Source organism: Parus major, chromosome Z (assembly GCF_001522545.3).
Source record: "Parus major isolate Abel chromosome Z, Parus_major1.1, whole genome shotgun sequence".
Lineage (NCBI taxonomy): Eukaryota > Metazoa > Chordata > Aves > Passeriformes > Paridae > Parus > Parus major.
Genome location: NC_031799.1, coordinates 32,130,650 through 32,202,738, shown reverse-complemented (window position 1 = coordinate 32,202,738; position 72,089 = coordinate 32,130,650). Strand labels below are relative to the sequence as shown.

At 38.5% G+C, this 72,089-nt stretch overlaps 1 protein-coding gene and 1 long non-coding RNA gene across 2 annotated transcripts in view; both read right to left on the bottom strand.

Annotated features, from left to right (window-relative positions):
- The window catches only part of LOC107198183, a 25,670-nt gene extending 23,455 nt beyond the window's left edge, over nucleotides 1-2,215 (bottom strand). The window contains exon 1 of the long non-coding RNA XR_001518874.1: nucleotides 2,027-2,215. This is a non-coding gene — a long non-coding RNA (uncharacterized LOC107198183). The remainder of the gene's footprint in view (nucleotides 1-2,026) is intronic.
- An 18,768-nt stretch (nucleotides 2,216-20,983) lies between these two features.
- Nucleotides 20,984-38,844, bottom strand: SH3GL2 (SH3 domain containing GRB2 like 2, endophilin A1). The gene is made up of 8 exons (XM_015615414.1): nucleotides 38,739-38,844; nucleotides 36,449-36,521; nucleotides 32,486-32,629; nucleotides 30,438-30,571; nucleotides 29,233-29,391; nucleotides 28,155-28,258; nucleotides 24,818-24,948; nucleotides 20,984-22,477 (listed from the first exon to the last, which is right to left on the bottom strand). The coding sequence occupies exons 1-8, from the start codon at nucleotides 38,745-38,747 to the stop codon at nucleotides 22,278-22,280; spliced, it is 954 nt and encodes a 317-aa protein (XP_015470900.1). The 5' UTR covers nucleotides 38,748-38,844; the 3' UTR covers nucleotides 20,984-22,277.
- Nucleotides 38,845-72,089: the final 33,245 nt, after the last annotated feature.

The window sequence follows — 72,089 nt, the reverse complement described above, 5'->3', positions numbered from 1 at the left end:
AACAATAATAAATCCATTTCAGTCCAGTTGTTGAAATGAAAAAAAAAACACTGTAAAAAAGGCTCAGCTATAGGATTTCTACTCTGTGTGTCACCACAGAACTCACAACACTTCTAAATAACCTACAGAAAAGTCAAAGTCAAATGAAGAAAATACACAAGTATAAAGAAACATAGGAAGTGAGCAGAAAGGACAGAAGGTCTCACAAATCTCCTAGATTCCTAGATGGAACCCCACTTCGGTGAACTTCCCAGACAATCCTCAGCAGGAAACCATGTTTTACACTACTGAGGAGAAAGAAAAGAATTGTGTTTTTTTGTTCCAATTTGATCTAAAGAAAAATGATTTCTATACTCCAAACCACATAGTTGGTTAAATCATGAGGCTATTACTTGTCTCATCAGTCAGACACCAGATAAAAATTGCTGTCAGTAGTCACATTTAGTCTACATTTAATTGATTTTCAGTGCAGTGCTTCAGAGAAATATAACAGAGCCCAACAGTTGATGTTTTAAGTGTTCACTGAGTGGTGCAAGGGAGGGAGGAAGTGAAAGAGGGAGGAGAAGAGAGTCTTTTTTTCTTGGTAAAGAAATTACCCTCCATAGCAACTAGCAGAAAACTCAAAGCACATATTAATAGAGCAAAGCCAGACTGCAAACAATCAGTAATCCAGGCTCTTTTCAGACTCTGTCAGGTCAGAACAGAAACACAGGAAGTATTTTCCTCGTTTATGTTGGCTGAAGCATGTAGCATTTTTCTTCACTTATTTGTTCTTGTGCCTAACCAGAAGATGAAATATAATAAGCAGATTAAAGAGGATTTTGGTTGAGAGATTATGGGAGATTATTTCACCAGTGTTTTTAAGTGTGTTTCAAGTACTTCACTGACACTACTTAATTTTTCCTGTTAAAGCTGATAGAGATAGAAGAGGTCACCAATTTTGTCACTACAGGATTTCAGTTCTGCTACAATGCCTATTGAACCAATTGCAACACTACATTAGGATTCAATTTAAGTTATATCAGTATAAATATAATAATGCTAATGAATTGTCTGTTATCCAAATTAATAAACTGGCATGTACTTTAACAATTTTTGTGTTTTTCAGCCACTAAAATAGTTTTATATATCAGACTGGTACTCAGATCAAGGTAAATAAATGCTGTGGTAACTACCCATAAACTTCAAGTTTTTACCAGGTTGGGTAATACTACTGTAGTGATTTAGATTCACTGATTTGAGTTTCCTGGCCAACGCACCAAATAATGTGGTGGGTTTAGAGTTGGCTAAAATTGGCAGTGCACCTACTAGAATTTACTCATTTCGTGCTGTGAGATATGAATTAGAAGGATGGCAAAACAGGCTCAAAACTTAAAAGGTATGTAAAAAACTTTATTAACAGAACTAAAAGAATAAGAAGAATCAGAATAAAAACCTTCAGAACACTTTTCCTCCCCCTGCCTGACTTTTCTTCTTCTCCAAATGACAATATAGAAGCAAGACCTGGGATTCTAAATCAGTTACCACTTCTACAATAGTCTTTCACCAGTTCTTGTAGGGAGAGGAGTTTTCTCTTGCCATGCCATGGAGATTTCTTCACAAGAAACAATTTTCTTGTGGCCTTTCATTTTCACGAATAGCAGCTGCCCAGGAAAAGTTCTGCAATTGTGAAATCCCTCCCATTTTCACAGCCTTCCCACTGCTGAAGTAACAGGCCATGTCAGCTTATGGGGTACTATTTTAAGGATGAGCTGTTCAAAAGCAAAAGTTCTCTTCATCTATCTCTCTGTTCAAGCCTCTCCTGGGATCACAACCCCTCAGCCCCTACTGTGCTTCATCATGAATGCCTCTGATCATATCCACAGTTTGAACACTCTATCCCCCATACTTTCTGAATTAAAGGGGATATTTCAGTGTATCATAGTCCATCTCCTACAAAAGGCCCTACAAAAGGAACTTTCAGCCTCAATACTAGGGCATCTCGTCATTCTCCTTCCATCTGGGACTTGACCCCTTCTTTACTGACCTTGGTGTCTTCGTGTTGTTTTCTACATGTCATCACTCTGTCCTCTTCTCTTCCTCGAGAGGATCAAGGTCTGCAGGTCTCATCTGTGCAGTGAAGGGGTTAAAATCTCGCCCAGGCCTGCACATGGTCGTGGACACTGACCCACTCACGGTGATAGATTTCAGGCTGCGCCGGTCCCCGGCGTCTGCCCGGCAGCCGCTGGGAGGGGGCGCGGTTGACTGGGCCTGCCCCGGCCCGTAGCCACTCCTGGGCCCCGGCAGGCCCCGGCAGGCCGCGGCAGGCCCCGGCAGGCCCCGGCTCGGTGCAGTCCGATGGTGGGCACAGGGCTTGGTGTCGGCAAGATGTTGCAGCCATGGCCTGGCCCAGCTTCTGCCAGGGACCTGCGGCCTTCTGTCCCCTGCCAGCACAATTACTGATATTTGATTCGCAAGTGCTATTGAGGATTGAAGGAAGTACACATTTTGCACAGGTGCACAGGGCAAATAAAATCAAATTTGATAGGAAGATGAGAAGCTCTGTCGGATGCTCTTCTCTTGGGTATGCCCTGGAGAAGATCAGGCCAGACCTGGTCTCCTCCAGTTCTTCTACAGCTGGGGGAGAGCATGTAAACTTGCCTGAAAGACTCACTTCTCACAGTGCTGATGAGGAAAAAGGTTTCTCCAAGATCACAAGAGAATACCTGTGCAGGGAGTGGTGCCAACAGCAGCCTGGCAGGATCTCAAGAGTCCCATGGCAGCAGCCAGCAAGGGCATGCATGCTGCAGAAAATGAGAGCAAAGACAGGCTGCTCTCCAGCTGCCTTGTTTGCAGCCTACCTGCCTGCCTGACTGGGCCCAGCAGTCCTGCAAAACCAGCACCATCCTGCTGCAAGGGAGCTCGCTGCCTTTTCCATGTCTTTGCAGGATACCACAATATCTGTGGGATACTCCAGGACTTATGCCACCCTCCGTCCCCAGACAATGCTGTCAGTGGTCTGCCTGCAAGGGGATCTGCCTGGCCTTCTTCCTCCCACTCCCAGCTGCCACCCCTCTGTGTCAGCTGAGGCATGAAAACACGGGCTGCTTACTGCAGCAAGGAGGTGGAATGGTGGGATGACAAGCATGACTAGAAACCAGGGCTGTGCAGAGCCCCATGGCCCTTTGAGAAAGTCTCCATCTGGAGCTAAAACCTCTCTGTGCCCAAATTCCCTATTCTCTCAGCCAACCTCTTGCCATCTTGATATGACTGTGAGAAGACTGTGTAGGGATCATTAGAATGCCTAATTTTATTAGAGTTTATAATTCTGACAGTGATGTGAATTACAGCTGGTACCTGCTACACCACCTCAATGCAGATACGGATGTGGCAGATAAAGGATGTATCCCAAAGGTCAGTGACTACTCTCATGGGACAGGAAATTCCCACAAAGAATAACTGCTGGAGATGGGTGGTAAATTTCCCTGTCCTTCCAGTCCTAGGCAGTTACCTAAAGAAGCAGCAAGAGCAGGTGTCTTGCCTTTCTAGAGTAACTAGCTCTGGAAAGCCCTGGCACCTCTGGGACCCAAGTAAAGAGTCTTTCCTCTTAGATGCTGCTGGGGCAGCCGACAGTTGACTTGAGCTCTCCATGGTAAAAGCCTTTCTTCTCTCTCCTGACCTGCAGCACCTATAGTAGGGTAGCAGCACAGGAGACCATGCTATTTTCACTCACTTTCCTTCCCTAAGTCCCTTGTCAAAATCCTTTAGCTTGGGAGGTACTCCCCTCCATCACACCCCATGAAAGAGCCATCAGAGCCTAGCAGCATTTGATGGCTGTAATCCCCAAAGCACTGGCCTATTCCATTTAGATGGCACCTTGAGTCTGGAAACAGGCACAACCCTCCACTTCTGCCTTCTGCTTGTCTTTAAGGGAGCCACCATTCCTCCACCTTTAAACCCAACACACAGCCAGCTTCCAGCTGAATGCTGTACGCACAGAAACCTGTCTTTGTGACAGGGAGATTTGCTTACTTCTGCTTTTTATCTTATAGCAAATACAGAGCTCTATATAGCAGCATATTCTCAAGGGAATAGACCTATAGCCATTTATCTCTGACTGATGTAAACTCCAAAGTCTAAAGCCTGAAGTTCCATTGGGAACACTATACTCTCTTGAGTACAGGAGGCCTGAAAACCAGTGTGATTTCTCAGTCCAGTAGGAAAACTGGTAGTGAAAGCTTGGTCTCTTTCACTCATCTTCAGTTTCTCTTCTCATTTGCCTTTGAATTTAATAGTCATATGGGGAAATAGGCATGTTCAGGAGGCCAGTTACATTGTAGTCCCAACTAATTCACCGCACAGGGAGGGAGAAGCGTTGGTAGGGTGCTGCCCAAGAGTTCCATTCATGATGGCCATTACTGAACTCTCCCCGGTACATCCATGTCTCTCTTATACTGAGGAACCCAGAACTGGACATAGGACTTCAGATGTGGCCTCACTAGTGCTGACTAGTGCTGACTAGAGAAGGATTGCCTCCTACCTGTTGGCAATCTTTAGCCTAATGCAGCCCAGGATCCCATTTATATTCTTTACTGCGTTGACACACCGCTGGACTGCTACTGCCCAGGTGTAGGACTGCGCACTTCTCATTGTTGAAATTTATGAAGCTCCCATCAGTCCATTTCCCCAGCCAGACAAAATCCGTGTGCCAGGACAACATGACCATCTGGTGTATCTGCCATTCTTCCCAGCTTTGTGTACCTTTGCAGAAGGCATACTCTGCTCCATGATCCAGCTTATTTTTGAAGGTGTAAACAGATCAAGTACTGACCCTTCAGGTACTCTGCTAGCTACTGGCCCGCAAGTACAATTTATACATGAGGACAGTGAAGGATTTCAAGACAGCCAGCACCACTTCATCTAGGGCACATCTCTCCAGCATGGAGAGATATTGCTTTCTGCGGTGGAGTAATGCCGTACATGAACAAGGGAAGGGCTACAAATATCACCTATCTGGACTTTTGTAAACAGGCCACTGACATGGTCCCCTACAATATCCTTCTTTCTAAATGGAAAAGTTTCTGATGGATGGACTGTTAGGTATGTAAGAAATTTCCTGGATGATTGCATCCAGAGAGCAGTGGTCAAGAGCTCAAACGTCCAAATGGAGATCAGTGACAAGTGTTGTCCGTTAGACTTCTGTTTTGGGTCCAGTACTGTTTAATTTTATTTTTTTTTTCAATGGTTTAAACAACAGGATTGAATGCACCATCAGAAAGTTTGCATACAAGACCAAGCTCAGTGGCACAGTTGACATATCTGAGGGACAGGATATCATCCAGAGGGACCTGGACAAGCTGAAGAAGTGGGAATCTCAAGGGGTTTAATAAGGGCAAGGGCAAGATGCTGCAGCTTGTTACAGTAATCCTCAGTATCAATACAGGGAAAGAACGGCCCTACCAAGAAGGACTTGTGAGTACTGGTAGATGAAAATTTGGACATCAGCTGGTAATGGGCCAAAATGTGGATTTTTACTTTTTATTATCCATGCAGTTAAATATGAATTCTGATTTTAAGATGCATGGGAAAACTTAAAAATCTTTCAAAGAAATAGACAATAAAGTTTGAATAATTAGACCAACAGATACTGTGATATAGGCTCCAGCAGAAAATTTAATGCAGCCATTGAAACAGGCAAAAACTCTTGGCATTATTTTCCTCCTCTCTGTTGGTGTCTCTCTACCTTCAAACTTTATGAGCCAAATTTACTTTTCCACAAATCACTTTAGGATGCATTGAGTTCAAGCTATTAAGGATGAGGTAAACAAAAATTCATTAAAAGGTCCTTTCTAAGAAAAAATGAAAAAATGAAGCAACATATTGAACACATCCAAATGCAAACAGCATTTCCCTCTTTATCATCAAGATTCTTCTCAGTTTTCCTGAATGCTATGCTACCCTTTCTCAGTGCATTAAATGTATTTGTAGGTATCTATCTTGGCCTGGTGCAAATTGCTCAAAACTGTGGAAGAGCCAAAAGTAAGACAAAGCCTTCCTAGTTGTACATGAAAAAAAAACTACAGATATTTGTCACAGACAATTTGTCATTGTCATCTATCAGCTTGTCTTCTGTACCTCTAGCTAAATGCCTGTAAGAGACTTACATGATATACTTCACTCATGCTATCTGAAGGAGCTGTTTGACATTCTTCAAAGGTTACTCAACTATTTTTATGATACTTTCTGAAAAAGGAATTAATCTTGTTCTGTAGTTATATAAAAAAAGAAAGGACAATGCAGCTTCTCTTGTAAAATGAAAACATGCAGGGAATCCAGAGGTGTGCTAGTAATGCACGACATTAGGAATGTTTTCTGTAACAGAAAATGGAAAGCAAAAGTACTTTTGTGCCAGCTAGACAGAGATTTTCAATGCAGTAACACTTCTTTTTCACTGTGCTGTTTTAGCATGCAGTTGCAAGTACCCAAACACAGTTGAAGAACATTCTACAGGTGAACACAGGGCTAAAGCAGCCATTAAAAACTTATAAAATACTTATCATTAATATGAACTGCCTTGTTCTTCATAGGTTTCTATGTACATACATATGAACATACGTATGTACATACATATGTCATCAAAGAAAATGGATGAACTAAGGTAAATTTTCAATACAGGGATTGTGGAGGTGAAATGCTGGTTGTCTCTGTAATAGCAAATAAAATTCTTTACGTGACTGAATATGTTGGAAAGGTCTTTATACTATATTCTCTTTTCAAACTACACAAGTGGGAACCTTCCACTTCGAAGAACACTAAAAAAGGCCAAGTGTAAGCGAGGAGGAACTAGTTTAAAATTAAAAAAAAAAAAAAATCAGAGCTGAAATTCAAATATTTAAATTTGTTTTTGTGAAAGTTAGCCTTTATTTTTAGGTTTTTTATTTATTTCAAACACAAAAAAGTTCCCTCAGATAATGAATGCTGCATAACTAATGTGAACCACAGATAAGAGAAAATGCGGTTTAAACATTAAGAATATCTCAGTCATTACCCTAAGCTCTTTGCTTGTTTGAAGAAATTCAGTGAAAACTGACAGTCTTAGGCAATTGTGTCATACTAAATCATACCAAGAAACCATGTAGTTAAAAACAACAGTATTTTTTCTGATTTTTTTTTCACCCAGAATTGTAGTTCACAATAATGCATTAAATATTACCACATTTTTTGTGAGTTTCTGTTTAACATATCTTATTGGGTTTGTATGGCCAGGTTGTGGTAGTGGGGGGTTTACAGGGGTGCATTCTGTGAGAAGCCGCCAGAAGCTTCCTATATGTCGCGCAGAGCCAATCCCTGTTGGCTCCAAGAGGGATGCACTGCTAGCCAAGGCTGGGCCACTTAGAGATGGTTGTAATGCCTCTGTAATAATGTATTTAGGAAGAAAAAAAAAGTAATTTCACAGATGTACTTGTGGCCAGAGAAGTCTGGGAGAGAACATGTGGCAGGAACAACCCTGCAGACACCAAGGTCAGTGCAGAAGGAGGGACAGGAGGTGCTCCAGCAGGTGCTGGAGCTCAGATTCCCCTGCAGCCCGTGGTGCAGACCATGGTGAAGCAGCTGCAGCCCATGGAGGATCACAGGGATGCAGAGATCCACCCGAAGAGGAGACCCAATCCAGAGCAAGGGAATTCCTGAGAGGAGGTTGTGAGCCCGTGGGAGGCCTGTGCTGGAACAGGCTCCAGGCAGGGAGCTGCAGACCTGGGGAGAGAGGAGCCCACACCGGAGCAGATTTCCTGGTAGGACTTGTGATCCCACAGGGGACCCACGCTGGAGCAGCCTGTCCTTGAAGGACTGCACCCCGTGCAAGAGTGACCCACCCTGCAGCAGTTTGTGGAGGACTGCTGCCATGGCATGGACTCACACTGGAGAAGCTCATGGAAAACTGTCTCCTGTGGGAGGGACCCCACGCTGGAGCAGGGGAAGGACTCCTCTCCCTGAGCAGTGGGAGAAACAACATGTGATGAACTGACCCTAACCCCCATTCCCTGTCTCCATGCACTGCTAGGGGGAAGGAGGTAGAGCTGGGAAGGAGGTTAGGATGTGGGGGGAGGTGTTTCTTATGGCCTTATATTATTTCTTTTTATCCTGCTCTGATTTTATTGGTAATAAATTCAGTAATATCCCTCATTCATGAGTGTTTTGTCCTTGAAAGTCTCTGATTAATTATTTTTCTCTGTTCCTTACTCAGGAACTTTTTGGTATATTTTCTCTCCTCTGTCTGGCTGTGGAGGGGAGTGATAGAATAGCTTTGTGGGTGTCTGGCATCCATCAACCCACCACACACACTTTTTCTGGATATCATCACCACTAACACCTGGCTACCATAATGGAAGACTATAATATTTAGCTGGTTTTGACAGCATATAAGAGAGATGTTAGGTTTTTAGATTAAAACCTTGAACTGAAGCTACACTGTTGCTCTGTCTGACTTGTTTGTAGTAAGGGTTAGTGACCCATTCAGCATCCTTTCAAGAAAGGAGAGAGGACTACAGAGAGAAAGCCTAGCATAATGTATGACTTAAAACATTCTTCATGCATTTCAAACACAAATTCTTACTAGTAAATCAAGAATGCTGTTAATTAATCAAGGGGAAGTAATTACTGTCATGTTGCTCTATTTTCCTGTTATCTACATCCTTTTCCATAGTGTGTTCGTTTCTTTTTCTTCTCTCCAATTGTTCCCTATCAATTTCTCTGGTAAAAGCTATTAAACAGATAGACAAATTTATTCAAGCCTCAGGATATTAATTCATTTGTTACTTTGTAACTATGTCTATACACTGTGGTTTATTATATGCTCTGAAGTTTGGAAGGGACCAGTTACCTACACACCAGGAATGCATTGTCTTTCCTTATTATATTTATGAGTTTTAGTAGACCAAATATATTCTCTTTCTATTCCATTTATACAAAAAATGATATTTTCCTATAAAACTAATTTATTTTTATTTCTTAGTAAGCTAAACAAGAATTGAGTTTTACCAGGGTGTTTCCCTCACCTTCAAGTAATTAACAAGTATCTTCCCACATTTATATTTTTCATTTCTTTGTAGGTGTTGATATTGATATAAGAGGTATATGTAGTGTACTGGCATCAGTTTCACAAAAACTCTTCATTATAAAACAGGAGAGGGACATCTCATAGGGGCAGAGAGAGACGGGAAACAGGCAATATATTTAAACAGAGAGGGATGGTTTAGACTAAATTTCAGGAGGAAATTCTTTATTGAGAGGGTAATACAGCTTTGGGACAGGTTGCCCAGAGAAGTTTTGGGTGCCTCATTCGTGCTCGAGGCTAGGTTACATGGGGCTCTGAGCAACCTGATCTAGTAAAAGGTATCCCTGTCCATGGCAGGAGAGCTGGAACCAGATGATATTTAAGTCTCTTCCCAAGACATTTTATGATTCTGTGGTTCTGTAAGACCCTGTATATTTTAATCTGGGTCTAGGAATTCTTGCTGTAGATCACATCTTTATTTACAGACTCAAGGGCCTATTGAAAATTGTTTGCTAAAGCTTATTTTTCTCAGAAAAAGTTACGACTTACTCAGTTAAAAACTGTCTCCAGCGGCCTTTTTCTTAGAATATCAACTCAGAGTAATACATCTGAAGAGAGTGAAAGTTTTAAATACTTTTTCTAAAGCTAGAAATACTATTTTTTTCAGGGTTTTGTTTGATGTTTGTCTGCTTTACTGAAACATAGGAAAAATATGGCATATAAAACGCATAAGTAAGAAAAAAACAGCAGTTATTTTGCTTCAGTGGAACACTTAAAATCAATATTTCAGAACATTAAATCTTTTCACTCTCCATTTTGGTTGAAAAGTATGAGTTTAACAAAGAAAAGAAAAATTCTCTAGTGCTGAGACATTTACATGTAAGAAATTAAAATTTACATTTCAATGTTAGAAAATCTCTCACAAAAAGGGAGAACACAATTTGAAGCAAGGTAACTTCTATTCTTTGATAAAAACATAATCTCATGGGGGGAAAAGAAGACCAGATAACATGACACAGATGAGTTGAATTCGTTATTAAGTGGACCAAACCAGCAGGATAGACTGTGTTAGGTAAAGTATTGTGCACACATGTGCACATGCACAGAGTTTCATGCTAGAATGAAGGAGGATCTGTAATTTTTTTGCATCTGAGGATGCAAAAAAAAGTTACACTGGTCTAGTGGCTCCATGATGGGTTCTGCCTGAGGGCTTGGCAAACAATGCTTTAACAGTTGAATTCTGGATGTTCTGTTTCTTCCTGGTGCCAGATGTCTACGTACCAGCTTCCCCAAGCTCTTACTGCTGTGGATGTTTATAGCCACATGCTGTCTCAAATGGACACACAATGGTATCACACTAGGCCTTTCCAGCTGCTTCAGGGGTTGTTCTCCTGGCACTTTTTGATCCATGGTCCATGCTATGGCTCATTCCATTCAGTTCTTGCTTGCTTGCTTGCTTGCTTGCTTGCCTGTCACCTGTGGTTTATTATGCTTAGGTACCTTAGGGAAATGGTTGCAATAATCCTGCACCATATTAAAAAAATCCTTTGAGAAAAAAATATCAAATATTTGGAAAATTATGAAAATTTAAACATCCTATGAAAAGGATTTGCTCTCAGCCATCACAAAATATTTTGCCATCTGTACTGCCCAGAAGTTTTAAGAATCTATCACAGCACAGAATATCCAAATAATTTGGCATTGAGACGACACATTCCTTGGAAACCCTGTGTTTTGTAATCCAGATGGGTTTAACTATAAGGAATTCCCTTAGGTCTTTAGGAACAAAGACCTAGCTGATACAATTGCTGTCACTAATGATGCTTTGAAAGGACCAAGGAATAAAGACAGCAAAGATTGCTTGCTAGAAGGGATTTTCCAAGGCTCATCAACAAAACATTTCTACTTTGCACATTCAGGATACTTGCAAGGAATGTGCTGACACTGTCATGCCTGGAGCAGAGCTTGTAAGCCTTCCCTCCTACAGTGGTGTGCTGGGGGAAGCAGAAGCCTGTATCCATGGAGCTTATCCCCACTCTCATGTTCTTCACTAATTTTTCTGTTCCAATAAGGACAAAAAAAGACCTAGTTTCTTTTTGTTAGACTGCTTTGTTTTCTTTTTAATTAATTCTAAATGGTCAAAATGATAGCTAGGAATAGTGAAAGTCTAAGGAAAACGTGTCTCTGTGTGATGCTGGACAAAGATATATTGTACAAAGCATTGGCACTGATGATGATACTTGGCACATATGGTGACATCTCGGGTGGAGTCATGCAGGGACATATGGCTATGATTTGCCATCATTGCTCCTGTACCTTTGACATCCTGATTCTTCTCTGCCTTATTTATACCAAGTTTCCAGTGCCTTAGTTTATTATGCTCTTGCTGCATGCACTCTCTCCTTCTGCACATGGGCATACAGCTGATATGATTACAATCTAGTTCTGTGGATGGTTTTAAGATTTATCACAAAGAGTACTTATTTCAGCATTTTTAGAAGGTATTTTTAGCTTTGCTGTTTACTAATAGAAATAACTTGTGGAATGCCCCTGGAGAATGAAACTTTACTCCTAAAAACACTTATTGTTCCTTATTCTCTCACTTACATCTGGCAGTCAAGTTGCAAATAATTTAAATTCTTAGACAGTATTAATTACTACCCCTCCTCTTATTATTAATGCATTTTTAGAGAAACAAAACAAAACAATTTGAAATTACCTTACACTCACAGTGAACACTGAGACAATGATTTCAAAAGACACTTTGTAAAAAGAGGTCTTTAATCACTTATTCCTCAAGAGATCAAATATAAACTATTTAGAATAAAAAAAAAAATCTGCTACCAGGAGGAACCTCAATTAATATATGAAATAGTCAGTAAAACTTCAGATGAAAGATGCTATGAACTGGCAAAATATCGACATATTCTAATGTATTCCTTGAGACAGTTTGTGTGGAGGCAGGGGAGCCTGCCAAGGCTTCCCTTGGAGGAACGTTCCCTGAGGGAGCTGTGATAAACTTATCTCAACCCTCTCCTGGAGAGATAGCTCTTGAACAAGACCATCCTCCTGTCATAGTGAGCTATCCCACCATGCTTTGATGGCCATGTTGATTCTCTGTAACCCAGTGGTTTTCTCTGCTGGTGCAACACTGGCCTTCCCCCATGAAAACCCCAGCTTCTGCACAGTTCAGGAGGGAGCCACCATCCCTGGCTACCCTTCACAGAGCTGCTGGACAATAAAGGCTGTCTCTGTGGAATCGCCACACGATGCTCATGTCTCTGAGTTGGCCTGGGATTTACCTCACAAGCAGAGCTGAAATCACTGAGCTGAAATCACTTGCAGCCACAGGCTGCCCCTTGCTGAGGTTACCTGCTGGCCAGGGGTTGCCAGAGATTCCCCAAAGGCAGTCTCTTGTGGGACCTCTCTCTTTGGGAATGTTGTGGCTTCCCGGATCAGATCAACATTCCCGGCCTGGCCCACCACAAGTTTGGCCTAAATTAAGCAGCTCTTCTGGCTAAAGGCTGATAGATAGATTTTGGGATGAATAGTTTTTTCTTGAATGAACAATTTCAGAAGTTATTCAGATTTTTCCTTTTTGAAGGTGAGTGTTCACAATTCTATTATTATATGGGGAAGAGGGGAGAAAAAAAATCTTAGTTTAAGTGTGTGTGTGCCTGACTGAAATTAAAAAAAATGTGCTGTAATGATCTGTAGCAAGCTGACAGCTAAAAATAAATTTTTGCAGGATAGATAGTGTGGATGCTATTCAACTGTTTTACTGGAATTTTCAACTCTTAGGTGTGTTTTATTAACCAATTCTGAAGGTCAATATGGAAAAAAAAAATCTTCTACATTATGAAAATGTGACAGTTGAAAATAAGTAGGGTAAATGTCAGCAATTTCCACAGCTTGGGCTTTTGTGTTGTTTGGGGAATTTTAAATTCTAATATTCAGGTTTTGATGATCTTGAAAAGCAGGCTTTCAGAATTGTGTCTGAATTCTACAACACAAAATGTCTACAATAGCCATTATCTGTAGAAGTCTCTACGTCTGTTAACAGTATCCTTTAAAACTTCGAATTTTAGAAGGCATATTTATTTTAAGTTAGTTACAGTAAAATGAAATGTCAGGGTGCCCTCTACTGGCTCGCAGTAGTAGCACCAAACAGTAACAAAAATGAGGCATTTGTGTCGCACTGTGGTCCAAAATCGAAAAGATCGACTGCTGCGTTTATTTTCAAACATCTTGTACTCGTCAAAAATCAGATTTACATCCCTCCCACGTCTTGAAAAGGTAAAGTTATCATAGGCTGTATGCAGCTTGTAGAAACAGACTGGCTTCTCCAGGGGCTGCTGAGTGCATGTCAGAATGAGCAACAATCATAATGCATCAACAAGGCTGCAAGTTGTGCATTATCAATTGACAAAATACTTTCCAGGGTAAGAAAATAGAAACCAAGCGAGTAAATTATGTTAAATTTTCTACATCTCATGGGACCATACAAGTTCAGCAAGGACTGTGAAATTCCTGCATCTGCACGATCTTTCCCTGCTCTAATTCCCCACAGGAGCTGTTACAAAAATGGGCTACTGACCTGTTTAGGCTTAGAAATAGATTGACAGTTGCACACCATCAAGAGGGAGACAAACATCAAGCAAATCAGATGCCTCAGATATCAAGTGATATCTGTGGTTCAGTATAAGTATTAGTATCTCTCAAAGTGTGCATAAAAGCCAGATAAGCAGGCTTGTTTCTTGATACCACTCTTCATACTTCAGTATTGCAGGGAAGCAGGGAGAGATAGATCTTCTTACAGGGTTACAGGGAGTTTTGGAATTCCATGAAGTTCCTTTAGACATACATAAATGAGAAATGTGGAAGCTGGGCATTATTTATTACTTTTGCAAGCTGAGAATCAGAATAGAAATAGAAGAACTGATGCTTGTTGCAGTATTACTAGATGGGCCCTCTGGCATGAGAGTGTGGAGAGCACCTCACACATCACCATTTAACTCCGCAGTCCAGTGAAGTGTTAATGTTTTGACCTCCAGATAACTATGAAATTGCAATGCATTAATACTCCTTTGTTTCCAAACAGCATCCCAGTATTCAGTGGAACACTTTCAGCTTAATTCTGTTTTCAGACTCTCAGCTGAAGTTTTAGAGTATTAATGCTTTGTAAATATTCTTAAACTGTCAAAAGCAAAAAGTCTGTCCTTGAATAAAAGCAGAAATTTTGTTTTGGCTGGATTAACACCATAGTTTTACACAGAAAACAACAAATTTTTTTCTCAAGCACAGTGTAAACTGTGAGAGCTTTATGCACATTCATATCTGTCTACAACCACTCAATGAAATATGATATTATTATTATCCTTATTGTGCAGCTGGAGAATTAAAACTAAATGCATTAACCAGGTAACAATTCTCTGTAAGCATGGGAAATCAAATCTATGCTGAGTTCTACCCTAGAAGTAAAACTGATCAGGTAGCATGTGACCTTCTGATTTTGGGAACGCCATGAGATGCTGCTAGACTTACAGGCCAAAGCAAACAGTAACTTTGTGATGGTCCAAAGTGAAAGCGAGGAGCAGTTTCTGGGAGAAGGAATTCTGAGGATGTGGTGAAATGTTTAATGTCCTGCCTATGGGCGCTTACTAAATTTTAACAGCTACCTCAGATTTACTCATAGCTGAGATTCTAGTTCTGCTCTGTTGTATTGGAAAATACGTACATAAAAAAACAGGATTTTTATCCTCTTGATCAGAAGTGTTAAAATGATGGCATAAACCTTCTGCCTACACCAGCTGCCTACTATTTACTTTATATCTGTAGTTTGTTCTGCTCCTGGAAGATGACGCTTTAAAGCACCTTCTTAGAGGAGTTGCAGAAAATGATCTGCTGCCTTGTTACCACTCTTCCCTTCCTCCACAGAGGAGCTGGGTACAACATTCAATCAGAAGACCAGTGTAGGATTGATGAAGCTGATGCATCTGCAGCTTCCTCTAGACAACACCACTGATGTGGCATTGTCTGTCATCATACTGTATCTTTTCCTCATGGCTCAAGTTTGCATTAGAGTAACTGGAACAGCTTACAAGCCTTTGCAGCCTAATGCAAAAGGGCTGTGAGAGGCTACCTTTTTTCTCAAGCTGAAGAATTAAATTATGCTTGCAAGGTTTCCCATTTATGACTATTCTTATCTTTGTGCAGCATTTGTTTTAGGAGCACCTCTGATCATGTTTCACTTCCAGGCTAAAATCAGAGAAAGTCCAGTAATACACATCCCTTATCTAGAAGAACAGAAAAGAAAAAAAAATTTCTCCTTTTCTTACTCTGATGTTCCCTTATAATTTAGGAAGTATTCATTTCTAGTATTAGCAATAAGAGAGGATGGTTCTAGTGAAACTTCCTACTAGCAGTTTGAACTTCCTTTCTTCCTCTTCTAAACCTAAGAAGGCCTTGTTCATCGTGCAAACCCATACATGGGCTGAATCTTCAGGCATATGATACCTCTTACATTCCTACCTAGCATCCTCAGGGTTCTTCCTAATGTGATCCGTAGATCTAGGCAGGTGAGGATATGAAGTGGTTGACTGGGGCTGCCCAGTTAGATTAAGTGTTCTGAATTTTGCTCAACATTTTAGATGTATTGAAGATCAAATCACCCAAGAGATCTCAACTTAAGTCAAGAAAATGTAACTGCATAGTAAACTGTGTTCTACTTGCAGAACTGGCAGAGGATTATCTAGCTTATCAATTGCAAAGGGTCACAGATGGCCAAGTGCTCACTGCTTCTGAATAAAAAATACAAATACTTGAGGAACTTTACAAAGAAAAACTGGGCTAACTAAAAACTCAGTGGGCACTTCAAGAAACCAAACTTTAAATACAGGCAGTTCAAATGAATGTTAAATGTTTGAAACTTTGCCAAGGTATTTGTGGAATTCTTCTCTATGCAGTCAACTTGGTGCAATTATGCAAGTTGTATATATTTCATTAGATACCTCAGTACCCTTTAAATACTTCAGACAGTCATCCATTATAGCTGTAATAGCCACACAGAGTCCTAATGCATAGCATATACCCAGATAAATTTTACAGTGCTGTGATTTTACTATTTCCAGCAGAAACAAAGGATGTTCTACCTCTCTTAAAAAAAAAATCTAAAAAAAAAATTAGAAATTGGGAAAACTGTATCTCCAGCTTATATATGTTCAAAGCGTTACCCGAGATGGCACTGAACAGCATTACCTAATCATACCTCCTCTGAGAAGGAGGTTGAATTAGACTCTACAAATCTAAATTTTTCCTTGGTTCTATGAAAATTTATTTCATCAACTGACATGAAAATAGATGACATGCTTACTGTATTCAATATATAAGAATCTTGCCATCATTTAAGCATCAAACTGTTTTAGGATTCCATGGTCTGCTCTACATACAGACAAGTGCTACAGAAATAGATACCATTTATCAGAGTCCTGTGATATAACATTCTCTGAGGTTCTACATCATTATAGTCAAACCAATAAACTATGTCAGACCAGGGGACAGAGAGGCAGATGGAGCACTGACTGAATGGCTGGACCCAGACAGCTGTGTTCAGTGGCACAGTGATCAGACATGAATGGTGCACACCAGTGACCACTGGTACTGGGTCCAGCGTTGATCAACTTGGTCATCATTAAAGTATGTCTGGAAGAGGATCATGAACACGATCAGAGGACTGGAGCATGTCTTCTATGAGGAAGGGCTGAGAGGTTTTGGGTTGCTCAGCTTGGAGAAGAGAAGGCTCTAGGGAGATCTTACTTCAGCCTTTCAACATATAAAAGAGGCTTATAAGAAAGATGGAGACTATTTAAAAGGGCCTGTAGATACAAGACAAGGGGCAAGTGGTTTAAACTGAAACAGCAGAATTCGAATTGGACATAAGAAAGTAAGTGTTTTACAAGGAGGATGGTGAGACACTGGGGCAGATTGCCCAGAGTATTTTCCTCATCACTGAAAATGTTCAAACTCAGGTTGGACAGGGCTCTCAGCAACTTGATCTACTGGAAAACATTCATGCCCATGGCAGGGTGGGGGCTTGGAGCCAGACAATCTCCAAAGCTTCCCTGAAACCCAAACAATTCTACGACACTGTCATTTCATTATTATTAGTTTAGAAGATTAGGCACTCCGTAATTTTGCAGATGATACAAAACAGGGAAGAATGGCTGATACACAGGGTTGTTCTGGCATCTGGAGGGACCTGGACAGGTTGGAGAAAAGGGCTGCATGAAGTTCAAGAAAGTTAAATACCTAAGCAGATGTCTGTGGTATAGAAGCACAGCACAGCTAACAGGGAGCTATAGGAGGCCACTCTTGCAGCCCTTGGAGGGCAGTGTTAGAGCTAACTGCAGTGGGGAGGTGAAATGGGAAATAGCTGTGCCCAAGTCCAGGGCACTATACCCATAGTCCAGGGATGTGCAGCCCCACAACACCCTGGCACAGGGTCCCTATTTGAAGCCATGCTTTCTCTCTCTCTGCATCAGTCGTTATGTCCTTAGTAAACCTCTTGCATGACCTTGTAAACCTCTGGTCTGGGAGGAGAAAGAGTGACTATGGGGATCATTAGAAATGCTAGTAAAACAGCTGTCTTGGTGATGTACATTTCAGCTAGTGCCTACTGAAGGATATTACTGCCCATGTGAAGCCTCTGAGCACAGGATATGCCACAAGTCAGTCCCTGTTGAGGGACAGGAAAGTCCTCAGATAAGAACTGCTGATGGTGGTTGGATAAATTGCTGAATCCCCCAGTTTCAGACAGTGACCCAAAGAAGTACCAGTTGTATCTGCAGGTGCTGAGATCTTGTCAGAGACAGGCCTTGGCTCTCCTGGAGCCTCTCCATTCACAGATGAGGAGAGAAGACAGGAGAGCTTGAGCCTCTTTATCTTTCCCTGCATTGTTAGTGCTTCTTTTCAATTCCATGTTTTACAAAAGGTGTGGAGAAAGTGAAAGACACAAGGCCTAAGCACTGTGCCAGGGAGAACAAGAAGTATGGGGCTGGCTGCCACTACCCCACCAAATGAGTTGTGTGCCAGGACACGGCTCTAACTTCACACAAGCTTCAGCTTGTCCACTGTTTGCCCTAGTGGCACCTGAAAGGGAGATGTTTTCTGTGTGTGTCCCAGAGCTAAGAGAGCTTGCAAGAGCCAGCAGCTCTAGGAAGGCATAGCAGAAGCTGCTCTTTCTGTGACTGCTCCACTGTGCTGCATCTCCAAGGAAATACTAACAAAGATAAACAGCTTAGAAATTTTCTGTACATTACAGTGCACAGCAAGAATATGTATGACAAATCTGTTCTCATCTTCTGTAATATGTTAGACCAAATGCCAAGGAAAGACAGCACAGCCTTCTGAAAATTTCACCAAGTCTGTGGCTGAACCAGATAAAATAATAATTACAGAACATTCTAGACATTCTAAGCTTAAGTCTAAGCCAACCAACTGTGCTTTACAGAAAATTAAACATATCTATAGAATGTACTTGCTTTTAAAGTCTTACCCAAGTATATGCCCAGATTCATTGCATCATTTGCAAAGCCAGCCTACTCCTGTGCTGGTAAGAAGACCCATTTCCACTGATCTACATGCACCTGAATCCTTGCCTTCATGAGATATGAGAAGCTTAGGATACATTCTGAAGCAGAAGTATTACTCAGTGTACAAGTGGCCATAAAGATTTGCAAGACCCAGAAGTGTGAAACCAGAAAAGAAGTTTTCAAGCATAGCAGTTTTCAAGTCTTGTCAAAGCAGTTCATGTGGGAAAAGCAGCATGACTATCTTCAAAGGGAGAACTGTCTGTAAGCCAGATTTGAATACAAAATTCTGGATGTGACTACCAACTTCTTTCTTTCTGGAGAGAAGAGGCTATTTTAAAAGAAGAAAAAAAGCCACGTTTTCAATCACTTCTTTATTTAGATGGAGAACTGTTCAGGGAACTGCTGGGGTATTTTGCTGTGTTTTTCACATAGATTCACTCTGCAATAAATAAAGCAGGCTAAGAACCTTACAGTTCAACAGAAAAAAAGAAATCAACATCAAACGTAAAACATTTAGCTATATTTGGCAGTTGATAGCTCAGTGCTGGCAGACTTCCTAACTTCTTCTGTGAGGAGCAGTTCTGCAGCCAAGCTTGGTAACCAGGAACCCATGAGATATTTTTATAATAATTCTGAAAAAAATGCACCTTAGGAAGCAGGATGACAGAAGTTGTAATTCTCCCAGAGAAAAAAAGATTATATCCATCAACAACTTATCTTATGTGATTCTAGAATTAAAGAGTCACGGAGCTTCATAGGCAAAGCTTTGAACTACCTGATGTGCAAGAGCAAACACTCTCCTGCTTTTTTTGATCGCCCTCTTTATCTTAATGAAGGATTAGATGCAAACTTTTATCAGCCCTGGTACTTCCTCTCTTAGCCAAGTCAGATTTTCACTTCACCACCTCAGGAATAAAGCATTCTTTAGGTATTACCTGAAGGAGACATAGAACAGAGCAAGAAAGAAGTGCTAAGACTTCTGCAACATGTCCAGACCAGGCTTATGTCATCATGATGACTATTCTGTACAATCCTTCTGGTCCCATTTGTTGAAAAACACTACCATTAAAAACCAGGGCCCTTCAGCATGGTGGGGCAGCACTGCATGCCAATCACCCTTTTGCTCTAAATCGTGTAACTTTATCTCTGAGGTTGCTGCCCTGTGGTTGCATGCTCTCCACAAATGCTACAGAATAAAAATCTGACAAAACAGAGGTGTGCCAGTGCAGTACCTGTGACTGCTAGGCCTTGATAATGAACATAGTTAATAGTACTGTAACTGTTTATAGTAATACTAACTAACAGCAACTGTAGTATGGCACCATTAATGCAGCTCTAAAAGTTTCAGGTTCCATTGAGCTTGAAGCAGGTTTCTTCCAGTCACTGATAGAAACTTCCTTAGAGGCCAGCCATAGGATTTGTGACTGAACTGTAATAAAAAGTTACAGGAATTGTATCTGTATCTATATTTTTTAATAGTTTGGGTTGGAAGGGACTGTAAAATGTCACCTAGTCCAAGACCCCTGCAATGAGCATCTTCAACTACAGCAGTTTGCTCAGAAGCCCATCCAGCCTGACCTTGAACTGAGCCTTGAATGAGGTACCATCTCTGAAAGACTTCTACTCTGTCAGTCTCTGTCAATGTGCACTGGGACATGAACACGGAGCAGAGAGCAGAAGATGGGGAAAATAAGAGTGAGAAACATTCTTAGTAGAGAGAACACCAAGGTTGAAGAATGATGAGGTGGAGACAGTCCGTGATACACCAGCTGATACCCACAATGTGTAGTTCTGTGCTCAACTCACCACTGAAAAAGGCAGAAAAAATGAGGAGGGAGAAGCAGCAGAGGGGCTTTTGTGGACACGCTGTACACCAACATGTACTCTTGTCAATGAGCAGGTGGTGGGGAGAGTCAGGAGTGAATTTGAGCTTGGGAACTGGGACAGGAAAAGTGAGTCTTTTTGTTCTCACTGCACAAAAATACTTGAAATTATTTAAATTCGTTTTCTCCAAGTCAAGTCTGCTTTGCTTGTGACAATATCTCTGTTTTTTACTTAAAACCATAAATAAATTATAGATTATTTAAGCTTCATTAGCATTGTGGACACCAGGACTCTTTGGTAAGAAATAACCTGTATCTACAAGACTGCATTGAGACACTAATTTAATGTGGTCAGTGTTAAGTTCATCCTGCCATTATATGCATGGGATTTATTTGACTGAAGTAAAATGATAATGAAAAAAAAAAATCAAAAAAAAAAAATCACACAGGAAATAAAGAATATGCTTTCTAAAATAAAATTCTTGTTAGCTGAGGTTATCAAAAGAGATTTTAAAGCAACAAAGCAATAACCCACAAAATTATTCTAATTATTCTCTCAGCATTTATTTGAAATAACAATACTTTCCATGATATAGTTTATACATTAAGCAGTAGGGAATTGTCTCCATTTCACATCATCCAGTATTGAAGTGGCACATTCGAAGCAGCACATTAAACCTCTGATAGAGTCTGTACAATTTAGATAAATAGAACTCTGGATAACTAAACTAACAGAACTTCTGCAACTGTTACCAAAAGAATGCCAAGAAGCTAGGCACAGCACTGTACACACCAAGTGCAGGAAGGAGGAACACAGGAGAACCAACTAAACAGATGGGAAATGTTTTTGTATATACAGCCACATGTCTTCAGTTGCTCAACAAAAAAGTAACATGTTTTATTTTGTCCTCATTGAGGAGAGAGTATGCACAAATGATGTTCAAAGAACACATGGCAGACAGAAACAAATGAAATGAGGGTTCTGTTTGGTTGGTTACTGTATTCCTCAGTGAATGAGTTTACAAAGGATATCTGGTGCTTAAGCAGCAAGGTTTTGTGCCAAGACTTGACAAGAAACATTAAATAAATGCCAGTTTTATTCCCCATCTTGCCCATTTACTGGCATTTTGGTGAGCATGCTAAAAGTTCCTGAAGGGCAAATTCAGGTGGTTTGTGGTCCAACATTTCTACTACAGGAATCCCCATTTGATAGCTTACAGTTTACCTCTGGAGGGAAATAGGCCTTTTAACAATAATTAAAATATAAAACTTAGCAGAGAGCAGCAGGACACACAGTACAGTGGTTCACTTTCTGAGAAACCAGAGGATCTACACTTACACTCTCTCTGTGAAAACAGCCAGCCAGTTTGGTTGGAAGATACAATTCTGGTTAGTCAATGTTAGACCTGTGTGAACTGTATCATTAGAAAGGGAAAGATGGAATGGCAAGAACTTTTCCCTCTTTTTATAGAGAACTAAGACTGAAAAAGTTATACGGTGGTGATAGGCATTATCTTCCCAACACCACCTTCACTTCCTGCTACTTCACTATGAATTTCCTGCCTTGCTTGCCATCATCTTCCCCATTTCATCTCACTAATGGCTCTGGTTACTACCAGGCCAGCACAGTCAATAAACTAACCCACGCTGTGCTGGCTCAGAAGATACAACGCATCACCACCACATAGTATGACAACACGTAAACCAAAGATGCTCATTAGGAATCGGTAACTCTAACCACTGCAGTTTGCACTTGTAAGGTGTAAGAAGCAGCATTCTGAAAGCAGTGGTACTGACACGGCTATCTGTGTCAGAGGTGGTGGATCAGCATTCCTAATTGGGTAATGGAACCAGAATATCAACATAATTGATGGGGAAGAAACCTGACTGGCCATGAAGCATCCCCTCATACCAGTTTTCATCAATCTGGTTAGTGAGGGTGATGATATCACCCTCTTTAAATCCCAGCTCCCCTTCATTCTCTGGTTCGAAGTCATACAGAGCTCGGCAGCATGGCTGATCCATGTGAACTCCTAAGGAGAAGAAACACAGAAACAACATGCTTAAAAATCTCAACACTTAAGAGTACCCATTTTACTACTGTACCTGACAGATTTTTGCTGTTTCTGTTATCCCTCATTATTTGAATTGCCAAACTTTGTTAGAAGACAGCTATTAGTTTCTGACAGTTTTCAGTGACTCTAAATGCCTGCTGCTAAAACTCTGAGAATCCCAAAAGAACCAAGCTGTAGTCAAGCCCAGACCTGAAAGCACAACTATGAACAATTTGGAATCTAATTTTGATCTGTTTATAAAATACAAAAAATTAAGCAAAAGCCCTAATGTATTTCCAGCTTTACTGACAAAGAGATGCTTTGTCTGTTTACCGCAGGTAAATAGTATAACTGGTGGCTTAAAACAACAGTTTAAATATAACTGTGCGTTTGCCCATTATTTAGAAATTTAGTACCATGTTTTCAATGACTTTTATTCCCCATTCCACAAAACACTTTATGTCAGGGTATCAGGATAGACTCAGAAAAATTTGAAATTGAGAGCTTTCTAATATGCTACTTCACGAACATCAGACCATAATCTCTTTAGGAAGGCTAATGGGTATTATTGTAAGTCATTAGTTTGATTGGATTTTCATATGAAATTTCATTTTATATAAAATTAACAAATATGCTCCTTCTTCCCTCCTGAAGTCTCTATAGCTTCAAGCCTACCAAACCCAAAATTGTTACTGGTCAAAATATTTAGGATTTAGCAGCACTAAATTGTAAGAAATAATTTCCCATCATGAATTTCCATAGTAAAAGTTCATGTATTTCCAGTGGTCTGAATGAACCAACACATGCACTTCACCATGATGATAGTTCTAAGAAATTCTACTTTTTCATGAATAGTGGCTTTAAGATGAGTAAGTTTCAGATTCAAACATTCTGTATATTAATTTTGAACACACACTGGTAAGAAGGCCCATGCTTGAGTTATTTTAGGACAAAAATTTTCCATTTCTGTAGATCTCAACAGAGCAAGATTTTCAAATACCAGACCTAATTTATTAAATTCTATAGTGAAATATTATTTTCTTTTCTTTACATATTGCTCACAGTGTATTTTGGTTTATTTGTCATGAATACTACTGTGGTGACATTGACACACCTTAGAGCATGTTAGCCATCCTCATTTCTACCAGCTGAAATTTAGAATAATTAGCAAATAAACTCTTTGAATTAATCACCCCAAACATCTGTTCAAGAATTTTCAAAGAAGGCATTCCTCTGAAACCAATAAACATTCCAAAAAAAGATCCCCTATTGCAGAAATTGTTAAATACTGCTCACTAAAGAGGGAAATATAAATGTTTGAGAAATCAAATATGATCTCTTGACGAGCATCAGTCTGCTCTGACTTAGCATAGACAAGTGTTCACGAGTGAAGAAAATTACTGGTGGAATGAGGAGGGCTCCAGGATGCAAAACTCAAGCCACATTCATGCACAAGGAATCTGTTATGTCCTTCTCCTTGCTAGCATAGTGAGGAGATTGCTAGTAGTTTGCAAGATTGTGTAAAATAATTTCCAGTTGCCAGTGACAAATGGCGATACCGTTCCTGCCTATATGTGGGAGGAAAATCAAACATTCATATCGGGATGTGATGGAATGAGAGGAAATCCTGACTAAAGATCTAGGGGGAAAAAAAACTAGTCATACAAGGTAGAGGTAAACTGAGGTAAACTGGAATAACTAAAATCAGGGTCTGGACAGAAGCCAGCCCTCACCATACCATGGGATAACAGGTCATTCTTGTGTAAGAAACAAATGATAAGCCCTCCTGATATTAAATAAACCTACTGATATTAAATAAACCATTCTTTAAGACAGTAATTATGCACACTCATACTAATGCTTAATCTTGCTTGTGCTGCTCCCACTGGGACAAAGAAAATAGCTCATATAGCTTAGTTTTTCTTTTCAGTTATTTTTACTTGCAGGCTCACTGTGTTGTAATACCTGATTTTAAAAAGCAGGATATAGTTAGGGAGGTCTGGCTGGCCTTAGTTTTCTGCATTTTCATGGAAAACTTTCAATTGCTATTTTGGTTTTCGAAGTGCCTATTTTGTAAAGTTCTATATTTCAGGGTAATCTTCCAGGACAAAAGATATTTTTGACCAAAAGACACATTTAAAGGAGAGGATAATCCACCTCTGTTCTCCTGCCTGAGGATATGAACACTTCACAAAGAAACAACAGTCCAAACATCTCTCTCTGTTATATTCTATCCCCATTTTCATTTTCCCTCATAGAAAACCTAATCTTCAGAAGAAAGCATGCAATCTCTGCATTGGCACAAAACTCTGACATTACCTGATGGTTTGGGTGTGGTGGCATGGGATATTCCTCCATTGTGCTGTGTATTGTCACCAGTCGAGAAATCCAGGCTCATACGGGGTTTGGGCTGGTATTCTCGCCTGGGCTGAGATGATGCCTCTTTTATTCTGCCAAAACATCAAGGTTTAATGACACGAGTTAATATCTTGTTAGCAGATGAGATGCACCAAATACCCTTATGTCCAAGACTGAGGTTCTCATCTACCAATCGTCCATACTAAACAAGTTGAGTCATTTGGAGTAGCCTTTTTGTTTACAACAATAGTTGCAAACCAGCTGATGTGACTGTGCTACAAAGTTGTCAATTCTTCATTCCTTTTAGAAACCTAGCAATTTGTCTTCCTTTTACCTAACAAAAACAAAGAGCTCATAATAAAGAAAAATTTGTTACGTGACTATCAACACTTAGAGAAGGGCTTTACAAACATCCCTGTCCCCATTTTTAGCATGACTTTTTGCTTCTAACCCTTGCAAGCATTAATTATTCAGTTGATTGATGCCAATTCTTGTCATTTTGTAAGACTTTGTGGGAATGTACTGACTTCAGCTGCAGACTTGGTTGATATGCAATTTGGAATACTTGTTTCACAAAGGGACAAAAGTCCAGTCTTCCTGAGTATCAAAATAACCATTTATTTATCATTAACTTCAACTTATTTTTCTAATTGAGAAATCTAGAATTTCTAGGGAAGGTTTTATTTACAGATTCCAGGGTAAAATCCAAGGAAGGGATGAATCAGAGCAACTTAAAACTACCACATGTATTTCTAATTCCACAAATGAAAGACAAGTTGATTTCTCTAACCTTTTCTATACCTGCCCTAGACTTGCTCCTGGTAGCACATTTTGATTTATCTATTGAAGATATCTGCATCTAACTTACTGACTTTTGGTTCTTATAAAAAGGTTTTTCTCACCATCCAAAATACCAATATAAGTCAGTTCCCAGTGAGTGCTTTTCTTCCACATTAAAAAAAGCCAAACCCATAAGTAAAAAAAAAAAAACAAAAAACAAACCCTTAAATAATTGAAGTGGTCAAAATAAATAAAAAGCCTTTGTTTTGTTTCACTCATTAGCAAAAGTTACATTTTCAAGACAGTAAAATTTTTAAGAAAAACTAGTTCTGTTAAATTTAATGTTTTCAAGAAACAAATACCACTTTTTCAGATTATGAACTATAAGGTGACAGACAGTTCTACTGACTTTCTAAAAACTACCCAAAATCTCAGCATAAGCCATGTTTCTTAGGAAAATAAATACCTCCAAGAAAACTATTCCTGCTCCCCAGCTGCTCTGTCATGATACTGTGTTGGGAAAACCACATCCTTGTTTCACTTGGTGAAAAAGGGAGTTTAAAATAGTTTTTGCTGACCTTCCAGTTTTTTATTAATTTTACTGAAAGTTTCCCAATGTTCACCAAGCTCCTAATGTTCCCCAGTTCCTGGAATCATGGCATTTTAAGGAAGTTTATGCCTTCCACTAACGTGTAGAAGAAAATTAAATTCTTTCACTTGAACTTCCTGAACAAAGTCTTGAAGTCTAATCTAAACAAAGACAAAATCTAAGCCCAGACAAAAGAGAAGACAAATGCATTTTTAAATTTTTCCTAGTTTTTGCAGTCTATCTCATACTTTTGAAAAATTCTATTGTGAATATTTTACACAGGACAGTCTTTGTAGTTATAAGACATTGTCCATGCCAGAAGCCAGCATGGACTGGTTCTATTCACTCTTTCAAAGAGTACCTAGAAAATGGGCAGTATGTGCTATAGACATCACTGGCAGTGAACAGCAACAAATTTGTTCAGCTTAAAAGTAAATCATCATTTATTTTCTGCTCTATATAGTTTAAAAAAAAACCCAACAAAACCAACAATCCCAACCAAACCCCAGGGGTTATGCATTAATAGCTACCTGCTTATCACTGGCAGGGAAAGACTAGTAACATGGATAGTAACAGCTCTACATCCCTGACTCATCTCTGGTGTGAACACATCACAGCGCTCAATTTGTGTCCAGTGGTGTGGATGAAGTATGCTTTAGCCAGCAGCCTCTTTATGATTAGGGATGCAAAAGATTTAGTTCAACTGAATTACCATAGCACTCTGATGCAAGATCCTTGAAAAGCTAACACCATTCACAGCTGAAACTTAAAGCCAAAGTACTGACAAGTCAGCAGAAATTTCAAAAGGGCAAAGGATCATCTGAAGTGATACAGAAAGAGAAGTCTATTGTAGAAATGAATGTTCACTTAATGGCATAATTTATGGACTGCTGAATAAAATACCTGTTCCTGAGGACTTTTTCATGCTTCTGTAAAGAGAGTGAATTGCAGTAGTCTTCTGCAAGTTTTAAAAATTGGTCTGTTAGCTGTTTAGACATTACTGGAATCTGTATCCAGGAACAGTCAGCTGGACAGCCTACCCACCCAAGCAAGTGCTGTTCCTAACCACAAAGACTTTAAGACTTAGAACTGAATGAGGTTTTCAGGATGCATGCTCTGAGATAATTAATACTGATAGACCCATCAGTATTAGCTACTTGATCTACACTAATAACATCAGAAAACGGCTGCCTTTGCACAGTATGTGAACATTATCTCCACTTGAGAATTACATCCAGCTTTTACTAACAGCCTGCCAGAACCATATTGGTAGAGAAAACTTTCCTGAATGTTAAATTTCTTTGAAGAAGGAAGTGTGTGTGAGAAGCTGATAAATCTGTTTTGATAAAAACAAAAAATTCTAAAGTAAAAATGATTAAACACTTTTAAAAAAGATGTTGTATGAATTCTGATAGCACATGCAGTTATTCAAAGGGCGATGGAAGAAATAGCTCAAGTCTTATACCAAGTTTGATCTGATAACAGGAGGAGTGTTAGGTGGATAATAATGAGGATATCACTACCAGCTCACAAAAATCTTCAGGTAGACAAGAATGCAACAAGAAACTCTTTTGCAAAGTCAATTTTTAACATTTTCTTTCAGAATAAGCACATTTTGTGAATAAATGCACAAACAGTAAGGAATCCAAAGCTGTGTCACTGAATTCAGTATTTATAAACATTTGCTTTCAGTTAACTCACATTTAATAGCTTTACTGAGCTGAGGTGCTTTCCTGAACTCATACACAGGAGATGCATCTCTAAAACATTTAAATATCAGCTTGCTATCATCTATTGAAATAGCCCTTGTTTTCATAAAAGTACAAAGTACCAAGTCGAGAAAGGTAACAGCACTGTATTCTACTCACAGGTTTTCTACTTCTGTAAAACTACCAAAATATTTCACGAAACTTAGAAAAAGTGCATTACCTATCTTCCAGTTTAGAAGTAACTCGCTGTAGGATCTGTGTGGCCTGCTTGTGATACTCCAGTTGGGCTTGCACAAGAGCAGAAAGCTGGCTCACTTGCTCAATCTGAGGATTGAAAAGAAAACATACGATTTTAGGGGAATACTAACAGCTCAGGCAGTAGAGATTAAAGACCACTGTCCATTGCAAAGGCAGTTCAATGTATCTCTCTAAAACCTTGATTCATCTTTGTAGATAGCAGTAAATATTTACATATTTACATATGGATAGTAAATCCCTAACACCTATTACCTATTACCTATTACATCTGGTCCTGATCTGGAATGGTAACTGCAGCTCTTCTCCACTGATCATCTCTCCATGGCTGATTTGCATGAAATCAGCCTACAGACCTACCACATTCAGCAAACACCATGAAAGTAAAAACAAGACTGTAATGAGAGTATAATACGCCTTCTCTCTCCCTGCCTTTGAAGAGCATGACTATGGCGATGCTTCTGCTGTATTCTGACCTGTGAAGCAGACCAAAACAGAAAGATACTGCATACTCTGGGATGCAGAATATTTGTGGTGAGGGCAGAGAGCATTCCACTTCATGAGGAAAAAAACACCCAGACCCCCACTTTGTGGTGAAAGCAATTGCTAGCAGTTTCCATAGTGCACAGTGCCATAATGGTGTAATGTTGGCCATCACTATTTGCACACATTGGGCATGAACGTTACTACAAAGATCAAAAACTTAAAACTTAAAAAACTACAAACTTGTTGCTCAGTCCTAACCAAAACAAAAAACGTAAAAGCCTTGGCACAAGTAAACATAATTAGTTACATTTATATAATTCTAAGACGAAAAATACTTTGGTTTTGTAAGTAAAGTTTGCAGATAGGAAGCACAATAATGCTACAGAGGACTTCCATTCTCTAGCTCAGTTACCTATAAAATACCTAGGAAATTGTTCCTACGTGAACATACTGTACATCACTATAGCTTCTGAGCCTTTCACTCTGTCCAACAAGGAGGAAAGTGCTTCCACTATCTGTCTAAGACTCTGGTCAAAGATTAACAAGGGTTATCTCACATCCATCTCCAGCAGGTTAAACATGCTTGACTCAGCAATTTCTTTTGATTCATCAAATTTCTCCAGAGCTTGACGAAGTTCTTCATCAGGGAGCTTGCCCTGTCTTTTCTTCTTGTAATCAAAATCCAGGCGTCGACCCTCCATTTTCTTCAGGTGATGCTAAAAGACAAAAAAACACAAATGCAAGCAGACAATAAAGGATCTTTCCCAGCTCTCCTGATATTGCATTGTAAGCAGGTAGTCCATGCACTTTTGGAAGTATATGCTGTTCCCACAGAAGAGAAATACGGAACAATGAAATATGTGGGTTTATGTATCAGTTAAGAAGCAACAATCTAAATGACAGACCAACACTAATAAAAGGCCGTGCAGAATGGACAACTTCAATTGCCATCTGTATTAAAGATACACAAGTTTCTTGCTTTTCAACTGTAATGAAGAATTACCTGAAAACCGTGGTTTTTGTCCCCCGGATATTCAGAAGAAAATTATTTTAAAAGCACAACTTAGTACATTTTTGTCTGTGAACAGCACTCATAAACAGAGCAACACAAGAATTTTTTTTTATCATTTCCATCAGACCACTAAATAATCTTAATGCTATCTCATACTGAAGACTTCCTAGGTTGTTAACTGAGGTAACATTCATGTTCATCTGTTTAGCAGCTGCCAGAAGTTAATGCTACTGGCATAACCATGATTACTTGAAGTGTTTACTTTCTCTAAGAAGAACCAATTTATTATCCGCTACGATATTTATAACTACCCATTTTCTAAATTATATCAAACAGTCCAACATATCCTTCATCCCGTACATTTAATGCTTCTGAAAGCCTTACTGAGCTAAGAAGAGCAGTTACTTACGAAGATAAGCATTTGCCATACACTAGAAAATGGAACATAAACATCGGTACATCTATTTTGTAAAAGGATCTTTCAAATAGCAAGATTAGAATACTGTGTTCATGCCTGCAGAGGACTGGAAATTTTGCCATCAAAAAATGTTCTAATTTTTATCTTTCCTTTACTAAAGCATCAACAAGAGACACAGAATTGAAAAGTAAAAGTCGAGCCAAAAGAGACAAAAAATCAGGCCATTTTCAAAACTGAATGCCCCATTTTAAGCTACACAACTAACAAACATTCCAAACATAGAGACAGTCCACACATTTGGCATTATTGAAATGCGGCATTGAGGGCAATACCTGTATTTCCCTCAGATCTTTGTCATGGAGGTTCTGAAGTGGGTCAATAAAGTTTTGCTTCACTTCCATGTCTAAAGAGTCCTTGACTTCAGAAAGCTCCTTCATAGCTTCTCCCACATCAACAAGTGCTGGTCCTGAAAGAAAAGATGCAGTCAAAATAACTTAGTTTTGAAGCACCGTAGAATGAAACTGAGTCATGGAAACTTCATAGCAACTTCAGTTAGTATTTAATTTTACATCTCAAGCTTAGGAAAGAAACAGAGGATGACGCAATATGTGAAATAGAAACAACTAGATTTTACACTCCTGCAGCCACCAGAGTTCATGCCTTGTAATACAGCTGAATTTGTGGTTCTATGTTGTGCCAAGACAGGCTCCTCCACATCCCTTGTTGTCAGTTCATTTCTCACTCTGTTGAAATAAATATGCTAGAACAGAACTAACTGTATTTACGGGGTGGTATCATCACCACACTGTATTAAAAACAGTTTTAATCCAAGTCTAGGTCTTCCCATTTCTATCAGTGAGACTGGTGACAGTACCAAATGTAAAAATTCTTAACGATTTCACAGATTGTTTTCTTTAATGAAAGTTTCTTTTGATGAGACTATAGTCTTTTCTATTACACTTAAGAGGTCTACTACACAGACTACTCAAGTGTAGCTCATAAACATCAATAACCCCTAACTGCCTTTTGAAATTTCCTCCAAGATTAACTTGAGGACCACAAAAAATTACCACTCTGTTTTACTTCTGCTACGTAAAAAGAAAAGCAAAAAGCTCAAACATACCCTTCTGGTTTTAGGTATAGGTTAGGGATTAAAAAAAACCAAACAAACCACTTTCAAAGAATAATTGGGTCTGAAAATCAAAATATGTGAGAAATCAGAAGAAGCTTTGTCTCCCAAGCAGCAGATGCCAGCAATGCGTTGCAAAATGAGAGAGCCTTCCAGATTTGGACAAAGAGCAACAAATAGCCGTAATAGCTGCTATTAGTTAAGAATTCAAAAATAATTGCTGTATTTATTCTGCTGCACAGTAGTGCAGTTATCACAGAATATAAGGCAATTTTCAGAACCTAGATTATATTAGCTCTTCATTTTCCTTTTAAAAATGTGTATGAAATTTAGTAAATGAGCGGCAACTAATAAAAAAAAATCAGTCGTATTTATCACAAATCAAAGTACATCTGTTAAGCTTACTAGTGAACTACCTAAAACAAGTAAGAAAGTACTTTTTTTCCCATTCTGAATGTCTTTAAGTCAGGAAAACAATTTTATGATGGTTCAAATAGAGAATTGGATTTTCACAGTCCCATTTGAGGGTCCTGTGTATTGTCATGCAAAAATGGGTACAGAGAAATCCACACAGACAAGACAGAAAGAACAATAATGCTGTTGTGAATGTCATCTTTCTATAACTCTACTGCCAAACATCGTTTTAAGAGTCAGTTTAACTTTTGTAACTCAATTTGTAACTGAGCTGTAAACTTATTTGGCCTTGGAGGGAGAAGCAGTTAACATATAAGACAGAAGTGTTCATTAGTGCCTTAAAATGTGGAATTTTGTAAAAAAAAAAAAAGGCCAAAGCCTGTTAAAAATCTATTAGTTTTTATTCCTTGCCTGCAATGACAACAGTATCAGTTAGTTTAAGGATTCTGAGGTCAAGAGCACTTTGTTCCGTATATGTATAGACAATAATACAATTTCTGTACATGTGAATATTTCAGTCCAACATAGCCATAGTATCACAATTTATGACAGAGAGCTAAAGCCTATGGGTCCAAAGGGAAACAATTTGACTTTAATTTCTAAGAAAAATTTCTCTAGTCAAAATCTTAAAAAGATACTCAAAACAGGCCTAGACCAACCTCAAATATAAAGTCGTATGAAGCAGAACTCTGACCCTTCTTGCAGAGAAGCAGAACTCTAATGCTTCTTGCAGATGTTCTTCCCCTATAAGAGTGCAGCCCTTTAATAATGAAGGCTATATGAAATTTTCCTACCATTTTTATTGCATTATAATGGAAAAGGAAGTAAACAACTTACCAAAGTTGCATTCTTCACCAAGTTCTCGGCCAAATTTCAGCATCGCATCTGCCAGCAAGGCTTCTGCCTGAGGATAGCCTGGCCCCTTTTCCTGGCCTCGAATTTTTGACATAGTGTTGATCATGCTGAGTTTAGCTCTGGAAGCTGAAGAGGGAAAGTGAGGAAGGATACAAACATACAACTGTTTGCCTACACAGGCATGAATCCATTCTTGTGTTTAAATTTATCTGAGCAACTTAAAATGTATTTTAAAGATACTATGTAAGTTTAGGACTAAGCCCTGTTTTTCATCAATTCTTTTTCTAGCAAAGGAATGAAATATTGTTGGTCAATACTGTTTTTATTTTGCTGGCCGACTAGAGAGGAGACTCTGTCCAAAACTTTAAAGTCAAAGCTTCCCTTGAAATGACTTGGACAGAAGTAAGCCCAGGAATATTCCCAAGATAGCACATTTGACACGTGACAGAGAAGAAAATCTTTAAGATATCGCCAAATTCTTCTTAATCTTAAAATCCCTAGGTACCAGATGGATACCAGACTGAGCCAGTTTTCCCCTCATGGAAAAGTCCAGATTAGGTACACTCAAGATTAAACTGTGGTATCCTCCGTTTTTGAAATGTTTGAAAACTTTTCTTTTGTAGAACATTAAGGAAAGTCAATGTCCCCAAACATAATGTGCAGCAATCTTTGCAACACTTTTTGCTTTTTATGGAGATTTATGGAAACACCAACTTCAATAAGGTTTTCAACTGTACTTTAGCTTGCATTTTATTTCAAACACGCAACTGAAGAACAAATATTAAAAGAAAGGACACAAATCCTAATCAATGGGAAAAAGACAGCAAATATAAAATTACTAATTTGTTTGCTGATGTGCTTTAGTGAATTTTTGTAACTACAGCATGTGAATGGCCTGAAGAGAGTGAATTAGTTAATGCCACTTGACTTCAAGTTCTTCCAGCTAAATCCTAGTGCCAGCAATGCAGACTCAGAGCATGTTTCTTATCTACATTACAGTGTGCTGCTGGAGGGCAGCTACGAATACCTCTACCTTCCCCCTTGCAAATGCTTGACTTTGTAAGGTGCTCTTAAAATTAGTTTTCCTGTTTAAAAAACATTAGTAGTTCACACTGTTGTGTGCTGATTTCATTGGTCAAAATTCAACCTTGCACACGTTACTTCACCAAAATGAAATATTAAAAAACTAGAGTCAAAAAATATTTTTCATATATTTACTGTTAAAAGTGCATATCAAAAGCCAGTTCTTGTTGTTGAGTATGTTTAAATTTGCAGCTTATATATCTGTTTGCACAGACACAGACATGGAAACAGACACAGGAATATCATGCAAGTCTCACAGTACTTATTTTGTCTGAGAAGCAGCTATGAAAGGGCAATGTATTTTTAGCATTTAGTAATTATGGTTTTTTTTAGTTTTTCTACTACCCTTGAGTGCCATCAGATTATGTTTTTCAACATCTGAATTTCTTGATGCCTTCTGTTTCTACCCACTACAAAACTACAGTCAGCAGACTTGCTGATTGTTCAGATTAAGAAACCGCATTTAAACGAAGTCACGTGTCATTGAAATGATGGTGGCAAGAAGAAAACACAGAAGCACAAAAGAAAATAAGGCACAAACAAAATTAGTCAGGGGAATGGAGGCAGCAAGTTGAATTAAATCAGAAGCAAATGGGAGTATTTTCAGAAATTAAAGAAAGAAATATAAGAGGGAATATGAAAAAATGAAATGGGTATATTTTGGACAGCAAGGTAAAAGTTAGACGATGCATACTTCTTTTATTGATGTTTCAAAATATCATGGACTCAGGTGATCAGTAGTAGCATAGTACTATGTTATCCAAGTGTTCTCCAAGCACATCTTATTTATCAAGGAATGTGTGCTACATCCCAAATCCTCTTCTTCCTACCAAACCCAGGTAAACTTTTAATCTTCTTTAAAATACTGCTGTTAAAGGGTTTGTTTCCTGTTCCTGGAACAGACAGGTTTTGGTGGTTTTTTTGGTTGTTTTGTTTTGTTTTGTTTTGGTTTGGTTTTTTGTTCCGTTTTGGTTTTGTTTTGTTAAATTCCCCTCCTTTTCCCAATGTAGCATTCCATTTTTATGAAAGTGAGAAAGCAAATGGGAAATGTTAGAAACTGTCATTTTTGGTGAGCCACATAAAAGGTAATACAGCTGTAAAGGGAATTTTAAAGGAGGAAAGTTTTTGTTTTATGGAAAAAATAGATTACAATTCGTCTCACTATAGGGAGCCTTTTCACAACTGACATAAAACAATCTAAGATCAGGTGAGTGCTGGAAAGGTTTATTCCTCCTTTCCTCTTACCTGTGGAATGAACAACATTGTCTCATTATATGGGCATGAAAGTGAATCTTCCTCCTGCCTATTAAGATGTTAATTTTTTTATTCTACTTGATGTTGTACAAGCAGAAGAAGCAATATGTAGCTAGCCTATGGAAATTGTTCTTGCATGCAGCACTACAAATTTTTATTTGCCAGACGTGCCTGAAATCACACCCTTAGCTACCTGCAGAAATTTTGCTCTCTGCTTTTGTTGTGAGCCTTTTCCACAATTCACAGCAATCATAACCACTGAGGTGTGTCAGGAATGCAAAGAAGCACTAAACAGCCAAAGCTTATTACTCAGTCTACATTGTGTTGTTTAACAGCAGTTTGACAGCAGCTAACAATTTTATCACTATCCCCATAACGTTTGCCAATCCTATTGCTTTTCCTGCAGAGTACATTATGATGAGCGAGAAAGCTGTGGACTCAAGTCATAAATAGATTATCATCTGCTGACATAGGAAGTCTTCCGGTCATCATTATTTTCTTTCTAGTAGTTCTGGAATTTGTAAATAGTATTCCACTTTTTTTCTTTTTTTTTTTCTTTTTTTTTTTTTTAAATCCAAAATCCACTGCCAACATCCTCAAAATATTAACTTCTCCTCTATGGTCTAAGATAAAAATATCACCAATTAATCTGCACCAGCAATAGTCCTTCAGCATACCACACTGGAGCTGAAACATTTCACAGCAGTTCAAATTTATTTCCAGCTATAAGGAATGAAATTTCTCAGTGTAAATGTGTGAATTTGGTCTGTAGTTCCATGAAACTCTAAGATATTTATGGTAGATAGGCCTAATTTTACCTTCAGATAAGTGGTCCCAGAACCAGCCTGATGGAGTTTGAGATGTGTTTGTACAGCACTCTCAAGCATATGGTATGATTCTTGTGGATGGCGCTGTGCAGGGCCAGGACTCAATAATCCTTAAGTGTCTCTTCAAACTCTGCATGCTCTGTGATTCTGTGATTTATCACAAGCTAACGCCATTGACCTTACCAGTGATGCTGACATTGACTTATGCTAGTATCAAAACACATATCTTAGTAGATCACTACAGAAATTTCCATAATATTCAATGCAATGGTTTATTTGTTTGTTGCAGGTCCAGATGATCCTTCCCTGCAAGAAACCTTCAGCAAGAGGACCATGTAGTTCTCCATCAGCCCAATCAAACCTGTTCTTTCATCTCCCTATGGAAAAGACTCATTGGTTTTTATTTTGAGGGTTCAATTTAGACATGTCTGATAACACCTGATTTTTTGTCCTTTTCTCCATTATGACATGAACAGCTCCTTCACACCATCCCTTCTCTGTAACAAGAATGGGAAATTGGAAGAGGACCAGAGGAAAAGTGGTATATCTCTTCTTGTGCCATGAAGGAAATTGCTTTTGCCTTCCAAAGCCAGTCTTCATTTACCTTGACAACCTAACAAGAGGCTGTACTCATCTCTGTTGTTTACTTTACAGTAACTTCACCAATTTTGTGTCAACCTTAATTGCACCAGTGAGGATGAGATCTGTCGGACTTCATAATGGTAAGAAAGAGTGTTTTCAGAAACTGCTGCAAAATTGTAAAATTGTGAAATTAGGTTACCTGGATTTGGCTGAAGATACTCTATTGTCTTTGCCATTATTTCCATAACTGCCCTGCTGGTAACATCCACTTTCTAGAGGACAGAGGGTTAAACAAAAAGAAACATGAAAGTTAGACAAAAGGAAGAAGTTTTTATCTCATTTTGTTCCTATTAATTCTTTTAACTCTTCTTATGGTTTTATTTTTATGTACTTCAGAACAGCCCTGGAACCAGAATGGTGGTAATACCTGGAAAATTTCTAAAGCATGACTCCACCATTTCAGTTGATAGCAGGTCCATTCTTAAGTAAAGCCATTAGTACAGAGTACCTCAGAATGTGTTAGGAATTTGATACCTTGTACAATTATTGAAACATTTGATCATTGTACAGTGAAATTTCTTTCTATCACCCTGCGAGCCATCCACAATAGGGAAAGCTTTTTGATGGAACAGTTTTTGGAGAACTGTCTATCTTTGATCCCTTAATAACTGGCAAAATAAAAGAAAAGCAGAAATCACTCAAAACCAACCACTAACTAATAAAATGGGCTGTTTACCTCTTCCAGAGCAAGGTCTGCTAAAATTGGGATAAGGAACACTAAGTATCATTCAGTTCCCAGTTTCAAGAAACCTCAAGAAAATTATCAGCGTAAATGCACTGACCATTTATTTCTCCCTGGCTGATTCCCATATTTAGGATTTTAAAACACTTACAACTGAATAGCATTACTTTCTTCTACTTTATTTTGTAGCAAGAAGTCCTCCTTTCTTAGGAAGCAGTCCCTATCCACATCTTAGACTGAATGTAGCAAAGCATGCAACTATTCTTACTCTCAGAATCAGGTCTCAGAGAAAAAATGCTGCTTTGGCAGATTGGGGGATCCCTATAGTGTCCTGTACTCTGTATTTATGAGGACACATTGCATTACTCTGCAGGGTAGCTTGTATCCCACAGAGTGAACTCCTTTGTCATAATGGCAAGTTCCTATTTTAAATAAGAACACCTGAGATAGGTTGGTTACATCATGATGTCTTTCCTGTTTCCTGTTGCCACTGCCATCTGCTGTGTCTTGCTCTATCCTTTACAAAGAGAAACAGGAGAGGTCTGCCAGACTTGGGTGAACAAGTAACTGAATTGCCTGGCAGGGAACACAGAAATGGCTAGAAGGCTGCAGAGGATAGTGGGGGCAAGGGAACAGAAGGCCACGGATGTGTAGAAGAATAATGGCCATTGCCTGCAGAAAAGCTGGCAGTGGAAACAGGGCCAGGTTGGAGTGTGGAGGCAACGGATTACTTTACTCCATTCCTTCCTCAGCCTTCAATGCTCCTGTCTCCTGGGCTGCCAACCCATCCCACCCACAAGCATGATGTGGGACTAACAACTGGCTGTTGCAATGTCCTGTTTTCCACTCTAAACTTTACCCAGCTTTCTGAATCCTTGTTAACATCTTCTAGTTGGAATGCCTGTACTGGTTACCCATTCGAACAGAAGCTCAGAGGGAGAAACCAACTCTGTGCTTTCTTTGTAAGAAGTACAGAAGATATGCCCTGTATTTTCCATCCAAGATTTTTTCTCCCACTTTATTATACAAATGTACAGATAAATAGCTTCTTTGTCTCTTAATCAGACTTACATATCAGATACATACCTTACAAATCTCCTAGCACAAGATTTCATTACAGGATTTGATAATATGTTTCAAAGTTGATGCCTGAATAAATGCTACCCCTACTGATCCTTTTAGGTGAAAGACTATCTCTCACTGCCACACACAGCTGTGGCTTTTTTTCTTCTTTTTTACCCTCCAGTGAGTTAGCACACTCAGGGCTATCACTGCCAGCCTCACCAAGCTGCCTTCTGGAGGGTTAGCCCCTGAAACACATTGCCAGTGGAGACTGCCTAACAGGACCTCTGAACCTGTGAAAGAATTCCCCAGTGCCACTGCCATGCCCGGTGCCTTGATACTCAAGGAGCTGAGAATTACCAGCACCCTTCACCACTGAAATGGCTGTCTTGTAGACTGACTCAGTTTCCAGAGATCCTCTACAATAGTTTAAATTCAGCTAATTTGTAGATGACTTCAGCCTCAATCTCGGAATGAAATATTTGCATTATAGAGTGCCATACATTACAGATCCCTTGGTTAGGAAAAAAAAAAAAAAAAAGAAAATTAAAAACTCAGTCCTGCTGAATAAAAGTTAAGTATTTCAAAATTCTCTGAGTGATTCTAGGACAAAACCTTTGAAATTCCTGTCCTAGAAAGAAAAAAATACATGGAAATAATGTATATATGCTATATTTAGACTTACCCTTTCCATTTCTTTGAAATCATCATCTAGCTTTGTTCCTTCTGCACCTCCTACTTTTTCACTCACTTTCTGCAATTAAAAAAAGAACAACAAACATTCAGCAACTACTGAAACATCTAGCTACAACATTTCTTTGTAGAAATGCTAGTTTTTTTCTGTTAAGTCAGTACAACAGTCAGACTTATTATTCCTTCTGAAAAACTTACTTTAAACACACTCTAAAGTTAAAAACTCGGAAACAACATATTACTGCTTAAGCCTCAGAGACCCAGTCTTACCAAGGACAGAAACCATACCTAAGCACAAAGCAATAAGAAGTTCCCAAGATGTGGCTGTAGCCATCCAGAAGCAAGAGCAACCCATGCCTGAGAACTTTCAGGTATTGACTCAACTCAAAGTACATCATCAGCAAAAATCAAGAGTTTATATATAAACTTGATAGACACAGAGACAGATAGAGAGATTGATTAAAAAAACCCTATATGCACACCACGAAAGAGCTTGAGTGTTATGTAAGTTATGTAAAAAATACACGACTCACTTATCTAAAGAAAGTAATAAAGGGAACTCTGGTAGTATGACTTTAGCAAATAATCTGGATTTTTTTATAAAATATTCAGTTAGAAAATTAATTGGAAAATTATATAGTGCTATTGTTTTATTTCCCTGATACAATGTAATACATTGAACTGTTTCCCTTCAAGAACCGTCAGTAATATTGACAATAACAGAGTTGAAAGGTAACTGTTACGCAGTACCATTCAAAATGGATTTTAACAATTGCATTGTCAGTCACAAAGTCTTTCAGTGGTATAACCCCTCAACTAAATCACGTGTGTATGATCTAGTGAATGTATTAATTTTTCACTGGGAGGGTATTTCTCATAAGAAATTAATCACCATATAAGTTACTAACTACTGATTTCAGTGAAGTGATTCCAGCAATAAACAAGAAGAAAGAAAAGAAAAATTTCACTTTTCCCCTCTTGGTTTTAACTACTGTGGTAAGTCCTCTATACCATTTTTTAGTATAAAGAGGAGGAATACCCATAGTCACTCACATTCAATTAGTAAAATCCAGACATCTGTACGATTTTAAAGTCACTTCAGTTCATTACAACAAAGCTGCAAGTGCATCATGGCCAAGCACTTATCAACACAGGCTGTAATTATCTGTGCAACAGGAAATAGCTATCAGCTCTGTTTGTTTTCTGTCAGCATCTCACAATTTAGTAGCCAACATGGTCCATTAATTAAACAATACTATGGCAAAAACAAGGAACTGTATTTATCCCATCTCTCCTGTACAAAAGAGATGTGCAAAACCACACAGACACCCTCTTACCAATAATCTGAATGCAAATAAATTTGTGTGGTCTGTATTACTAAACTTGTGCCCTGCAGAGATAAGTGAAGCCCTCCCGAAAGAATCAAACACAGCACTGTAAGGGGTAGCAGTCAAGGGATAGTTTCAATGTTCTAAAAATCTTTATTAATTTTTAGTTTCATGAATGAATCTTCTGCAAATGGATATCCTACAACAGGTAATACAGCTAAATTTTCACAGGAGCTTCCTCCCATAAAGATTTCACATCCCTGAAAATAACAGTATGCTAATATGCTAGCACTTATATATTTAAAACAGATTTTTAACATCTGTAGTTCAACTCAAAGGCTACAAAATACTCAAAAGTAACTAATCTCCTGGCCCTCTTTTTGGCTGTAGCTCTACATGTCATCGTTTTGAAATATTTTCATGGTTGATGAGGATTTGCAAAGACGTGTTCTTTCACACCCACTGATGCCCTAAATGTCCTAATTCACATCTATAAACCATAGCAATCGCTCCTTTCTTTCACATTCATCACTACTCTAACTGAGGAATGTATAACACGATTAAGAGCACAGTCCAAGAGGTTTCTGGTGTGGTGACTGCAGTCAAAAAGGCAGGTCACCCCTCTCTTCGAAACTTGCTTTCAGTTTTTGCTCACTTTGTATTAGGCTTACACACCCCAATTTTCAAGGTGAAAATCAAAAGTGGTCAGGTGGGACCTTTGGTCCTGAAAAGACCATTTGCAATAGGGCCTACATCTATGCCATTGTAGTAGTATTGCCTAAATTTAGAGATATTTTCCAGTCTGTTTATATTCATCCTCCAAATCAACTGTTAAAGCTTTCACTAAGGCTACCACTCCATCAGTATCTAAGATTGTCAGGTTTGATTATCAGAAGTCATGAAGCCATGCCAGCTTCCATCTGCTCAGGATCTGCTTTCATGCCAAAGATTTCTGAAGCTCTAAGGAATATTGTCAGCTAAAAGCTACAGCTACCCAGAAACTAAAAGTCTCTCTGGCCACATAATTTCAAGGTATCAACATTTTGGCTCTTGCTTTACAACTGATTTATAATTAGGCTTTTTAAGGAAGGAGGGGATATCCTGAAAACGTATTTATTAATCAAGAATATACAGACCTCTACCTCTAATAATTTCATGTTTTACTGTTGGTATCTTCATACTTTATTTGACTGAAAACCAGTGCTACACGGTTCCTTAGGGTAAATTTCAGTTTTATAAAGATACTATTTCCACCCAGGCAGAATATGAATTTGACATCTGCTGGTCAGAATGGTTTCAGCAGGAACAAAAAAAATTAGCATGATTCTTACACTTAGGGGAAAAAATCCAATTTTTTTTCCCCTGGTAGTTAAGAACACAGATTTTGGTAATTGGTGACAGGAGCTGGAACATTAGCCATAGTAACAGGAATGATATTTTGTAGATGGATTTCATGTGAAACAACAAAACTTGTTGAGCCATAGTTATTAATGCAGTTATTCCATTTTTCATATATTTGTGCAAACAACCCTTTTTTCTTTTTTTTTGTGTGTATTTCTGTGTTATGATGCAACATGTCAAAGGACAAAAGAATGCTTGTGCAGTCACTATGAATATCTTGAAAATTCCAGTAACATTTTATGGAATACAGTGTTGACCACTTAATCAATATTTCATCCAGCAGTCCTCTAAAGGTGTGTCTCTGCTGCTGTCATCTCTCACTATTAACCAAATAATAATATAAATCAAACATGCAATAGACAGCTATTCCAGGACACTGATTAGTACCAGAGTTCTGAACAATTCACAGGTCAAACAACCATCACCAGAAAATCCTGAAGAATACGATATGACACTACCCAAACTTAAAAATACAGTAAGATCCACCTTAAACTACACTAGTAGTCACCTGAGTTTGCAGTTTGATAAATTTTAATGACTAGTTTGGCAGCAAGTATAGATAGTGGCTTTGTTTCTACAGAGGAGGAGAAAAACAGCTTTAAATGGATTAGCGACACAATTCACTGCCTTTCCCTATGATGCAAATCAAATGCCCTGTTTGCAAAGTGGTCATACCACAGTAGGACTGAAAAATACCAGTCTCCTTATTGCATGCATTCCTAACTCCAAATGCATGGCACAATTTTCTACTCCTCAAAGGAGTCCCATCAAATTGCCACACAGTTCTATCAAATTGTCACACAGTGGACAAGTTGGTAGAAAGAAATTTTTTATTTATATGAAGGCTATGGGAGAGAGTAATGAATGAAGCTTACAGATTCGCAATGGAGAAAGATAATGGTGTCTCTAGTTCATGCTCATTAAATTCATCTTATTGATTTCTCATTCCTGATTGCTCAGTATTTCTTCCACAGGTGTCTACATGTCTACATCTTCCATACTGTTTTGGCCATTTTGAGTTTTTTCTGTCACAATAAGGAAGAACAGTGACAGAATTACCTTCAGTTTTGTTAAAAAGTCACAAACAGGCTCTAAAATGCTGTGATGCTTTGTGAGCTTTTCAAACACAAGGAAGATATAGCTGACTTGCAAAAGAAAGTGGTGAGAAGTACACCTTTTAATGGGAAGAAGTCTGTGTGTTATGAGAACTATGGTGATGGTTTTCCAACATTCTAGGCTTTACAGGAGAAAACATTTGTAAAGGAATATTTCTATTTTTAAAAAAGCAGTCTCTAACCAAGATTTTTTTTTTTTACTCTGTCAATTCACACACTAGAGTAACAAAAAACTGCTACTTGCAGGCTTATTTTTGTGTCCGTCTGATCCTGCACTGTTTTGCATTTATGGTATCAGAATTTGTTACCAGAGAAAACATGTGACGTCTGTAATTTAGATTTATGATCATGACCCTGATTCTCTGTAGATTATGAAACATCTTGTGGCAAATCCCGTTCTCAGCAGTAACAGTCGGCAAGAGAGCAGCTCTTCTATTTATTCAGATAAATTAGAACAGGAACTGGAAGAAAAACCCACCACAAAAGCATATGTAAATTAGCTGCATTTTAGAGTTTTTCTTTTTCAATTGGCATCAAAATATAGAATAAAAGAATTTAATTTTACATATAAATATAGATATACCTTATCTCAGAAACCTTAAGAGGCTGTAGAAAACATCCTGTAGAAAATCATGTGTTGATTCACAGCACCTTATCATATACTGAAAATTATTTCATCTGACATAGAATAATCCCACTCAATTTTTCCAGAATAACCATCTAGATAAGGATAGTCCTCATTTACAAGCCAAATTATCAAATACCATTAGTTTTGGGAAGCTTCAGGAAATTCAACAAACATGATGAATCTCACAAGCCAGACATGTGTGATAAGCCTTACATTCACATTGTAGTTATTTGTTAGTGAAATTGAGCAAACCCAATACTTCCATTAAACACAACAAATTTCACAAAGAAAGCTTATCACACTCAACATTGCATTTAGAATTATTTGAATTTTATTATATTTTTCTTTTAAGTATGTAAACAACTTGTGCAAAATAGTGTCAATAGAACACAACATGAGAATACAGAAAAGCCACTTCAGTAGCAAAATGAAAACAGGATCAAATTTAACATACATTGAAGTTACACTAAAGCCCATTTACATTTCATTTGTAAATTTCCTCTTCAGCTGTACAGCCACAATAGCAGGCCACCAAGCCAGCTGGAGCTCAGCACCAGAAGATCCTTCCCATACAGAACTGAGGAGCACAGTGACAGTGACAGACAGCAGTGCTATCACAGAAGCTGTAATGGGCCATGAAGACAGTGTGAAAAACAAAGGTAAAAAAAATCCTAGAGATCTATGAAGCTCCAGAGAACTCAATTTTTTATTTCCTGTTTTCACTGAGACACTGATCATGTCACAGAGGCTTTGCTTCCTCCATGGCAAAATGAAGAAATGCACTTGCAAAGCACATGGGAAAATGGTTAGCATTAATTTGCACCTGCTACTGCTTGCCATCAGCAGCATATCTAACAGAAATGTTCGTGATGTATTTTAGGTAAGCATCTGCCAGACAAGCCTGAGATTATCTTTTCTTTTTCCCTTCTGTCACTCAGTAGATATATTTAATCAGGGAATAATATACTCTGTCCCCTGTTGGCACTGAAATCACTTTCTTCCTGCTAGAAATCTTTGTTTACTGGCCTGTTCCACCGCAACACCAAACTAGCCACAGGCTGTCTAGCTTTATTCTCTGTTAAAAGTTCCCTTGACTCTGCTGCTGGATTCAGAGTTTGAACAATAAAGTGTGCTATTCAAAGACCAGGAAGTAAACTGAATTTTGGAAACTCAAGCAGGGAAAGCTATGACTGGACTCTAAAAGGCTTGCCTTCTTCTCTCACAAAGCATCTTCTAAATACTCTTTTTTATACATACAATAGCTTGGCCTTGCTAGTCCTCACAGCTGCTAGTGGTAGGGCCCATAGCCATGTTTATGAGTTCCACTAACAGTCTGAAGGCAGGTCAGAAAGTGAGGGAAATTGGCTATAGATGTGACATACATAAGACACAGGAACTGTCAGTGTGAAAGACAGGCCATTGCTAAAGCCTGTCAAACCATGAATGAAACTCTTTGTGGGATTGGCTCTCCAGTAATGCCAGTGTGGAGCAAAAGAAAAATACCTCAGCCGAACTGTATCTCCTCAAGAAGGATATATAAAGGTCAGGATCCCAACCTCCAGCACTGTTACATGGAAAGAAATATGCATTGTGAACCTCTCCCATGTTCTTACTCTTTTCATTTAGATTCAGTCCCTTTTTCTATTTTTCAACTTCAAACTAGAGTATTCAAAAGGTAAGGAAGTGTGTGGCTGGAACAATCTTCAATCTGATCTAGCCTTTTGCTTTCTAACTACTACCAAGCACTATACTGCAGAATTTCTGCAACTCCAGCAATACAGGGGAAGTCATTCCCATTCAGCGCTAGTGCACAATGTGAAAAAGTATGCCGCAAGCTTCTGCACTGACAGGAGTTACTGCAGAGTCTCTGCTGCAGTGCTGCTGCACTACACTGGAGGCTGTGCTCTGGTAAGTGAAAACAAACAGGGTGAGGGCAGGAAAGGAACTGCTGAGGAAGCACTGCTGTACTGTCCTGTGCTGTCTCTGTAAGGGAAGCCCCTGCCAGGAGACACTCACACCATGACAAATGAGGAAGGTACTACCCTATGGCCAACAAAAATTGAAAGAGTGTTATGCATTCCAGTGACAGAAGTGGGCTGATAGCAGAGACACTGCAATGCAACATGATAACAGAATTAATTTTATGCATTTAAACTTACTACTAAAGTCTCGCCTATTTACCAAACACACACTTCAGGAGGCCAGCTCTCTGCGAAGTTTAAGTTCAGCCAGAAAGCTGGTCACAACCCCAGCACCTCCAAAGTTTAGAGTGGCCTTGGGAGCTGACAGAGAAGCTGGCAGAAGCTCAAAAGCTGACAGAGAGCTGAAGACAGTCAGAACACTGTGTGCTTTTTTCAACACTCTCTGTCCCCAGCAGGACACCAGTATGAGAAAAGGAAGAAATTGGTATTAAAAAGGTGGCTGTGTTAGCTGGAAGATATGCCAATCTCTGCTCTTTTTTTCTGCAGTACAGGAAAGGAGCAGAGAATCTCTTCCTATATGATATCTCTACTTCCGATGACAACAGTACCATGATTCAGTCAATCCCTATAGTGAACCTGTGGGCAATAAAAAGCCCACAAGTTTTGTTCTTTTTACTTTTGTGCAAAGGGATCTGGATTCAGACCCACATTTATTACAAGTTCACATCAGTAGTAGGAGCCCTGACCTCCACTGCACTGCCACAGAGAAGGAAGACATCTGTGCTGTATTTCCCTGAGTGCCAAGAAAATTTGGTAGCTGCCTGTTTCTTTAATGTAAGCATCTCATTCAGCTGGGTGGTGATAAGGAGATTCTGAGAGAGTGGCAACACTGGTCCAAACCCACTAAAAATTTCTGGAGTTCTCAGGTGTCTTTTTTAGAAAGGTGCACAGCACTAGTTTCTAATCTGGAATGCTACTTGTTGCCAGCTCCTCACCTATAATGTTCTATTACCATGTATAAATATAGGGTTTGTATTTGAAAGAGTGTACACCATAAAATGACATATTCATTCAAACTTCCATACCTCTCTCATGTCTCCAAAGCAATTTTTATGAGGCTTTCCAAGGAAGCTGCTTCTTCTATGTAGACAGAATTGCAGCTTTATATTTTGTTGCTGTATTTTAGGGCAAATGAGTGGGACATGTACAATATGAAAATATATGGAATGGAAAAAGAGAGTAAAAGAACACAGACCAGGTATCCATCCAGTTAGTTAATCTGGAGCATATTTAAGGATCATGATCCACCATAGCTAAACTACACACATTAACACATCTGTTTCATCCATGTAGCTTCTAAATTCAGCAAAAAAATATGATCTCTACCATCCCACTGCTTTACTTGACACATGCCTACCTTGCCATGAAGCAGACAGAATCTGGGCACAGGTGACAGGAAATTTAAAGCATCCCATGGTTTCTTAAATGATGTCAGCAGACTGCTCGTCCTCACCTACTGGATTTCAGCACAGAACTGTGTTTCCTGCAGCAGTGGTTTAAGCTGCCAGCTGGGAGGCTGAGCTCACTCTTCATGAAGAATGTTTAGTCTTGGCGACTGATCCAGCTGACTTACATGTGCTAGACGTCAACTTTGAAAAACAGTAGAGTATTTCACAGGCAGTGAAAAACAGTCATAGCAGGTAAAGGGTGCTAGGGCACAGTCTACAGCTTGCTAACATCTCCACAATATAGAGTCCAAATACTTGATCAGCATTATGCAAGCAGTGATGCAATAATATTGATTAGGAAAGCAGACATGATTTTGTTAGGCAAATCAACCGCCCATTTTTATAGACTGTTAAAGCTTTGTAATTTTTCTCTTTAATACAGGAATGAATTAAAGTCTAGCAGAAATAAATAGGGCATAACCTAACAAAATACTAAAAAACAAGCAAAAAATAAACCCCAGCATAAGAAATTTACAGCAACTAAATTCCATTTAGGGCATAGTTTACACCTTTACATAATGTATATTTGTCTACATGCCTTCTGCTGGGTGTAAAGTTAGCCTAGTTTTTAACATCTGGAAATGTGAGAATGCAGGGAACATTCTAGAGGACAAGAGAACATGGCTTAAATATGATTCATCAATTTAGCAGCTGTACAAACTGTGCTATTGTGAAGTTGCTCCTGCTATGTTTGGAAAAGAGTTTGTTGGAATTAATTCTCACTGAATTAATTTTTATCTGTCTAAGAAAAGACACTAAAAGAAGTTTGTGAGGAAAAACCTGTCTGTAAGCTGTTGCTTGTTACTGATGTACATTTTATTTCTGGTTTTCCTATTGCCACTACATCTAAATGGCATTCTACACAGCACAGCAAAGTGCCAGTCCAAAATATTTTCTTATATTGTTTGCAGTGTTGGTAGCTTATTAGCTACACACATAACAAGCCAAACCCATCCAACACTTTCCGTTTGATTGCAACACATTTAGAAATTGCTGAGATCTGCTTTAAGATTAATTTTTATTTTTCTTTTCCCCACATGAGCTCTATATAAATTAAACTGAAAGTCTTCCCATTAAACTGATGTTCTGTGTCTCAACTCACCATGTAAGAGCAATATATCCTAAAGCACTGGCCTATTCTCAGGGCTGGAGAGCACAAGAATACAAGAGTAATGCTCCATTAGCCACTGGGCACTTCTGGGGTGACCCCCTGGATGGACAGAAATGGCAGCGTGCCTTTTTGTGCTTCTGTGATGTATGCAAGAGAAAAAGAAGAGAATGGATACTGAGTGACTTAGGACTGGATGAAACATACCCAGATAGAAGAAAATTACTGGAGGCACCACTTAGCCTGACACTGTATTATGAGCATGCCAACCAGAGCAGAGGCAGCTTTTCTTCTGCAGCTGCAGCAAGGTCAGCAGAGGGATTCTGTCAGTCTCCCTGGCATGGTGGAAGACCATACCCCTCTACCAAAATGAGGGCATAGCCACAGCCTTAGGGATTAATAAATTTAAAGATGATAATTTTCCTCCTTTCAACACTGTATGTGTCAGCTGCTAACGATAAAGGTCATTTTAAAATGTAAGGAAACATAACCTTCATAAATAGAGACCCACCAGAAGCACCTCTGACATCCATGCAGCTACACAAACACATCTGTATTAATCAAAAGCAGAGCTGAGTCTGGTGCCCTTTGATAGGTACTGCTCTCTAAGAGGTACCAAAGAAATGAGAAAAATAACCATAAAATTCTCCTGAAAATAAATTATACAGTAGCATTGATCTCACTGACTGGTTCATGATCACTGTCACATCTGATCACAGTGCAACACTGCCTTAGTTGCAGTGATGAGTCTATGGTTCTAGCTCGTGTTCAAGATATTGATGCTCTAAGAAGGCTCCTGTGACAAAGGAAAATTAGACCTCTTCAGTAAGTTTTTAACTTATTTACAAAGCAGAGTCCTACTGCTAGAAGGGATATACAGATTTTCGAGAGATAAAGTGAAACAGGTATTTTTGCTAATGTTAGCTCACAATTGGTTCAATGGAATCCTGATGAAAATGTGATTTAAAAAAAATAACAGAATTTTAGAAAACCCAAACAATAGAGGACACAGGTCCTTGGCATCTGTGCATCTGTGGCCAGCTCAAAACTTGTAAAAATTTACACCCTTGAATATCTCAAGATATTTGTAGTCTTCTACAGTCAGCCTTTCAGGCTTACATAGCAGTCAAACCTCTGAGCCATTGTAGATCTAATTATATACATACCTGAAGTTTCACAGAAAAGAGTAATATTCCTCTTCATGTAAAAATTCAGTTGCTGCCTTCTGCCTTTTCCCTGCAATTCTAACAGTTTATGAGAATAAACTATGGCAGTTTATTAAGGTCTTCAGGACCCGGCTGTGCAAACTCATTAAAAATGAGGATTTTGAACTTTAGAAACTGATTTGGAAGATGCAAATGTGGAACTGCTTACATGTCTTAATTTTAAAAAAAATATGAAAAGTGATAGCAGATTTTTTCTGAATTGCCTTTAACTGGTAATCCATTTTTGTGGCCATTCCCTGCCCTCAGTGTCTGGAAGTCCATCACTGATGATAAGAGTGTTTTTAAACTCCATAATGAAAGTGTTCCCCATTAGACCATGCAGAAAACAAAACTAGCACAGTAGATTCTAATGTGCACATGCACACACACATGTAAATAGACTGTTTTCAGAGATGACATAAAATAAGTCTGAAAAGTACCAAAGTCTTCAGAAAAGATAAAGGTAAGATTTTATAAATGCTTCTATTTGATCCTTCCTAAACCACACCAGAGGCATTTTCCTCTGAAAAATGGGCAATTACATTTTAGACAGCGTACACGGAATAAAACCGTACCTACATAAAGGGAGTAATATTCTCAACTAAGAGTGCAGAAATGTAGACGTGGGAATATACTGCTTGGTGCTAAAGCCCCACCTGACTCTTTCAGCATTTACTGCAGATGAAGAGCTATCCTAAGAGCCTTCCTTTTTAGAAAGACAGATGCATATTCATGTCAAGTTCAGTTATACAGCAATAGTTCATTTAGATTAGTTTATTTCACCCCATTAAGAAAGAAGACATCTGTCTTTGAGAGACTCAGAAAGGCCCCTGGACTCTGCCCACCTCCACATCTACAGGCATCTCAGTGACACCTACATTCTCCATTTTGTAGTATACAGCTGACATAAGACACATCACACAGTTCTTTCCACATGCATAGAGACTCTACAGCTTCTGTAAAACATGTGGAGGTTACTATCTGCTACCTTCAAGACTACCTGGCAGGAGAAGAGAGGGCATGTGAAAAAAGCAAGGAAACCAGAGCATAAAGGAGACAGCCCCTTCAGTTGGTGTAACACACATGAATCAGATTTCTTTTTATAACACAAGTAATTCTAACAGATGCACTATGCTGCCCTATCAGTGATATATCACTTCTTCTTTCATCTGTTTTCTTAAAAACATGTACATTGTGTTGCCAGGCCCTGATCTACTTTATTCCAGGTTCTATCCCAGAGGTATTACATTTCAGAAAAAAGAATATTTGTACTTTACAGAATAAGATGAAAGGAGCATGGAAAATAAAGCTCTGAAATGAATAGGGTTCCCCTTCCATTTGAAATAACCTAATGAGAAATGTTTTAGAAGACAATCAACTTACACTAGAGGGGAAAGAAGAACTTTTTCTTCCCTCTGTCTTCCTCATGTTTTCCATACTGGCAAGTATTAAAATATGTCATTAATTTTAGGATAAAAACACATTCTAGTCTGCTTGGGATATCAAAGCATGTATGATCCTTTATGCCAATCTGCTAACTAAATAGAGAACATTTATGTTCAATAGAAAATTTATCACACATTATTTTGTGATGATGTAAAAGCAAAAAGTAACAAAAATGAAAACCAGATGAGGTTTTCAAATGTCAAAATTTAAACATCACAACCACAAATAAAAATACAGCAGTAGCCTCTTAATGAATGAGACTTATTTTAGTGTAAGAGCTACTGTCCATTTTGCAGAAAATTAACATGCTCATTTCACGCAGTTTCATCCCCGGGAGGTGAGGGGAAGAATAAGTTGGACTGTATTCTCACACAGCCTCAAGACATGTTGTTGGCTGCAAAAGAAACACAGAGATAGAAAGGCCACTAAATATTTCACTGGTTTCCTCTGCCTTGGAAGTTGCTTAGCAGTATACACAATCTGACGTAAAAAGTAATTCCTGAGAAGTTCTAAATGTTTCTCACTGTTGTTTCTTGCTTTAAAATATTACATTAAAATTAGTTTCTGAAAGAAACATGCAAGCAAAAGTTATATCCAGAAGTGGTCAGCATTGAACATATTAATATGCACTGTTGGTCTGGAACTGCCTTAAATGCACCTTCCATCTTGAGAAAATTCTAGACCAGCTTGCACAAACCATTCAATGACAGGCAAAAGACCCTTGCATCTTCTACAGTACCACCCGTGTCTGTGAGGAGCACAGACTTTGCACTGTTACCTGCTTGTGATGGTGTCTCATGTACACATAATTTAAAAAGTATTTTAAATTAATTTATCCTCACAGCCTTCAGAAAACCAGTAAACAAGGAAACCCTGTATTTACAGCTGAAACTGTACCCCTACAGGCATCTTAAGACACCACTTCTTCTAGTATGTAGGCAGGTGCCACTGTGTTTGAGATGTTTTTACAGTGAGGTATCTCACTGAATGAGTATAACCCAAGTCCTGTTATCACCTGCAGCCAGATTTCAGTATATCCACATTCTTCTCTACACCACATCTGTAGAAGGATGGATTAATGAGGATCCCAGTCACCAGTCACCGCATCTTGGAGTTAGAATGTTTGCGAGGTACACATTTTCTCAGCAGAAAAGTGCCAAAATTTGCTTCTTAGGAAACATGCTGCAGTTGCCAGACCTGACCTTTTACCACAGATATCAGCAGAAAAATTCTCACTGACTTTACAAAAGGAAAGCTGCAGAAGTGATGCAGAGTTATGACCTGTATAGTGGATGGGGGAAGAAGGGCTGTGGATGTTGTTTGCCTTGACTTCAGTAAAGCCATTGACACAGCTGAGAGAAACCAGGTGGGTGCATTTTCCACTGTGTGAAAAACTGTCAGGATGGCTGGGCCCAGAGAATGGTGCTGAAAGGGGCTAAATCCAGGTGGCAGCTGGATTTACCAGTCACTGGTCACCAGTGGGTATTCCTCAGGGCTTGGAACTGGGGCCACTAACATCTTAATGACAAATGAGGGGATTGAGTTCACCCTCAGTGAGTTTTCTGATGATAGGAAGTAGAGTAGAAGTGTTGATCTGCTGTAGGGCAGGGAGGCTGTGCAGAGGGATCTGGAGAAGCTGGATTGATGGACCAAGGCTGAGTGTATGAGGTTCAACAAGGCCAAGTCCACCCTTGGGTTACAAAAGTCCCAGGCAGTACCATAGGCTGGGGACAGAGTAATACAGACATTACAATACATATCAATACAGATGAATGGGGATTTATATAAAAAAAATTATATATATATATATATATATATATATAAAATGTAGATGGCTAAGTGCTAGTATTCTCCCTTTCACCATTACAAAATGGCAATTCAAAATCAAGGATTTTAGTGGTTGAAAACTATTTAGAAGTGAAACTAGGAAGTACGGAGACATATATCATACTGGTATCTCATTTTTCATACTGCATTTATGCTGAACGTGTCACTCACTTTGAAGTTGTGTAGACTGGTGGACAATAAATAAGCTGTGTTGTGAATATGGATGAACTGCGAATAACATTTTCCCTGTGACCCAATTCTTTAGCTACTCTGTGACTGAAAAATACAGAAAAAATAAACCATTTTTATATCTTCTCCTTAAAATATTCAGGAGTTGTGACGGATTTACAAATCTGTCATGTTGTGCCTCCTGATCATGGTCTATGAATCTCATATCCAGACACTCTATGACAATATGAACATGGAAAAATGATAAACGAGGTACAAAAAGAGATTCTTGACACACAATTTTAGCAGCACTTCTCAAAAGCTAAAAGAACATCAAATATAATGGTACTGTGAAAATGTGCTTGATAGACACAATCTTAGATTGCCCTGATAGACAAATCAGGACAAAAAACTGTATGGACACATGTACTATTGGTGCTTTCGAGACTTTTCACTTTTTACTCTTCAACCCTTAACTTTTCCATTACATGTGGACCATGACAAGGTGAGCTATGATCCATTGAATCCTGCATGTATTAGTAGAAGTTTCAAAAGAGACATATGGGAAAGCATATGTGGCTGTTGCAGCGAACTTGAACTGCTTTAAATGCACCTTCCCCACCCAGTGGTGGGGAGACAGGAGCTTGGAGAAGACTTCCTTCCAGCACCACAAAAATGTACAACTGGTTCTGCCATTACACTTGTGAAAGGGGACAGTGGCATGTGGGGAGAGCTGGGGTGGAATTAAGAAATCTAAAGCCAACTGTATCTCCTTTTAAAGATGTTGAAAGATGGTAAAAATGCACAGCCCAAAGTCCTTTTACTAAGGGATGAAAGGCTACCCCCAGCTATACACTATCTCCTGAACTTCACAAACATGAGGCAGTACTTATTTGTAGAGCTGTCAGGAAAATCATTACAAGCTCTTGTCCTGGTGGCCACCCAACCATTTGCTTTTATTTCTGACCACTACATACCACAGTAGGATCTGTTCATGCATCAGTTCTGCCAGAAGCCACCCTGACTTTGTTTTTTTTTTACCATTTCAGCAGCAGTACAATCTTTGCTGCAATAACCTGGCAGTGCACTCCACTCTCATGACTGATGACCCATTTTATTTAGTAGAAAGCAGGGGATGAAAAGGCTTGCTGCTCTACAGTTTCTATTTCATTCTCAAGCTTATCTTACCACAGCCAATCTGAGGGATAATGCTACTTTAAATTACTGAGGAAATCGAAGAAAGAATTACTATGCTTAATGGAAAAGAGCATGTAATTTGCTCTTATAACAAACATTTTACTTATCTTTAGGAGTAACTGATAAGTTTCTAATTCTTACTTGCTGCATAAAGTTCTTTCGTGAAGTTGGGCTTTTTCCAATATACTTTTTCTTAACATATGATGTTGTTTCTGTCAAACAGAGCAAAGTGAACAGTTAGAATTGCAAATGTGTACTCCCTTCTCTTATATTGTAGGAGTGTCAGGAAAAAAAAGCAAAAAGCCCTTAAGTTTTAAGTATTAAAAAACACCCTAAAATAAGGACATTATGCCCTGAAATAGCTTTGTCAATAGCAAATTTTATAATCATCATAAAATTTGAAACCAGAAAAATAAATCAGCACAAAACAACATCAAGTTACAATTTTCTTCTCCTCTCACAATAAAAAATCCTACTTAAAATTCAGAGAAATTTTACCTCTAAATACTGCAGGATTGGGACCAGATGTATTAACCCACAAACTAACAGAGCTAGCCATTTTTTGAAATGAGGCTGCTGATGTTTCTCTGTCACTGTTCTTTATATGAAGAGTAGTCTCTATTTCCTTTTCTCTCTTTTGTATCTGGAGCTCTAAGTCTGCCTGGGCAACACTGGGACTATTTTTATACACAGTATATACATCATCATGCTAGTTCAATCTGTCAGGACTGTATGCTTGCCACTGCTGAGGTACTAGTGCTGAGGAAAGATATACCTCAATTTTGACATAGAAAATGCAGCAAAAGGATATGTCTAAAACCCTCTCATGTCCTTCATGAAGCTATAAAGCCTCCTGCAAGCTGCAGACAAAAGCATTAAAATGGAAGCTTCTATGACACTGACCATCTCATGTGATACAATCAAGGAGATGACTGATCTGAGCACTGTTCAAACAATACAGCATGATCATGTTTCGTTCTTCTCTGCAATCTCTTCTACATAACAGCTTCTGATTCAGCTGCCCTTTGTAAAGACAGTTAAGAACCAGCAAGATCAGCACCACTAATAACTGCAGAAAGATTTCTGCAGTTCAGGGCATCTGAACAATACCTATAACTAGTAATTGCAAGTACACTTTAGAGTCGATTTTGGTATGTTTAGGAATTTCTTAAACAGTTTGGATTCAAATTTTGAAGCAAGTGAAGGGAAGAAGGAATTCATGTAAAGTGGAGAAGGCCCAAAAGAAACTATTGAGATCAACTGGTGCACAGGAGAAATTTGTATGGACAGTACATATGCAAGTAGGTTGCTTTCAGATTTTTTCACAAAAATTTTCTGCTACCTCAGAACTATTTTCAGTGTCATGCAAGTTAGGAAATTTTCTTTAATCTTGCAAGGCTTCACAGGACAAGATCATGTTCTTCCTGATTTGATGAATTTCTATCTTACAGTGTTTCTTGCATTTTTAACAGATCCTGTGGAAGACACCTTGCACTGGAGGTTGGCAACCTATTGATTCATCAGCCCCTTTTCTACCATGATATCGGCAGTGCTGAGAACTAAGTCATCAGTAAACGTGTGGGTTACAAAGTAATTAAGAAAGGCAGAAGACAACATTAAAAATGCAGAATGTTTGAATTCCCCCATACCTGTAAATACCACTCAGTCTAGTTGATTTATCATAGCATCAATGAGATTTTATCTAGTGATTCCCACTTTAAAAGGTACCAGGAAGTGCTAAGCAATTAAATATACAAGAGAGAGACAACTTGTTTGCAAAGCAAAAATATCAAGGGATATTCTCCATGATCCATGAACTTAATTATACAGCACTCCTTAATTTAATTACTCACTAAAAATCCATTCAACTATAGCTCTTTGTGAGGTAAATGACCAACCATTCTTACTCAGGTAAATGCATTCTGGCTGTCATTACAGACTTTGCTGCTGCTAAGACACAGCAAATCTTACTTTTTTAAGTATGTAACCAAAAGCTATAAACTACGTATTTTGATTGCACTGAGATGGTAAAATTACTGCATGGTAGCCTACTTACCTAATGAAAGGTTTTGCTTTTACAAAGGATAAACACATTACAAATATTCTGTAATAGAAAATTACAACAGTAATTTTGTATTACATCTGTCAGTCTTCTCAATGGAGGAAAAGGTAATAAGGGTTTTCAGGCAGATCTTGCTGTTTTGTGGATACATGAGACAATTGCATCAGTGCAGTGCAAAAGATTGCTGGATTTTATCCCAGGCAGTATTTGTAAAAATTTTTAAGGACTAAGTCAGTTAGTGAAACATCGCACTGCCATTCTTTCTTTTCATTTCTATATTCCTAATTACCTCATGGAAACACTTTTACCAGCAGAGGCAACAAAACTTGGTGATGTCAAGGGTGTTGACAAAACTGCAAAATTGAAATTAGTATCAAACATATCCTGTTTGACACCATTGAGGCACAAGTGTAAGTCTGTATTGCATAATGCAGTCCCAAGACAAATATACCTGCTGCCTCTGGGAAAGCTGGCTCATCAAGAAGAGATGATAAATGTGATCACACAGAAATCGGTACAGGAAGGCAAAGGAGTGCAGCAAGGCTGGCACACCTTGAAGGGCAGCCACTCCTGAGCACAAGCAGGGTCTCCATGTTGAGAACAGGGAAACACATCAGGTGTTTGGCTTGGCTAACAGGCACAGCTGAGTTTCTATGCACAGGAAATGACAACTATGAGAGGTTGAAAAGAAGGAATGTAGGAATCTTGACTGCATATACAGGGATAGCATTGGAAATCTTCAGAGTTCAGCCGAATCCAGAACTGTCAAAAAACATCAAGAAATGCAGAAAAAGCTTCTTTCATTGTGTTAGAATAAAGAGACAAATGGAAGCCCCTTGCTAAACACAGTGGGAACAACTGTAAAGGGTGTGAATAAGGCCAGAATGCCTAGCATTCCTAATCTTGGTACTGACACTTCTTGATCTTATCCCAGTAATTAGTCAGAGATTCTACTGTCTGCATGATCAAGTAGATGAATGAAAAAATGGTTCAATCAGTCTCACAGGCTGATGGTTCATACTCTGCCTATAGGCTGATAACAGTTGGATGTGATCAAGGGTCTGTCCTGGAATCTCACCATCTGTTCATCAACTTTTTATCAAGTTAAATATTTAGAGAAGAAATTTTAAGAAAGCAGGGTAACTAAGCCAGAACTGCAATGCAGAGCTATGGAAGCATCATCTCAAAATGCATGCAGAAAAAGAAATCTGCTGGCTTCAAGTCTGACAATCGCTATGAACCATAGGTTAATATAAAGTTTTAGAAACACAGTACATTTTTACTGATTTATAAACTGAGGGTGCAACAAAAAAAGGAAATTCTAGGATCCAAAATTATGGGCACTGAAAAATCCACCCCCCCCCCCCAAAAACCAAAATCGCAAAAATCCCACCTTTTTAAGAGCTGTACTCCCAGTACCGATGCCTGTTGTAAACCCTAGGAGATAAAACTGGTCCCTCAAATGAGTGAAGAGTAAACTTTTTTCATGGTTTTTTGTAAAAGAGCATTAATCATTTGAAGAAATGGTGAAGTCTTTCCCAGAAAGCTCCCTAAATCATGCAAACACTCTTATTCAAGAAAAGTAGTGGACATATGCTTTATTTTTAAAATATACATGTAACCAATTTATATATATATAACAAAACAGTCCTAGATAGATCTAATTTAGATCTAAGTTAGGATTGCACAGACACGAGACAATACTCATCATATAGAGGTCATTACCACATATTAATAACCATTATTGACAGCATAGAGTTTTACTGCAACAACTCAGAAGTAAAATATGCCATCATTCAAAATTTGTTTCACTTTTTCTTACACTGGTACAATTTTATGTTTTATAAATAATACTCTCTCAGAGAAGAAATATACTACTGATATAGCAGTATAAAGGCTTAGATCCACTATCAACACCACAATTGATTTTTGTATTTTTGCAAGTATTCAATGGCAGCTAAAGAGCAGAAAAGCCGCAGGTATGTTGCCAGCCATACATCTTTCTTGACATAGTTGCTCATCACTGTTCAGATTTGAGGGATATTCTCTGAGGTATCATAATCCAGTTTTATACAAACAATCACGCTCTTACTTCCCACACAAGTAGCATTTCTTATTAACTAGTCCAGTTTATTATCAGGTCAGCCTCAGCTGTTGTAGTTTTGTTTGGGAAGATGTCAGGTAAGCCATGAGTCATAAGAGAGGTATTATAAAATGCTGTGGAAAAAACCAACAAAACAGGATGAAGGAGAAAAAAAAGAACAAAAACGCTCAATCTCTGTGGATAACTTTTGAAGCATCTTGGAAGAGTCCCAGTCCTGATACAAAATGGATCCTGAAATGTTTTTTGTGCACAAACTTTCTCACTGCTGAAGTAATTGTTTTCTGACCTTTTCTAACTCCAAGCGGGAGGCACAGAGTGTTTTTAAAAGGTATCTCTGTGGAACATGCAAGATAGCAGGTACTATAAGAATACTTGACATACAGCTCCATAAATTTTCAGCTATAGGCAGCTCTCTTAGCTGCCCATACTGTACCACTAGGCTACAGTAAAACAATAATCCAATGCCCAATGCTTGTGGAACTCTAGTCTTTCCCCTGAGTTTCCTCTGTAGTTTTTTGCTGTCTGCACATAACCATTCTGTTTTCAGCCATTTCATATGATTACAATTCCTTTCTTGGTATCCCAGCTGCCCTGTACTGCAGACATTTGTCTCCTACCCTCCCAGAGATCTTTATCCCTAAAACAAATGGGTGAAAACAAATAATTATCTGCCACTGATCTCACCTACTGAAATATTTTACTAACCGGTGAACAATCTATGTACAGCAGAAATGGCACTAGAGAAACAGAAATCACAAGCACTGACGCTCCAAATATGCAATTTGCTGCTCTGATGACACGGAATGAAATGCACTGAAATCCTCAGATAGGCTGTGCAGTTTGATCATACTTATACATGATTTACACCAAATAGAAAGTTGCAAAGACATGTGACAGAATGATTTTTATCAAATCAGAGCTTAATATAGAGAAAGAATAATAAATTAACAAAAACATACAGATTAATTGTATATCTGAAATTTTTAATGTACAGTAGCCATAAAACATGCTTTAATCAGCAAACTTAGTTATGAACTTGACATCACTTCAATTGTTTGTTTTACACATGAAATATGTGCATAGAGGAAACTTATGAAACCTACTGCAAGGTGACATTTAATACCTGTGTCAAGTCTTAGCCAGTCATCAGTGCTGCACTCATTCCTTTGGCTCATTATTTCACCTGTGGATATTAGTTTCTCAGCTCCCATGAGAACCTTCCAAAGGTAGGGATACCCTCCACTAGACCAGGCTTCTCAAAACCCCATCCGATCTGGCCCTGAATGCTTCTAGGGATGGGGCATGCACAACTTCCCTGGGAAACAGTGCCAGTATCTCATCACCCTCACAGTAAAAGATCCCTTCCTAATACCTAATCTAAACATACTATTTTTCAGTTTGAAGCCATTCTCTCTTGTCCTGTCACGACATGCTCTTGTAAAGAGTCTCCATCTTTCTCACAGCTCCCTTCAGGTACTGGAAGGCCACAATTAGGTCACCCCAAAGCCTTCTCTTCTCCAGGCTGTTCAATCCCAATTCTCTCCACCTTTCCTCATAGGAGAGGTGCTCCATCCCTCTGATCCCTAGTAGCAGTCTGTCAACTGGTCAATATCCTTCCTGTGCTGGGGATCCCAGAGCTGGACGTAGGACTTCAGGTGGGGTCTTCTCCTTGGTGAAGCCATGCTGGATGTCTCAAATCACCTCCTGATCCTCCCTGTGCCTTAGCACAGCTTCCACAAGGATCTGTTCCCTGATCTTCCCAGGAATAGAAGGAAGGCTGACAGGGTCTCATTTCACCTCTTTGAAGATGAGTGCATGTTTTCACATTTTCCAGTCCCCTGAGATTTTGCCTGGCTGCCATAGCTTTTCAAATATCAGGGAGAGCAGCTTGGCAACTACAACAGTGAATTTCCTCAGGCCTCTGGGATGCAGCTCATTAAGTCCCACAGACTTACATATATTCAGGTTTGTCAGGTGATCATGAATGTGACATTTACTTACAGTTGTGGGTACTTAGACCCCCCAGTCTCATCCTGCTGTTCATCCCCTCAAGAGGTGTAGAAGGATAGGTTGCCATTGATGATTGAGGCAAGAAAAAAATTGTTGAGTATCTCAGCCTTCTCCTTATCCATAGTTACCGGCTCTCCAGAATTGTTTATGGAGTGGGGGAGAGGTGGGTGTCACCTTTGACCGTCCTTTTCTGGTTGACATACCTGAAGGAGCCCTTCTTACTCTTTATATGCCCCACCAATTTAAGGTCAGCATTGCATTGGCCTTCTTCACCCCATCCCTACACAACTAAACCTAGGGATCTCTACACCCTTCCCAGGCTATGAGTCCTTGTTTTCACTGTCTGCATTTTCTTCTCTTCCTTTAGTTTGACCAGAAGTTCCCTATTCAGCCATGCCAGTCTCTTTCCTTCTTTTCCTGAAATCTTGCTCCTGGGGATTGCCAGCTCTTTAGCTCTTGTGGAAGACTTCCTTGAAGATCTGCAAGCTCTGTTCTGCTCTCTTGTCCCTGAGGGCAACTTCCCAGGGGATCCTACTGACTATCTCCTTGAAGAGCTGAAGTCTGCTTTTCTTAAGTTCAGGGGCCTAACTACTTACCTAATTCACATTCTTCTGGCTTTAGTATCTGACTCCCTAAGATACCTTCCTCCCTCTTTACAGGGGCACCATTACCAGGAATCTCTATTACAGGCAGCTCCTCAAAATAACTCTATGTTCATTGAACTTTAAATTGCATATATTGGATGTATAGTTTGTAATGGTTGTTGTCAATTTTGCCAGCTACTATTAGCAACAGGGAGACTTTGTAAGTATTCTTTGACATCTAAGATGGTGATAGAGAAGATCACGTTTTCTTAGACAGTACCACCATTATGTGAAATTTATATTCATTATTTTAAAGACACAGATCATACTTTGCTATTGTCTGATGTAGGTATTAGAGACACGTTAAAAGGCTTAAAGATTGTTCAGGAGGAAACATGCTCCAGCTTTGTTTTTTGAAGATTCTGTGTTTGTACCTGGGCAAAGCTAATCCTTCACTTGAAAAATTGTAGCTATATCTCTGCACAGAGTTTAGCTTCAACTACACCAGCTATACAAACTTTGGTGAATCTATGACTCAAGAGAATATTATCTTTGAGCTGTTTTTCATGATCAGGACACAGCTCTTTCCTCATTACAAATGGTGCTGGGTTATTCTAAGTCTTGGATGTGCCACTGATTCATCTGAAGTTAACCACATTGCTAACATCTAACACTACTAAACTTGCAGGTTTTTAGGATTTTGTAAGCCCCACGTAAAGACTTTTCAGACAGTAGCTATGAAATAAAAATTAAAACCAGCAGTGTGGTAGATGCTTAAATGCCATTCTAAATAGCAGACTATTAAATAGCAGACTATTAAAGACGTGCAGCATCTCAAGCTACGTTCAAGGATGGTTCTATAATGTTTTTCAAACCTATGTTATCCTAAAAATCTTGAACGGTCAATAAAGTCACCAATAATAATGTTTCTAAGAAATACAACCTAAAATTTTACCTTTTCTTACTTATGAAATGAAAGATAGATTTACTGGAAAGTACAAGCAAAAAACCACAGAGAACAGAACCATAAAGGCAATAAAAACAATATCCAAAAACAATATAAAGAAAAGCACCTAGTATCAAATGAGTGATGAAAATTAGAACAATCAAACAAGAAAATTAAACCAGTGCAGAAACAGAACACTGAAGAGAAATTGCTGGATGCAAGAATAAAACATCTGACTCAAAACAAAGGAAATGCCAGTGCATGCAGAGATTTTTCAGCTAGTCAAATCTAAAATGGAATAGGATAGCTGCAACTGCAACATAAGCACGAAGCTGTGAAGCTCCTGTTCTCCAGCACAAAAAATACTGTCCAGGTGGTTTGAACACAAGGAAAAAAGGTCCCTGAGAGTGTAGAAAACGACAGCTGGTGTTTTTTAGGCAGGGAGGCAATACAGCCAAAATCTCTGCTAGATTAAGAGATTATGTGCAATTATCTAGACTCTGTGATTTACATTTCAGCTGAACTGGACAGCAGGAGAATTTTAAGTACTTTCATTTCAAAGAGAATCTTTTTGGGGTGAACTGTACCTCTGTTTATAAATTGAAAGTCTATACTCCAACTCATAGCTCAGTAAGAAGCTAAATCCATCTTTGTAACAGACATCAAAATGCCTTCGGTAGTGAGGAAGGATTGGCTGGAATTCAGGTAGAGAAAGACAGCAATAGGCCCAAGCAGCCTGACCTGAGACCTGCAGCCCAGTCACACCGGCCTACAGAAAGATGCACAGCTTATATTTTCAGGAGCTAACACAACACTTTCAAAAGTATGGGAGAGATGTGGAGCTGAATCTTTCATGTGCTCCACACTCCAGTTTTCACTTGACACTGAGTTAAGGTTTCCAGAGGAGCACCAGTGGAATTAAAATAATTCTATTAAGTAGAAAATAAATGGGAAAGATATCTGTAGACAGAGAGTCAGGAATAAGAAGTTCTATTGTTAAAAAAAATCCTTAGGTCTCTAGGATTAGGATCTACCAACCACAGAAATCAGTGGTTTTTTGTGCTATTACAATAGTCACATACAACAGAGTACATATTGGAGAAATGGCAATTATTTATGAATCTAAAAGGAATAAATACTGTTTGAAAATGCTTTATAGTGCTCTTTCTCATAGAAACCACTTAAACCAAATTTCAAATTATTATTTTTCCTCACTCTCACGCTAACTCACAAAATTTTTGTTTTCTGAGCAGTATCTAATGCTACTGGGCAAGGATTATATCTCAAGCAAATATTCAATATCCTGAATGGATTCCACTTTGTTTCTGCTTCAGATTAATGTCCATGTGCACTGGCTGGCTGAATAAGAGCAAGAAAAGTTGTCATTATAACAATGTCTCTCTGCAGTACTAATGTTAGGATTTTTCCATAGAGAAGTTAATTTGCATAGAGAAGTAATTCTTGTAGCTGCACCAGATTATTATTATTATTATTATTATTATTATTATTATTATTATTATTATGCAGTACATTAAACATATTTTCTTTTGAGTATGAAATGAAATTTATCTAGCTCTTTTCCACTATATAAATATTTTGTTGTGTTTCTTTTCATGGTGAAAGACATCTTTCTGGCAATAAAAACAATTTTTCAAGACCATGAACTGGAAGAGCATTTCAACATCTGCAGTCTTACCTTCATCTAAGCACTTGGATATGGTTATAACAACGCATTTTAATTGATTTCAGAGACTTCCCACAAAAGGATTAATTATGCATGCAGTGGATAGAAAGTCTCTAGGTCAAAGAAACAAGTGGTATCTTTTGAAGGGACAAAGACTGGAACAAACTAACTTGTGCAAGAGTTGCCCAAGCAAAGGATTTCTCTGATGTCAGTTCAAACCACAAGGATAATGTACCCCAATTAATTAGTGAGATGAGGCTTTTTTTTTTTAAAAAATCATCCTAGATTTTGCATTAAGTATAATGATCCAACATTCCCCCTCTGATGGTATTTATCTGGTATTTCATGATGACAAGTCCCTGCTTCAGTGTACTTTGCAGTAGTTAGAAGGGTTCTCAAGCCTGTCATTATTCCTCTGATCTTTTCCTTATCCTTGGTGGGTTTTTGCATATATTGCGATGAGCAGTTAAGTAGCAGGCTAACATATACCACTTCAACAGCTGCTCACTAGAGTATACATGTTTCCTCACAAACAAAGCAAAGCACACAGCTCACAAGTAGAACTGAAAAAATGCCAGCCCAGAGTTAGACCATAAAACCTTCCCAAATTTTTTCTCCATTGCATACTTGAAACCTCACAACTCTGGTATAGGTTTTGGAGTATTTTCAATCCCAGAGTATGTTAGCAAGAAACTTTAGATCATACCAATGTCCCAAAACAACAGACTGCTAACCCATTAAATAACCACAAAGCACCACCTACATATATAACTGGCCTTACCATTACCTGTCCAGCAGAAAACACCTGCTAACTCTCTATCAGTTTGCAAGCCCTTAGGGTTTCAGTTCAGAATATAAACATTGTGGTTCCACTTTGTGACACTGATACAAAAAATTGATAGCAACACAATAAACACTCCCTTCACCTACTGACAGGTAAAAGGATACCTTTGTAACAAAATGATGCAGTGTCTCCATGCATCACATCCACCAACACCGCAGTTTTCTACTAGCATTCTGTTCCAAGTCTGAAACGTCTAATGGTATTTTATTAGTCAAAGCTGAATAGCTTCAGTTTAATTTATAAATAATAAGGCTAAAACTTGTTTATGTATTTTGGCAACTAAATATACAGTTGGATTAGTTTTCCTAAATCATATTAGCTTTAATGATAATTTATTGTCCAGTCGTTAGAGTAAGTCTAGCAAATGCTGGCGCTCCTACCAATTAACTCAGTAAAGGTCAGTTCTATCAACAGGTAAAAACGTAAGGAGTTCAACGTGAAAAAATGCAAAAGTAAACAATATATTTTGAATTCTGTAGTGTAAACAAAAGGTTAGAATATGCTTCTGGCTGACACCAATCTGTTTGCATAGCTAAGAAACCTTGGATCTATATACAATACTGCTGAATAAAAAAACATAAAAAATTGAGTTCTTAGCAAGAAATTTCAGTTTATGAAACTGGCTCAGAGGGGACATAACTTTTAAAACAGTGCCCTTGTTCTGTAAATGTTGAATCGGGTTATTTTACTTTAATACATCATACAAAACAAATTCATGTCACAAATAGCCACAAAATTATATTACACTAGCTCACTCTATTTCTAACAAAGCCGAGGCAAAACCCTAAACTGAGTAATATTTTTGATGCAGTAGAACACAATCCCAAAGATATGATTAAAGAAAACCCATTAGAAACAACACATTGTTATTATTTAATTGAAATTTTTTATAAATTGTCAGAAAAACAATTTTTTTCCAGGGTCATAAATTCCTGGGTTGGTAACAGCCGGAGTTTGTTTATAAGATGTTGTGTCACTCAGTGTTCACAGCAACATCCCTGGGAGTTAGAAGACTAATTCCCTCAACATGGCCAGTTTTGTTTTAAAACAGGGTATTGGACTGCTTTGCAGCAGACAAGAAGCATCATTACTTTTAGCTCCACCTACACAATTCATCTTGATACAAGCTAATGACTTATAGATTAAACTCTGTTAACCTCATTACCAGTACTGAGTTATTTTAGCACCTTGAGACAGGTCATTTAATTACTTTAATAACTCATACAGTAACATTTTTACAGATCATGTATCATCCTAGGTTGCATTAATTGGTTTGTTTTACATCCACTTTAGAGAACACAAAATCGTCCCTTAACACAAATTCCCTGAAGTAATTTCTTCAAACATATAAGCTTCAATTCAACTTACTGAACAATTTTCCATAATTTTTCTTGTACATACTAGAAATTAATATTGTTTTTGTAGCAGTATAAGAATCAAAACCTTTGTGCTTTCCTGAAAATCAGAAACATAACTCAAATTTGTTCCTATCACTATTTGAAAAAGAGAAATAAATATGATCACATTTTATACAGAATGTACTCTGCTTACAGAGACCCACTGTGACTGATGATGACATAAAAGCTGAGACAGACAAGTCTTTGTTGTTTCATTATAGTAAAGACTTTTAGTCTTAAATCATGTTTTCTTTATATCAAACAGATTCTTGCTTCAATAAATTTTCAGTCCTTGTTCTCACCTTATAAAAATTTCTCACTTAGGTAACAGGGATGCGTAATTCTGACCCCTAAACAGATTTTAAATTCTGCTTTGTTTTCTGCAGGAAGTATCTGCTTTCTCATAGCTCTCTAGCATAGCACTGAGCAGAGTACTTTAATCAATTGCAGAATGCTTTCAAGCTGTGGTGCCTATTTGGCACGGCCCTGAGACAGTGATTTGACAGTCTGCTGCTTCTCAGCTTTGCTACTGCAATTCACTATTTGCAAGGCTCAGAGAGACTTCCACAAGCTCCAGTTATACATAATACAGCTCATCAGCTCCTCACCAGGAACACCAAGTCAGGTCTGTTCTCTCTGCTGAAGATTTGAACTATCTTTCAAGATTAAGTCAGTGTCTTGTGACATTATAAGTGATAGAGGTCCCATATCTCCCTCCCAGCTTTGCATGGTTTCATGGGAGTCATACACGTCACAAGAAAACAGGTTATTTGAAAAAACATTTAGAATCCAGTAAGCTATGACAGCTCTTGCTGTAGAGCTCTACACACTGCAAAACCAGAATGTGGCCCATTGAGGTTGATAATTAATCCAACCAGCCCTGAACCTCATGCAACATGTCTCCTACCCAGTGACTGCACTGAGTAGTATCTGCAATGCTTCTCATGCAGATACAAAGCAGAGAGGGCAGGTGGGTACTGGGAGTCTCTGAAGCAAATGTTGTCCAAGGACAGATGCTTCAAACCTTCAGAACGGTGAGAAAGCAGGCACAGATAACCAGAAGTCAGTTTTGAGTTTTCATTAGCCTTATTATATCAACAAATTTCCATGGTCTTAGGTAAATTACTACTAAAAATATGTCTTTTTCACAGGTAGTCTTAGAATAATAGATTCATTTAGGTTGGAAAAGACCTCAAATATCACCATCAAGTCCAAGCCAGTTAACCTGGCCTTCCAAAGTCCACCATGCCCCTAAGCGCCACATCCACATGATTTTTGAACACTTCTAGAGGGATGGTGATTCAACCCAGGTAGATTTTTTCAATGTCTGATCGTCCTTTCTGTAAAAAGGTTTTTCCTAATATTTAAATCTCTCCAGGTGCAACTTGAGACTGCTTCCTCTTGCTCTGTCACTGGTTGCCTGGGTAAAGAGGCTGACCCTCACATCACCACAGCCTCCTTTCAGGCAGTTGTAGAGAGCAAACAGGCTTTCCCTCAGCCTCCTTTACTCCAGGCTAAACATCCCCAACTGCCTCAGCCACTCCTCACAGGACCTGGGCTCCAGACCCTTCACCAGCTTCAGTGCCCTTCTTTTCCCTCAATTATTCAGAATAAATGACATGGGATTGCTGTGCGCAGAACACAACACATGTCTATATAGACATGCAACTTCAACATTATCACTTGTGTCATGAAAAATGTTTACCAGCTTTTAAATAGGAGTCATCACCTGGTCATTAATAAAACATTTGTGGTTTAGATTTGCTCTGTGGCTTTGTTAAAAGCATTCAAGGAGGTGGAATTTGAAAGAAATATTTCACACAAGAGTTAAGATACAAATAAATTCTTCCAAAATAAAAAATTCTTACAAAATGAGTATTTTGTAAGTGAGTATTTTCAAGCAGCTCTAAGATTAAAAAAAAAAAAAAAAGAAAATTCCCCTATCCTTTAAGAACTACAGGATACTTTGCATTATCATGCTAGAATTGTTACCTCACTCAGAAGCACACTGACTTCCTGTCAGTAAATATAATTTTTTTTGAGCAGTTTTTCCCACTGTTGTATCCCAGAATTATCCTAGGCTGTTTAATATGCCTCCTGAGCCATTTAGCAATACTCAGAAAAATGCAAGAGCATTTTATTTCAATAAATAAACAGCTGAAAACAACAAAAACAAAAATAGGCTAAACAAAACAACCAACTAACAAAAAACCCCCACAGTATTCCTTCAAAACATAATGAACTTTTTATCATCACAAAGCATAGGGTCTCAATATATTCCTGTACTTATCCTTTTCTGTATTTTGCCTTCCAGATTAATGTTCTTTTTGGCTTATGTGCTGGTTTTGCATTTACAGCTTATGAGACAGGTTTCTTTCATGATGGTTCAGCTGAATTTAGAGTTTAAAAAAAAATTAAAATGGCCACCTTCAAATCTAAGGGACAGTCTTGTAAATGAAAAAAAAGAAAATAAAATTAAATACAGAACTTAACCTAAGTGTTTCAGAAGAGACACACTGAAAGTGGGTAGTCCTGACAAAATATAATACTGGGAGCAATCCTTCTATCATGGATAGATTTAGGCATGGGCCATCACTGACTTTCTGATATGTACAAATGCCAAAGAGAAAGGAACAGAGTAGTCACATCTCCCACAAGTCAAAAGAAAAATCCATCCATCACCTTTTCGAGTGAACTTAATGTAGTCATGCTTACTTTCCACATGCTCAAATATTGTATAGCTTAGAGAAGATTTTCTTCAAGTACAGAAATTACTGATCTATCTTGACGTTATGAAGTCAAACATACAAGAACAGTTGACATGATTATGTCCAAGTTCAGCAAAGAAGGGTTATCACATCATTTAATATGCTAGCTGTACCACTATTATTGTCTGATCGGTCAGTTTGCTCACACTGTCACGTGAGATACGAACATGCAGCATTGTACCAGCCTATGTAGTGCATGAGATTATTCTGTGCTGATCACAATAAGCTCTCCTGGGACCAGATTTATCTCTTAATTTGTACAAATGAACAAAAATTAAGAGTATACTGTAGTGGGAGATGGTGGAACACAAGTAAGATTGTCACCTCTGTGATTCATTCAAATTAGAGACTGATTTGACCAGGCCAAAAAAGAAGTTGACAGCACTTGGACAAGACCACCTAAATTTTCAGGCTGTCCTTCATTTCCCTCGGAAAAAAGCTGCCATGCCCAATCTGTCCCCACACTACAGAATGTGAAATGCCCCAGTGAACCTAGCTATTCCCCAAATTCTTCCTCCCTTCCTGTCTGGAGTTTCCCAGGTGTTTTGCTTAGCACACATACCTTTATTAAATGTCATGGTCCACAGCTCATTTCCACCCTGTCCTCAGCCCTTCAAGACTGTTTCTGGGGAATAGAGCAAATGCCCCACCATCCTCCCTCTAAGCAGTCAGGGTCACAATGCATAGGCTCGAGGAGAGGAGACTCCAGGTCTCTCCTTCCTCAAAAGAGCAAGAATAGAACATCCTCCCACTGATTTCCCTGAGAAGTAGATCATTAAAAGGGAGGACAGTTTTTACACTAACCTCCTCCTGCCATTCGAAAGCCAGGTGAGTGGCTTTACATTGAGTCTAACATTTACATCCCAGTACAGAGCCTGTCAGAACATCTCACTTTACACTGCTGTCAGTGCAGCTTAATGTGTACGCCTGTAACAATACAGGCACAAGTGAACTGTTAGCTTCTTGCTAGCTGCATACTGATGTGGAGGAACTCCCACATTTACCAGAAATCCAGACATATGAACAACATACCAAACAAGTAGTTTATGTAAGTCGTTCCTTTCTGATCAGAATATGGTCTCAATATTAAGTAGATCTAAGATGCCATAAAATTATTAAGGTGATGTTGCCTGGATACATTTTTTTCCTATTTCATTCCCAAGAAACTTTATAAAAAATATGTTATCTTTGTTCCAGTTGTCCAGCTGAAAAGTAAAAATTCCTTAACATTCAGAAAAGCAATGTTGTTGTCTTAACTTGAAGATATGTATTCTTTGACTTGATATATATGTACATAAAATTTTTAATTAAATATTTTAAATATATAATAGTATGTGAGTTTATAATAGTATGTAACCATAATTAATGCATCTTTAATAATAAATTGCATTTTGTTGTGGTTTTAAAGCAGTAATTTAAAAATTACTAGAAAACTTACTTATTTTTTGCTGTGAGATACGGATTAGAGCAAGAGCAAAACAGGCTTAAAACTTAAAAGGAATAAAGAAAGTTTATTAGCAAAACTACAAGAATAAGAACACCAGAATAAACTTCCAGAAAACCCTTTTATCCCCCACTACCAAACCATTCCCTTGTTCACATGACAACACAGAGAGAAAAAACTTTGGAACTTTAGTGTTTGAAACAGTCCCAATTCCTGCTAGAGTCTTTTCATCAGTCTTTGTAGAGAAACAAAAGTCTTCTTCTGCTAATCTATGGAGTTTCTCACTAGAAGACTATTTCTGTTACAGCTTTCTATTTCTCTGATGCCAGCTGCCTGGAAATCTGTCATCAGTTCACTCCTCCCATTTCACATCACTCTGAGGTGTATTATGGGTCAAATGATTCTTGGGATGTCATTTTTAAGGATGAGTTATTCAAAGGCAAAAGTTTTCTTCATCTGTCTCTGTGAGCTTCTTGGAAACAGAAGTTTTTCTTTGCTTCTACAATGGCCCCAAATATTCAACTATTACTTCTCCCCTCTTTGTTCCAACACCTCACTGTATCACAATTACTCCACCTTTTGCTCAAAATCCAAACTTTGAACACTCCATTCCTCCCAATATACTCTGTCATGAATTAAGAGTTTTTTCAGAACACTATTGTCCATCTCCATAGCTTTAACAGAAAAATATTTCAGCTTATAAAGCATCTCCTTATTCTCTCTTCTCCATCTAAAACTTAGCTCTTTTCTTCACTGTCTTTGATGGTTTTATGATGTCTCTTTTCATGTTATCTCTCTCTCTCTCATCCTTCTCTCTCTCTCTCTCTCAGAAAAAAAGAGTAATCTGTAAGTTTTATCCAGGTAGTAAAAGAATTAAAGTCTTGGAAAGCTGCAGATGTTCATGGTGTCAGGTTTCAGTCCAGCAGCAGAAACTACAAACCAAGTCAGGCCGGCCAGCTCCGTTTCTCCCCCTCCATCCTCTGAGGCCTTGTCCAGCCTGGAGGCAGGGGAGGAGGCCGAGACAGAGCCTGTTACCCTGTCAGAAGCCGGAAACCAAAAAGATCAAGAGAACCCTGGCTTAAGGTGGTGTTCACAAGTTGATCTCACTTCTGAATGGTTAAAACTGCCGCCAATTCTCAAAAATGACCGATAATTGGTCAGGAGAAAACACTCCCATCAGCCTCCAGCAGCTTCAACTTCCTCAGCTCCCAAAGCTATCTTAAAGGTAAAGTCACCCTACGACACATTTCTTATTAGTTTTTTGCAATCTAAAATTATATCTGAAATACTGTGTCTATATTATTGTAAAACTACTGTCTTTGTGAGTGTATTTTATAGACATAAAAACATAAACTAAACCATATGCATAAAATTGTTTTAAAGATGAGGCAGGTTTTATAGATGAATTCAAAAATACAAAAAATTGCACAATTAGACCTTCTACGTAAGTTTAATTTAGTTCCCAGTCTGCTTTCTGCATATATCACTAAAGTATATAAGTTTTTACTTTTTTTAACTAGTTGCAGTTTCATTATCATTTTCTCATTCACTATATAGAATGGGCAGCATTAACTTAAAAACCTATGGGTTTTACTTTGTTTCAGCTCTACTGTGCAATCTGTACAGAATTGTCTTACAACAAAACTATAACCTGCATGAAGATGAAATTCTTCATAACATCATTTCCCATCATATTAATTATTACCAGAGAGCTAAAAAAACGTGTTTGAATTAATTTTGATAAAAACTCTGTAGATAACCTTATTTTTTTTAATGTTTGCTAAATACAGTTCTGATATTCTTTTAATCTTGTATTGGTAGACTCACAATCATACATGATCATAAACACCTTGGCTGTTATATACAAAGCTTAAACCCTGCTCACAGAATGTTTTTTGCAGTACAAGGGCTTCAGAGGTTCACTCAGACATTTCTAACTGCATTGCTGGATACTGATGGTGCTCAAGAGAACATCAGTCATCCAAATATTTTCTTGGTGAGCCCCACAAGTCCTCAGGGAAAACATGTCTTCAGAAAACATGTTGTATTTTAATTCTGAAATAATTAAAGGTAGGTATCACAAGACAACACAATTATTCCAATTGACTACAGTGAGAACTATGCAGTTTAAGATTAGATGGGGTTAAAAAACATGTGCATTTTACAAGTAAGTTAAAAAAATAGTCTATTTACTTGTTTAAAAATTCACCAGTGCAAAGTATAAAGGATGATGAAGAGCAGAAAACAGAGAAACAGAAAAAAAGGGAATCAGAGAACTAAGAAAAAGAAAGGGAGGAAATAAAGAAAATTAAGCAGAATGTAAGAATAAAACTGAAATTAGAAAGAAATAAAGAGAATAATCCACAAAACATGTCCTGTTTAATAGACCTTGCTTGCACAACAGTGTCTTTATCTACTGTTTGATGGAAGAAGCACAGCAGTGACAACTAATTTCCTGAATTGCAGCTTGCAGATAATTTGTTGCATGACCTAGAAAAAGTAGTCTTTAATGAAGTCATAAGTAATTTTACCATACACAGTAACATTTCATCCAGTCACATGCATTATACGTCCAGCACACAGCAACAGACCTTGTACTGCACCCCCAAGAGTGAAGGTTGTCATGGCTACTGCTACTTCAAAAGTC

What these genes read in the sequence shown, in the direction of transcription:
- SH3GL2 (XM_015615414.1), bottom strand. An exon ending in AAGATCTGAGGGAAATACAG is followed by an intron (nt 29,392 to 30,437) that starts GTATTGCCCTCA and finishes TTTGTCTTTTAG; the next exon opens with CATCACCTGAAGAAAATGGA. An exon ending in ACTTCTAAACTGGAAGATAG is followed by an intron (nt 24,949 to 28,154) that starts GTAATGCACTTT and finishes ATGTTTTGGCAG; the next exon opens with AATAAAAGAGGCATCATCTC.